Below are 60,948 nucleotides of genomic sequence, written 5' to 3'. Positions count from 1 at the left end.
ATATCTGTCTTACCATTATGTAATCTATCTGATACCTTCTAGTATCTCCAGGATTCTTCCATGTATACAACCTTCTTTTATGATTCTTGAACCAAGTGTTAGTTACGGTTAACTTATGCTGTGTGCAAAATTCTACCAGATGGCTTCCTCTTTCATTTCTCTCCCCCAATCCATATTCACCCACTATGTTTCCTTCTCTCCCTTTTCCTACTCTCGAATTCCAGTCACCCATGACTATTAAATTTTTGTCTCCCTTCACTAACTGAATAATTTCTTTTACCTCATCATACATTTCATCAATTTCTTCTTCATCTGCAGAGCTAGTTGGCATATAAACTTGTACTACTGTGGTAGGCGTGGGCTTCGTGTCGATCTTGGCCACAATAATGCGTCCACTATGTTTGTAGTAGCTTACCCGCATTCCTATTTTTTGTATTCATTATTAAACCTACTCCTGCATTACCCCTATTTGATTTTGTATTTATAACCCTGTATTCACCTGACCAGAAGTCTTGTTCCTCCTGCCACCAAACTTCACTAATTCCCACTATATCTAACTTTAACCTATCCATTTCCCTTTTCAAATTTTCTAACCTACCTGCCCGATTAAGGGATCTGACATTCCACGCTCGGATCCGTAGAACGCCAGTTTTCTTTCTCCTGATAACGACGTCCTCTTGTGTAGTCCCCACCCAGAGATCCGAATGGGGGACTATTTTACCTCTGGAATATTTTACCCAAGATGACGCCATCATCATACAACCATACAGTAAAGCTGCATGCCCTCGGGAAAAATTACAGCTGTAGCTTCCCCTTGCTTTCAGCCGTTCGCAGTACCAGCACAGCAAGGCCGTTTTGGTTAGTGTTGCAAGGCCAGATCAGTCAATCATCCAGACTGTTGCCCCTGCAACACCTAAGCTTCACAAAACTTTTATCGATGTCCACAGACCCAGCTCAACTAGACAAACATTCGTTTGATACATAACATGAACTTGTCGCAGCTAAGGTCTAGGAAAATACTGCAGTGGTAATGACGAAAAACGAGTATATGACATGAATTTTACCAGGATATACATTTCAAGGATTGGATAACAAAGAAAAAGAAATTTAGTGCAAACAATATTCTAACATACTTCATGTTTGCAGATGCATGGGTCGTAATTTAGACCTGTGGCTGATTTTAATTGGCAGTCACAGGACACACACAATGTAAAATAAAAGATAAAAGTGCACATACAATTTGAAGGACAACAAAATCTGATGTATCATATTCCTTCACCTAAAAATAACCTGTATGTATGTATTTCAAGAAAATGATAAAAAAGAGGACAAGGACTACAGAGGGTGCCACAGTAATTTGCATACTTGCAAAAAGGTAGACTCATCATTAATTCATTATGATTTTTCTGCAAGCATGGGAACTAAGCTCAAAATTCCAACTCCTACAGGAAAGTACTGGCAGCCTGTTGTGTCCTTGCAATTTCAGTTTTAATGAATTTTCTTTTGGATTAAAAAATAAAATAAATAAAAATTATAGTAGTTCGATCTTAGTAAGACACAAGGACTCAGTTCCGCAGTATGCACAGCATGGTGCCATACCTTAATTTTATTAAAAATTTTCTTGCCCAACTCATTATCTCATTTTCAGTCCTGTTACTGTATCCTGTTGGTATACCAGACTTATCTGAAGGCAATGTGAGCATCATGGAACAACCAAATAAGTGATGTCTCTCTGTGCAACTGACCAGGCAACTTAATAACACTGTGTGTCGGTGGTGGCGGCCTCTTCGCAGCTGGTCTGCCGCCCTCCGGCAGTGGATCGGGGTCATCTACGGCCTCGGCGTCAGCACCATCTTCCCACGTGAGCTCTCGCACATTATTAGCATTTGTTACGTTCAGTTCATCCAGTACCTTCTTCCCTGAGTTTTGTTGAGGCAAGTCTTTCTTTTTATTGTTGCTAGCAGTCACACTGCTAGGCGAGGTTTTCACTGTGCTGTCCCCTGGCTGTGAAAATAAAGAAAAAGTACCTAAAATTATTATTCTTTATTAGTTTCCTCATTTCCATATTGTTAGGAACACAACAATGTTATTTGTGGAGGACAAAATTGTTTCTTAACTGGCCAAAAATGTAATGTCTCTTTCTTACTCATTAGTTCACTATTTTAGTGTAGACCATAGATAGATACAGGCCACACACACCCCTGTCTCTGCCATGTTAAAGTTTAAAGCCAGCAACATCCAAGTCATATATATGATATGTATTGCAATGCCTCTGTTATTCTGATGATTAAAATGCATGCTTGTCCAAAGGAAAAACCACTGCAGGGACTACAGCTGTTGAGAAATGCATTATATGTATTCGCAGTTGTGAATAAGGACAACCATGAGCTGTAGAATGGAATGATGATGATGATAATTTGTGCCGGACCAGGACTCGAACCCGGATTTCCAGTTCTCGTTTCTTCTAAGACAGATGGAACTGAGAAGAAAAAATTGCTCATGATAGTTAAATCAAAAAATGCTAGGTGTTTTAAGCACTTAAAAAATCTGCCAGTGCACTATGATGCTAATAAAAAATCCTGGATGCCCTCCAAACACTTTGATGTTGAAATAAGGTGTTGGAATTAGGAGCTTAGAAGTCAGAAAAGGAAGATACTGGTTTTTGTTGACAACTGTCCAGATCTTGGAGAACATTAAGATTGTTTTACTTCCTGCAAATACAACAAGCTTATTGCAACCCATGGACCAAGGAGTAATTAGATGCCTGAAATGCCATTACTGTAAGCTCATTTTACTGAAACAGTGCATTGAGAAAAAGCAGGACTCTTCTATTACACTGATGGATGCAATCAGATGCATTACCAAAGCTTGGAGCTGGGTCACGGCCTAAAACATCAAGAGCTATTTCCGCCATGTGGGAATCACAAAAAAAATGTTCAAATGTGATGCTGGTGATTAGCCACTACCTGCATCATCTATTCTCGATCAGTGCGATTCTGAAATGTATGCAACAATAGATGATGACCTTGTTACAACCAAAGTGCACACTGAAGACCAAATTGTAAACGAAGTCAAGAATCAGGGTCACAGTGACCATGAAGTGAGCAAGGGAGATGAAGAAGAAGAAAGAAAAAAGTGCCTATTCCTACTGTGAGTGACTCTTTAGAAGCCACTAGAATTGTGAACATGTTCTATGAAGCTAGGGGAGGCAGCAGTGAAACTGCAAATTAAATACTGAAAATAGAATGTCATTTAGAAAGTGTGTATTGGGCATATAGACAGCAGAGTAAAATGACTGACTACTTCACTCCTAAATAAAATAGTTTTGGGAGTACTTAGCACAGTACTGCATATACACTACTGGCCATTAAAATTGCTACACCAAGAAGAAATGCAGATGATAAAAGGGTATTCATTGGACAAATATATTATACTAGAACTGACATGTGATTACATTTTCATGCAATTTGGGTGCATAGATCCTGAGAAATCACCATCCAGAACAACCACCTCTGGCCATAATAACGACCTTGATAAGCCTGGGCATTGAGTCAAACAGAGCTCGGATGGCGTGTACAGGTACAGCTGCCCATGCAGCTTCAACACGATGTCACAGTTCATCAAGAGTAGTGACTGGCGTATTGTGACGAGCCAGTTGCTCGGCCACCACTGACCAGACGTTTTCAATTGGTGAGAGATCTGGAGAATGTATCCAGAAAGGCCCGTTCAGGACCTGCAACATGCGGTCGTGCATTATCCTGCTTAAATGTAGGGTTTTGCAGGGATCGAATGAATGGTAGAGCTACAGGTCGTAACACATCTGAAATTTAACATCTACTGTTGAAAGTGCCATCAATGCGAACAAGATGTGACCGAGACGTGTAACCAGTGGCACCCCTTACCATCACGCTGGGTGATACGCCAGTATGGCAATGATGAATACACGCTTCCAATGTGCGTTCACCACGCTGTCGCCAAACATGGATGCGACCATCATGATGCTGTAAACAGAACCTGGATTCATCCAAAAAAATGACGTTGTGCCATTCGTGCACCCAGGTTCGTCGTTGAGTACACCATCGCAGGCACTCTTGTCTGTGATGCAGCGTCAAGGGTAATCACAGCCACGGTATCCAAGCTGATAGTCCCTGCTGCTGCAAACGTCATTGAACTGTTCGTGCAGATGGTTGTTGTCTTGCAAACGTCCCCATCTGTTGACTCAGGGATCGAGACGTGGCTGAACAATCCGTTACAGCCATGCGGGTAAGATGCCTGTCATCTCGACTGCTAGTGATACGAGCCCATTGGGATACAGAACAGCGTTCCGTTTTACCCTCCTGAACCCACCAATTCCATATTCTGCTAACAGTCATTGGATCTCGACCAACGCAAGCAGCAATGTTGGGATACGATAAACCGCAATCATGATAGGCTACAATCTAACCTTTATCAAAGTTGGAAACATGATGGTAAGCATTTCTCCTCCTTACACGAGGCATCACAACAACGTTTCACCAGGCAAAGCCGGTCAACTGTTGTTTGTGTATGAGAAATCGGTGGGAAACTTTCCTCACGTCAGCATGTAGGTGTCGCCACCGGCGCCAACCTTGTGTGAATGCTCTGAAAAGCTAATCATTTGCATTTCACAGCATCTTCTTCCAGTCAGTTAAATTTCACGTCTGAAGCAAGTCATCTTTGTGGTGTAGCAATTTTAATGGCCAGTACTGTACTATATTCATGTAAGTTTAAGAGTGAATACTGTATGTGAAATAAATTAATTTCCAACACAACAGACTGAAAATACAAATCTAGGTTACAACGGCAATCATTTACAAAATAATTTTCAAGATCCTTTGAATGTTTTTATAGCCAGGTTCCGCTGTATTACTTCTTTTCAGATATTATTCCACGCAACCTAACACTACAGAAGATTCCATCACTGTAATAAGAACCTGTTCTGAAAATATTACAAGATGAACTCAACATCAATCCACAAGTCATCTGCAAATGGACACCACCACACTGACAGAGATGTCAGTTTTAATAGAATGACGTCACACGCGGTCTACGGGACTTATGGTTTAATTGTTTTACCTGAGAACTGCACATCAGAAAGTAGCTGTAACAGCTCCATTGAAAACTCGCCTCCACAATGTAGCACACTGTTAGTTCTATAGACTTTTTATTTACTCAGTTTTGTGTATTTGACAAGCCAATGTCGTACCTTTGTTTTATAAGTAGAAAGTGCTCCTGTTACGTTTCACGCATAGCAATATCATTTGCAGAAGATCGGAAGACAGCAGCTAGACTCTGTCGAAACAAGTCACTGGGGAAATAAAATAAAAGTATTACAAGACATGATCTTGGCTGAAAAATTATCTTGTTTACCAAGTATCAGTTCACTCTCAGCAAAATGTGTGGCTTATATACAACTGAGGTGTGTGTGTGTGTGTGTGTGTGTGTGTGTGTGTGTGTGTGTGCGCGCGCGAGTGCGCGCATTTCTGTACATACATATATATTTATGTACACTACTGGCCATTAAAATTGCTACACCAGGAAGAAATACAGATGATAAACGGGTATTCATTGGACAAATATATTATACTAGAACTGACATGTGATTACATTTTCACGCAATTTGGGTGCATAGATCCTGAGAAATCAGTACCCAGAACAACCACCTCTGGCCATAATAACGGCCTTGATAAGCCTGGGCATTGAGTCAAACAGAGCTCGGATGGCATGTACAGGTACAGCTGCCCATGCAGCTTCAACACGATACCACAGTTCATCAAGAGTAGTGACTGGCGTATTGTGACGAGCCAGTTGCTCAGCCACCATTGAACAGATGTTTTCAATTGGTGAGAGATCTGGAGAATGTGCTGGCCAGGGCAGCAGTCTAACATTTTCTGTATCCACAAGGAACAGGATCTGCAACATGCGGTTGTGCATTATCCTGCTGAAATGTAGGGTTTCGCAGGGATCGAATGAATGGTAGAGCCACGGGTCGTAACACATCTGAAATTTAACGTCCACTGCCGTCAATGCGAACAACAGGTGACCGAGACGTGTAACCAGTAACACCCCTTACCATCACGCTGGGTGATACGCCAGTATGGCGATAATGAATACACGCTTCCAATGTGTGTTCACCGTGATGTCGCCAACCACGGATGCGACCATCATGATGCAGTAAACAGAACCTGGATCCATCCGAAAAAAATGATGTTTTGCCATTCGTGCACCCAGGTTCGTCACTGAGTACACCATCGCAGGCGCTCCTGTCTGCGATGCAGCGTCATGAGTAACCGCAGCCGTGGTCTCCAAGCTGATAGTGCATGCTGCTGCAAACATTGTCAAACTGTTCGTGTAGATGGTTGTTGTCTTACGAACATCCCCATCTGTTGACTCAGGGATTGAGACGTGGCTGCATGATCCGTTACAGCCATGCGGATAAGATGCCTGTCATCTCGACTGCTAGTGATACGAAGCTGTTGGGATCTGGTACGGCATTCTGTATTACCCTCCTGAACCCATCGATTCCATATTCTGCTAACAGTCATTGGATCTCGACCAACGCGAGCATCAATGTCGCGATATGATAAACTGCAATCGCGATAGGCTTCAATCCGACCTTTACCAAAGTTCTAAACGTGATGGTACCCATTTCTCCTCCTTAGACGAGGCATTACAACAACATTTCACCAGGAAACGCCGGTCAACTGCTGTTTGTGTATGAGAAATTGGTTGGAATCTTTCCTCATGTCAGCACGTTGTAGGTGTTGTCACCGGCACCAACCTTGTGGGAATGCTCTGAAAAGCTAGTCATTTGCCTATAACAGCATCTTCTTCCTGTCAGTTAAATTTCGCGTCTGTAGCATGTCATCTTCATAGTGTAGCAATTTACATAAGTATACACATAAGTACATATATGTATGCACATATGTATGAATATGTAAGAGGGATGTTCTGAAAGTAAATTTTGCCATTGTTTTCCATAAGGAAACTTCATTGCCAAAACCAAATATGCCATGGCACCATGAACTACACACTTTCACTATTTTTTGACACATTTGCCACTGACAGTGACACATTTGGCATAGCGTGCAATCAGTTTGTATAAACCACTACTCTGGTAAAACTCGGTGCCCTGCAATGCGGGGAACTGTTGCAAAGCCTGCTCCGCATCAGCAGTAGTTTGTGTGTGATGTCCCAAGTGTGCCCAGGTGGAAGCCCAATGGGGCAAGATAAGGCCCGTGTGACGGGTGACCCAATTTCTCCCATCTGAAGCACGGCATCAAATGATCAAGGCTGGTTCCCATTCTTGCTCTCTTTTGATCTGCAGTCAGATTTCTCAGTATCCACCTTGCACACACTTTTTGATAATCCAACATATCATGGGGCAAGTCTTAGGCCTGAGCACGATACGCAGTATGAATGCAATGTCTGACACTGTCATGCGTGTATCCACTAATACCCTGTCGTACACTCTAGCAATGTATTTTTCATTTGTGGATGTGTAGGAACACCCACTTCCATCTCTATCTTCCAACCTACACCTTCCTTCACTGAACATGCAACACCAGTGACTAACCATCTGACGAGACACGATCTCTTTAGCATACACGGTCAGCAGACATTCATGGATGATGGACACACTAGCGCCACGTGCCCATTGTAACAGGATAACAGCACACACTACTTCTGGTGACCACGTTTTCAGTACACATCTGTCTGCCATGATGATGTGTACTTGAGTAACCTCGGGTATCCCCACATACCCAAATCTCTCTTCTTCAGTGCTCTGCACACGCATCATTGCTCCTTCACTGATGTCCCTTCCATTGCTGAATCACCAAAGGGTGTGGATTCATATCACATTTGTTTGTTTCACATTGTGTACCAATTTATCTTTCAAAAACCATGACATAACTCACTTTCAGAACATCCCTCGTGTACGTGTACATGTGTGGTGTGTGTGTGTGTGAATATATCTGATTCAGGAGGAATGTTACAATTTGTGGGGTGATTCTGCATGTGAAAATAAACTAAAAAAAATCCTTTGAACATGTGCCCAGTTTTTAACCATTATGGAACTGGAGTGGGTTGAAGACTAGGATGGGATAATGGTGGGACAGATGACTGATCCACCCTATAAGAGATGTTAAAAAAGTCCCCTGCCCATCATAGAGTGCTAGTCAATGCATTGGAGAATGTATTGTGTTGCACATTGAACACCATATTGATGGGTTTTATGGCAGGCAACAGCAGTAGTGATGTGAGTGACAACTTCTTCATGTGTATCCACTTTCACAGTGTACAAATCCCCCTTTAACCAGTCCTGTAAACAGAAGTCCAATGGGGTTAGGTCAGGTCATCTGGCAGGGCAGTTAATGGGTCCATCATGGACAACCCACTGTTGAGGATCTGCGTTATCCAGATACTGGGATACTTGCTGGTACAGTGAATAGGTGATCCATTATGTTGCAAATACATTTTCCACTGTTGCTCTACTACTGTTATTTCTTCCAAAAGTTCAGGTAGGTCTTCAATAATGAAATGTGGATTGCTGCACCTGTCACACGATCTGGCAGCAACACAGTCCCTACCACCAGGTCATCAGTCATATCACAGCAGACTTTCACTGAGAATTAAACTTTGATTCTTGTTTTCCTAGTGTCATATCGGTTCTCCATTGCCCATGAATGAGAACTGTGGGTTTTCATGGTGCCATTGCATGTAAATGAAGCCTTATTGGTAAATAAAGTGTATTGCATGACATCCGTGTGTACAGCCAACCAATCACAAAATTTTCGTCTGTTTACTGAGTGACCTGGATAAAGATGTTCCACAGGATGCAAACTGCTTTGGTACAAACCCTCAGAATGTAATATACACTACATTCGCATTTGTGGGCTATCGAACTATTGGCTAATGTGTCATGTTCTGGTGGTGGGACTCTGTTGTGCCATTTCAGTAACGTCTCCCCTTTCCTCAACTGACTGGACAGCCTCATGTTCTGACGTTACTTGCACACTGGGGAGTGTTCCAGGTTTATGTAACATTTGAAAAACCCTAGGAAATACCCTGGCACAGGTGATTTGTCAATCAGGTAAATGTCTCCAGTATTCTGTCCCAGCCAAATAGGCACGGCCATTACGGTACCCAAATACAGACAACATGTGTGCGTATTCAGCACAGGTGAACATATGCAGCATGTTGGTATTCGTGGGCACAATGAACTTGCCCAATTAAACAAGATTCAAGCACGATAGGCACACTGCCTCATGTGCTGACTGATCTGAGCCACGACTGCACACTGCGTATTCTTGGCAGGGGTTCCCTTGGTTTGACATCACAGAGCTGCCATCTGTTGGAGAACCCCCACAACATCCTGTACGATGAATCAGTCATCTGTAACACCGTTATTCTGTCCACCACAGCACCTACGTGGCATTTCAGTTAGTAATATTAACATCTGTCTTCATAAATCATTTATGGATGTGTGTACTCTTCAACCCCCTCCAGTTCCGTAATGATTGAAAATCAGAAACATCTTCATAGGACTTCTTTGGTTTTTCTTTTTTACATGTAGAATCACCTTACAGCTGTGTGTGTGTGTGTGTGTGTGTGTGTGTGTGTGTGTGTGTGTGAAGGAATGGGCCCATTACAGTACTGATTAGCAGTGGCACCTTGATTTCTAATGTATGAAACCCTCAATGTTGGACTCATACTCACTCCGTCTGCGACCTCTATGACACACCTCACTCATGTCCAACAGTGGAGTTCTTGCAGTCACTTCACTGCAGTATTGTAGGATCTCAAAGTTTGGTGAGCAGAGACAGAAGCAAATGTTCCATTCGACCAACAGTTTTGGATTTCGGCTGACTTCTGCTGACTAAAGAATGGAATGTGGCTCTTCCGAGTTTACCTTCATACAACGCGCTGTATAAATAAAAAATATTCAAGAATAAGCCTTCTGTGACATTGTTAGTTGCTCTGCCTACAGACACATAATCTCGGTTCATCTAAGTCGAAAGAAGTGAAATCAGGCTGCGAAATTTATCTATCCTGGCGACAAAATACAAGACAGAAACTAAACTTGATTTGAATGACGCAATCAGCACTATGCTTCACACAGTGCAATAAAAATTATAATAAAAGCACAATTCCTGCAAGTGGATATTTTCTTAACTCTTAATTGTGACTCAGTTTCTCTTATTTCTAATTAATAATTTCTGTACTACTAATATTTTATAAGGAGTGAATAAGATTTGTTCTTCATTGCACACCACACTACAACCAATATACCACAGATGTCATCAACAATATTACATAGATTTTATTTAATTTTTAATTTTTTAGGAAAGTTTATATAATTTGTAATTTATTATAACAATGATACACTTAACTTGTTGTAGTGTGGTATTTTTCATCATTAGAGTTCATTTAAGTAATATTTTACAGTAATACTTCATTTTTACTAAACTTTTTTTACAAGATTGTAGAAGTTGCTACACCTATGAAGAAAAAATTGCAGAAATATAGTTTTACATTAAAGAGGGCGGGAGGGGACAGGTTTGGTAAAACTGCCAGTGATGCAGGATCACCTCATTATGGCTCTGGTGACCTTAAACAAGAAACAGTAGACTTAAGTACATTAAGTTTAATGTTAGGCCTAGATATACAATATTGTCAGTTTTAAGAACTGCAAACTGTTATCTATTAGTTAACAAAAACTGATTAATTCTTAGGCAATATCACTAATAACAAAATTCCTTAACTTAGTTTACAATCTAGAATTTTCAGGGAATCTAGAGTTGCAAGATGGTTAATAGGGCTTTATTGCTGGTACTATGATGAAGTACTAAATCTAATATCAGTGGAGTATGGGTTGGAGATGATGACTCTCTCATGTTTCACTGCAGCAACAGAGCAAACTGGAAGCACGAGGTGCATTCAAGTTCTAAGGCCTCCGATTTTTTTTCTCCGGACTGGAAAGAGATAGAAACATGCACATTGTTTTAAAATGAGGCCGCGTTCATTGTCAATACGTCCCAGAGATGGCAGCACTGTACGGCAGATGGAATTTTACTGCCAGCAGCGAGAATGAGAACTGTTTTAAATACTTAAAATGGCGACGTTTTCCTTACTTGAACAGTGTGCAATCATTCGTTTCCTGAATTTGCGTGGTGTGAAAACAATTGAAATTCATCGACAGTTGAAGGAGACATGTGGTGATGGAGTTATGGATGTGTCGAAAGTGCGTTCGTGGGTGCGACAGTTTAATGAAGGCAGAACATTGCGTGACAACAAACCGAAACAACCTCGGGCTCACACAAGCCGGTCTGACGACACGATCGAGAAAGTGGAGAGAATTGTTTTGGGGGATCGCCGAATGACTGTTGAACAGATCGCCTCCAGAGTTGGCATTTCTGTGGGTTCTGTGCACACAATCCTGCATGACGACCTGAAAATGCAAAAAGTGTCATCCAGGTGGGTGCCACGAATGCTGACGGACGACCACACGGCTGCCCGTGTGGCATGTTGCCAAGCAATGTTGATGCGAAACGACAGCACGAATTGGACTTTCTTTTCCTCGGTTGAGACAATGGATGAGATGTGGATGCCATTTTTAAATCCAGAAACTAAGCGCCAGTCAGCTCAATGGAAGCACACAGATTCACCGCCACCAGAAAAATTTCGGGTAACTGCCAGTGCTGAAAAAATGATGGTGTCCACGTTCTGGGACAGCGAGGGTGTAATCCTTACCCATTGTGTTCCAAAGGGCACTACGGTAACAGGTGCATCCTACGAAAATGTTTTGAAGAACAAATTCCTTCCTGCACTGCAACAAAAACGTCCGGGAAGGGCTGCGCATGTGCTGTTTCACCGAGACAACGCAACCGCACATCGAGCTAACGTTACGCAACAGTTTCTTCGTGATAACAACTTTGAAGTGATTCCTCATGCTCCCTACTCACCTGACCTGGCTCCTAGTGACTTTTGGCTTTTTCCAACAACGAAAGACACTCTCCGTCGCCGCACATTCACCAGCCGTGCTGCTATTGCCTCAGCGATTTTCCAGTGGTCAAAACAGACTCCTAAAGAAGCCTTCGCCGCTGCCATGGAATCATGGCGTCAGAGTTGTGAAAAATGTGTACGTCTGCAGGGCGATTACGTCGAGAAGTAACGCCAGTTTCATCAATTTCGGGTGAGTAGTTAATTAGAAAAAAAATCGGAGGCCTTAGAACTTGAATGCACCTCGTAATTGAACGTGTTCCACCCACCCTTTGCAACATTTCAAGTCCACTGGCTGCACAGTCACAAATAAAAAGAAGCAGCACTTGACAAGCCTTTACCTGTGTGCTGCTAGCTGGTGTCTCGGGTACAGGGGACTGCCCAGTGGTTGCTCCGGCAGTAGTGGCCTCACTGTTGCATGTCGCTAAAGCCGCAGGCCCACCTGTATGGAAAACTTGTTTTAGTATAATCTCCACTATGGTGAAACAGGACCAGCACAGATAACAACAACTAACCAAACTGTGCATTAGAAAACTGGTGAAACAAACTGTATACAGAGCAGTAGTATAAAGTGAATAATGTAAACTGAGAGCCAATATCATTTCTACATCTACATCCGTACTCTGCAAACCACCGTGAAGTGCTTCACAGAGGTTACGTCCTATTGTACCAGTTATGGGGTTTCTTACTGTTCCATTCACATACAGAATACGGGAAGAATGATTGTCTGGCAGTCAGTCTACCAATTCCTGTAAGAGTTCGGGCAATCTGAGTGCATCCGCACTGAAGAAGATCGTTGGCCAGTAAGCCTTATCTGTACAGATACCATTGGTGATCTGGAAGCTCTCAAAGAATGAAATTACAATGAATTCATACAGATAAGCCTTACCAGCCAATGATCTTCTTCAGTGCAGATGCACTCACATTGCTCAAATGTAGTGTGTGGACAGAAAGTTGGAAAGTGTGGGTCTCATGGGGACTATGCCAGAGATAAGTCCCTGTAGTCGCACTATCCTCTGTGTCCTCGGTGGCTCAGTCGGATAAAGCAACTCCCATGCAAGCAGGAGGTCCCTGGTTCGAGTCCTGGTCGGGGCACACATTTTTCAACTGTCCCCCTAGATATTTATCAATGCCTGCAAGCAGCTAAAGATCTGATTTCATTGTAATTTCAGTATGGTATCTGTACAGATACCACCTTCATATCAATGTTATCAGGTGGTGTGGTTGTCTTTCCCCTGCCTCCTGGCTTCTTCTTCAATGGAGAACCTGTCTCACAAAAGTTCTTAACCTGTAGCAAAATGGTATCGTGGATCAGAATTGCACCATTATGTGGAACATCGAATTGGAGGCAGAAATTCCTGAGTGGTGGTCACAGATTTTGCATTTCTAAAGAATGTCTCTACGAGAAATGTACGATGTTGTACAATCCATCTCTCTGTTTTAACTAAACTGCTGCTGTAAGGAAAACAATGAGCCCAATCATGCCCCGCCACTTTGCTGATTCACTCACAACTACTCAAGTCAAAAATGTCAGTTAAGTCTGACTCACGCTGTGCTATGGCACCTTCCGTGATATGACTGCAAAAGTATTTCGAAAGATCTATGTGAAAGTACGTTTTTGCACAGTGGAAACATTGGTTTCATATCTCCATAAAAGTCTGACAAGAATTCCTTAGAAACTGTTTACACATTCATATATTTCATTTTGTGCTTGGCATAGAGAGTTGAAATGTGGTCTTCCCAAGACTATTATATTGGGCAGATAGGGCACAATTTCTGTGTGTGTTTCAGGGAGCACACTTACATTACTATTTTGAATGTTTCAGGATGTCATCTTACAGGTAATAACAACGTATTAATCTATTGACGAAAGAATGAAATATTACATTCATCACCGAAGGGCATCACACAAATGCCCTAGAAGAAATTGAATGTTTTTTACATCACAAAACAGACAAAACTCTGGTTAGACAAGAGAAAAAGTGGCTTCAGCAGAAATTTTTTCTTTCCCCATTTGATGTTCATTTGCTCTCTCTCTGGTCCTTTGCATGTTAATTAAATAGCACCTTATCATATTATTCTTTTTTGTAAAAAAACTTATCAATAACAGATTTTACTTATCCTTTCCAAGTTACAAGCAATACTTGTATTTGAAACATTCTATTTCATTTTACAGATTCAGATTTTGATTCCTTGTCTGTCTCATTTCAAATTGTAAGCATATTTGTTATTTCCTTAGAAACTGTTTACATGTTCATATATTTCATTTTGTGCTTGGCATAGTGATCTGCAACTGTGGTGTCATAAGTGTGGCTCCAGTTTTTGTTTTGTTTTGTTTTGTTTGGGGCGAGGTACAGCACTTCTTTGGTGTCATTAACAAAACTGCAATAGCTGAATGATGTTTTTTAGTGTAGTGAAATGCAGGCACAGCTTGTGCGAGGATCATTCAATAAGTAATGGCCTACATTTGTTATCCTCAGCACATATTTATTGTTAAGAGTCAGAGTTTGATGACAACATACATCAACATGTGTTGTCCATGTCCTATTTTTCTACGTAATCTCCATCACATTCTATGGCTGTACGTCAATGTTATGGAAGACCATGTATTCCCTGTTGGTAAAAGCTCTTGTCCTGTAGACATAGCCATGTTTTCACTGCACAACCAATACTCTCATCATCTTCAAAGTGTGTTCCCCATAGAGAATCTATAAGTTCTAACCATTCAGATGAAATGGCTTTTCTCTGAATCTTTTGGCCCGCTGTGAGCATTTGTGGAACCCATCATGAACACCTCTTTGAATATCCGGGAGTCTCAGTCACTGAGGACACACTTCCAATGCTGACAGACAACCGTAGAGCCAATTGTCAAGCTGTGATACACCGTTCGGCACGAATAGTGGCATCCGCACGATTCAGCATGTTTGGAGCAGTGGCTTTGACAGGACGTCCCGAGTGTGGCTGATCGTGGAGCTCTGTTTCTGCATTTCCTGAGGCTGTAACTTTCTTTACCCATCACCCAACTTTACTCCTATCAACTGCAGCATCGTCGTACACTGCACACAAATGTTTATGATTGTTCACCACGGTTTCTTTTTCTGCACACAAGCATTCGATAAAACCACACTGTTTGTAATGTGAGTCATATGTAGATGCCATTTTGACACTGTACTACGGCTCTGTCACCTGCCAGAACGGTTCGAAACATCATCAGCACACAGAACAAAATTCAAATGTGAAGCACCAACAAGGGCATTTGTCTATGTATATTAATGACTTTTTTTTAAAAAAAAGTTGGGCATTACTTATTGAACGGCCCTCATAACTACAGGCCCTGAGGCACAGCAGCCCCAAATTATATATTACAATAAATTTATCAATAATTGATTTCAGAATTTAAATTATCAGGATGCAATTCGAGTAATTATCACATGAATTTACATATTGAGAGTTAATTTTTTTGGGACTGCTTATACTGACTGATGCTTTTCCAACAGGTAGTAGTTAAGGCTGTGCCTTGAAATTCCGGTTAAGCTCTACATGCCAGAGATCTGGGGGTGTGACTGCTGCAAAATACAGATCTTATGGGCCTCCCAAAGGTTCAGCCATTTCGGCCTATCTGTCCTATGTCACAACTACATGGCATATACACCATGAGCAGAACTTGGAAGTTGCCATATTACATTTTATTTAAGCCCTTATTTGGTGAGTTTTATAAACAGTTATGTACTATAACTTACATACTATGAATAAATGCCATTTCAAATCACAAGCTCATTGAGCATCTCTTGGAAACACATTGTGTTTTGTACAATTTGTTGTAAAAAATTGACAAAAAATGTTGTATTGGTATTTAAAGGATTTTTGTTGTTTTGACATTGTAACTTGCATGTCATCATTCCATTCTACAGCTGATGGTTCTCATTATGCACAATTGTGAATACATTTAATGTTTTTCATAATGGCCACAGTCACCGAAGTGTCTGTTTCTTTGGATAAACATGCACGTCCAAAGGAACTTTGCATCGTAATCAGAATAACACAGGCACCGCAAACTGTATATATTCACTATATCTACAGTTCTTAACTTTATAACAGCTCTCAGAGCCAGAGCGTACATGATGTATATGCCTCAGGTTATCCAGGAAAAAGCCCAATATTTTTTCATGCAAGGAAAACATGGAAATTTTTTAGAATTCTGCAGATTTTTCATTGTTTAAGTTTCCGTTAAATTTTTGTAATTTTGACTGGTAAGAACTGATTCTTCAACAAAGAATTTTACTTTAGCCCACTACTGTGGAATAATACTGCAACAATAAAACAAAAACAAGATAATAACACTAAAATGGAACTTCAGTTTCAGAGAAAATGTGCCATCTGCAACATCAAAAAACAGTGCATACACAAGCATCTACCAACAGCAAAATCTTTCAAAGGCTTTAGGATGAAGACTATGCAATACTCTGAAATAACAAATTGCTTTCCACAAGCATTATGTCACAACTGTTTACATATCTACAGGGTTGAATGAAAATATTGTGAATGATTGTTTGAGAAGTATTGCTTTCAAAGCAAACTCTCTTTTACACAGGATGAATCATTCACATGTGAGAACGTGCATTGAATTTCTTAAATCACGGAGTGTTTGACTGACATTTATAACTTAACACTCAGAACTTGCCACTTAGAAAAATATTTTTCCATTATTTAAAATTTTACTGGCACATTTGTGTTTTATATACCCCACAGAGTATCATACGTTAAAAAAGAGCTAGCTTCGAGGTTAATTCTTCATATTTATTTTAGTTCTTTTATAGATTACAAATTATGCAATAACAATGGCAAAAAGTATAATTAAGCTTCAAAAAAAGTGTGAAATGAGCCCTAGAGCAATTTCACACATAACTGGCTTTTCTATGGAAAAGTCGAAGTGCTCAACAGAACACGAATTCAGCGAGGTAACACACAAAATGTTCAGTGGTGCAGCAGTGAAATCTATCATCGTGCCTGTCATAAATATTCAGCTGTTACAGTTTAAGATTTGTTCTTAGGATCTCACCACACACTTGGAGAAAAGCAGCAAAAAATGTTTGATGACCAATATTAAATGTGAAAGCTTAGCTTTTCTTGTAGCTATACTGAATGTATATTAATTTAAACCATTAACTTTCCCGATTTCTGTTCATGCTACTTAACAGTGATACTGCTATCGGCTGGCAAGATCATATGACATGAGCTGCAATTGGCTGACAAAAGCGCATTGCAATCTCGTTTCCAGTACTTTAGAAGCTGCCGTGTTCTACTTGGTGGAATTCTCACTTATACTTTTTTAATACAAAAATATGCAGCGTACATGTTGACACACATCAATGATCTTTCCAAAATAAGCTGTTTTTTGCTGGGTTTTGTTTCCTTAAGTGCTGGGAAGTTCTACACTGGTGTATAAAACTCATACCATTGAAAGGACTGATAAGTTTTACAGCTGTTTTGGAAAGTCTCTTTTGTTGCAGCACTTAAATCTATACCTGATGTTAAAAATTTCTCTTCTTTAGATACGGTTTCCTTACGATAGCCAGCCTACATTTTATATCCTCTCTACTACGACCATCATCAGTTATTTTGCTCCCAAAATAGCAAAACTCATCTACTATTTTAAGTGTCTCATTTCCTAATCAAATTCCATCAGGACACCTGATTTGATTTGACTACAATCCATTATCCTCGTTTGCTTTTGTTGACGTTCATCTTATATCCTCTTTTCAACACACTGTCCATTCTGTTCGACTGTTTTTCCAGGTCGTTTTCTGTCTCTTGACAGAATTACAATGTCATTGGCAAAACCAAGGTTTTTATTTCTTCTCCCTAAACTTTAATTCCTACTCCAGATTTTTCTTTTGTTTACTTTAATGCTTGCTCAATATACACAGTGAACAACATCCGGAATAGGCTACAATCCTGTCTCACTACCTTCTCAACCATTACTTCCGTTTCGTGCCCCTTCACTCTTCTTACTGCCATCTGGTTTCTGCACAAATTTTAAATAGCCTTTCACTCCATGTATTTGACTCCTGCCATCTTCATGATTTTAAAGAGAGTATTCCAGTCAACAATATCAAAAGCTTTCTCTAACTCCACAAATGCTAGAAATGTAGGTTTGCCATTCCTTAATCTATCTTCTGAGATAAGTCATAGGGTCAATAATGCCTCATGTGTTCCAACATTTCTACGGAATCCAAACTGATCTTCCGAGAATCATACAATGTAGGTTTTCACAGCCGGTGTTGTCTTCAGTTGAAACTTCCGGGCTGAGAGGCCGTGGTCTATATATAAAATTTCCACCTAACGTTTCGTCTCCATCTGCGGGAGACATCTTCTGAAGTCATTCGGCTACTGCCACTGAGGCTAATGGGATGTTCGTGCCAGAATGGTTGTCAAGCACGAACTTGCTTGTTCTAGCATGAACATCCCATTATCATGCGCGCATGTATAGAGAAGCAATAGAGATTCACAAACACCATAACAATTTTAATAGAAAAAAGGAAGTTTTAAAGTTAGACAAAATACGAATGTCGACGTTGCGCCAGCAGAATGACAATCGATTACTCTTAATCGAGAATGATGACGCCTTCCAAAGATAGGCATACTGTCAGCATCACATGACGAATGATGGTGCGCTCTATAAATGCAAGAGTATCTGGAGCCTCAGTGGCAGTAGCCGGATGACCTCAGAAGATGTCTCCCGCAGATGGAGACGAAATGTTAGGTGGAAATTTTATATATTTACCACGGCCTCTCCGCCCAGAAGTTTCAACTGATCTTCCCAGAGATCAGGTTCTACCAGTTTTTCCATTTGTCTGTAAACATGAAAAACTTTTAATTCTTCACCTCGAGTATAGGGTATTTTCACCCTGGAAAAAATGTATTTTTAAGTGGGTAAAAACAGGGAATTTTGTTTTCTTGCCCTCGTACACACCCTGGTGTAGGTGATTAGCTTCTATAACTTTACACAATGTGATATCTTGCCGCTACATGCTAGTGGAAGGAGAGAGAGAGACCAAAGAGTACCCTCACCTGCTGTTTCCTTTGCAGATGTCGCTGGGCTCGGCTCGGCTGGGGGCGAGCCGCCCACGCTGCCGCCAGCTTCGGCCCGCAGGTTGCAGGTGCCGCACTCGTTACCCTCGACGATGACGCAACAGCGGCACTTGCGGTGGCCGCAGGAGTCGCGGACGAACAGGGAGCCCACCCTCCAGAAGTCGCCGCACTGCGGGCACGCCACGGGCTGCGCCCGTCCGGACGGGGGTGCCGATGGGCCCGGCGCAGCCACCGCCGCTGCCGCCATCTGCGGAGGAGACTGACCATTATCAGCTTACTCAGCAATTGGGAATCGTATACGGGTGATCGCTCTTGGTACAACAACCGAGTTAGAAAACTGCTGCGGAAGCAAAGGGAACTTCACAGCAAACATAAACATAGCCAACGCCTTGCAGACAAACAAAAACTACGCGAAGCGGAATGTAATGTGAGGAGGGCCATGCGAGAGGCGTTCAATGAATTCGAAAGTAAAGTTCTATGTACTGACTTGGCAGAAAATCCTAAGAAATTTTGGTCTTATGTCAAAGTGGTAGGTGGATCAAAACAAAATGTCCAGACACTCTGTGACCAAAATGGTACTGAAACAGAGGATAACAGACTAAAGGCCGAAATACTAAATGTCTTTTTCCAAAGCTGTTTCACAGAGGAAGACTGCACTGTAGTTCCTTCTCTAGATTGGCGCACAGATGACAAAATGGTAGATATCGAAATAGATGACAGAGGGATAGAGAAACAATTAAAATTGCTCAAAAGAGGAAAGGCCGCTGGACCTGATGGGATACCAGTTCGATTTTACACAGAGTACGCGAAGGAACTTGCCCCCCTTCTTGCAGCGGTGTACCGTATGTCTCTAGAAGAGCGTAGCGTTCCATAGGGTTGGAAAAGGGCACAGGTCATCCCTGTTTTCAAGAAGGGACGTTGAACAGATGTGCAGAACTATAGACCTATATCTCTAACGTCGATCAGTTGTAGAATTTTGGAACACGTATTATGTTCGAGTATAATGACTTTTCCGGAAACTAGGAATCTACTCTGTAGGAATCGGCATGGGTTTTGAAAAAGACGATCGTGTGAAACCCAGCTCATGCTATTCGTCCACGAGACTCAGGGGGCCATAGACACAGGTTTCCAGGTAGATCCCGTGTTTCTTGACTTCTGCAAGGCGTTCGATACAGTTCCCCACAGTCGTTTAATGAACAAAGTAAGAGCATATGGACTATCAGACCAACTGTGTGATTGGATTGAAGAGTTCCTAGATAACAGAACGCAGCATGTCATTCTCAATGGGAGAAGTCTTCCGAAGTAAGAGTGATTTCAGGTGTGCCACAGGGGAGTGTCGTAGGACCGTTGCTATTCACAATATACATAAATGACCTTGTGGATGACATCGAAAGTTCACTGAGGCTTTTTGTGGATGATGCTGTGGTATATTGAGAGGTTGTAACAATGGAAAATTGTACTGAAATGCAGGAGGATCTGCAGTGAATTGACGCATGGTGCAGGGAATGGCAATTGAATCTCAATGTAGACAAGTGTAATGTGCTGCGAATACATAGAAAGAAAGATCCTTTATCATTTAGCTACAATATAGCAGATCAGCAACTGGAAGCAGTTAATTCCATAAATTATCTGGGAGTACGCATTAGGAGTGATTTAAAATTGAATGATCATATAAAGTTGATCATCGGTAAAGGAAGTGCAGTCCGAAAACAAAGGAAGTAGGTTACAGTACACTTGTTCGCCCACTGCTTGAATACTGCTCAGCAGTGTGGGATCCGGACCAGATAGGGTTGATAGAACAGATAGAGAAGATCCAACGGAGACCAGCGCACTTCGTTACAGGATCATTTAGTAATCGCGAAAGCGTTACGGAGATGATAGATAAACTCCAGTGGGAGACTATGCAGGAGAGACACTCAGTAGCTCAGTACGGGGTTTTGTTGAAGTTTCGAGAACATACCTTCACCGAGGAGTCAAGCAGTGTATTGCTCCCTCCTATGTATATCTCGTGAAAAGACCATGAGGATAAAATCAGAGAGATTAGAACCCACACAGAGGCATACCATCAATCCTTCTTTCCACGAACAATACGAGACTGGAATAGAAGGGAGAACCGATAGAGATACTCAAGGTACTCTCCGCCACACACCGTCAGGTGGCTTGCGGAGTATGGGTGTAGATGTAGATAAATCTGTACCTGAAGGCTGGAAAGTTGCACAAGTCACACTGATATGTGAGAAAGGAAATAGGAGTAATCCACTGACCTACAGACTCGTGTCACTAATGTCGATTTGCAGTAAGATTTTGGAATGTATACCATTTTCGAACATTACCAGCTATCTAAAAGAAATCAGTTTATTGACAAAAAGCCGACATGCAACTAGCTCTTTATTCGCACTAAGTAATGAGTACTGCCAGTAGCAATCTCAAACTGATTCCATATTTCTATATTTCCAGAAGGTTGTCACAATGTTCCTCTTGAGAAACTTCTAATCAGATTGTGTGCCTACAGAATATCGCCTTACTTGTGGCTCCGGATTCATGATTTCCTGTTATAAAGGTTACAGTATGTAGTAATCGATATAAAGTCATCGAGTAAAACGGAAGTGACATCTGGAGTTTCAAAAGGAAGTGTTATAGACCCTCTGTGGTTCCTCATCCACGAGGGTGGTTTGAAAACTTCTCGGAATGGAATAGAAAGAAAGTACCTACATCACTAAAACTTTTTTTTATTTTTCAATGTAGTCTCCTTGTAGATTAATGCACTTGGTCCAACAATGTTCCGGTGCCTTCATCCCATCTTGAAAATGAGTTTCCTCCAGGCCTGCAAAATAGTTGTCAACTCTGGCTATCAGTTCTTCATTTGAAGTGAATCTTCAACCACCAAGAAAAATTTTCAGATGGAAGTCTGACAGAGCCATATCAGGTGAATAAGGCAGGTGTGGCAACAATTCATGCCTTAGTTTGTGTAATTTTTCCATGGCGATGGCACATGTGTGCGGGCACGCATTGTCTTGTCGTAGCTCCCATCTTGCAGATAATTTTATCATTTCTAACTCTTCAAGTGATTACTCTAGGAATATACTACAACCTCCTACGTATCGCTCACATAGGGATTGTGAGGATAAGATTAGATTAATTACAGCATGCGCAGAAACACTTAAACAATGATCCTTTCTGATCTCGATATGTGAATGGAATGGGGAAAAAATGGTAATAGCTGGTACGGTGGGACATACCCTCTTCCATGCACTTAAGAATGGTTTGCAGAGTATCGATACAGATGTCAATAATTCACAATTGACACACAAATTAGTTGTTTGTTGTACCAATATTATCATTGAAGTAATAATATCGTATTTAACTCATTAGCAAGTTAAATGGCAGTGTGATTAATCATAAATGAAAGTAACCAATTTTTGAAAATATATTGTAATAGGGTAGATAAAAAAAATCTTCTCATCAAGTGGCAGCAGGAGAAAAAAAAAATAAAGGTAAAGGAAATGTGCAAGCTTTTGAAGCCAGTGGCTGCTACTTCTAGCAAAAGGGGGAAGGAGAAGGAAGAGGGGTGAAGGGAAAGGACTGGCAAGGTTTAGGAAATGAGGAAAGTTCAGAAAAGTCGTCCAGAACATTGGGTCAGGGCAGACTTATTGGATGGGATGGGAAGGAAAGATTGTTGGAGACTGCACCAGACAAGATTTGAAAACCTGAGAGCTTAAAGGTGGAAGGTAGGTAATAAGCAAAACAAGAGATTACTGACAAATATCATACAGGCCTTAACAAGAGCAAAGTGCATTGTATGTGGTGGTGGTGGTGGTAGTGGCAGTGGAGGGGAGAGGGGAATGGAGGAGGGAGGAATAGACAAGTCAGAAAACAGAATACATACAGTATTAAATGGGAGTGTGGAAGTGAAAAAATGGAACAGCTGCTGAGAAGAAATGCTGAGACAGAAGAAATTAAGAAACATTAATTAACACTATTCAAAAACAAATCTCCCGTTCCTTAACTCTCCAGTCTCCGCCACCTCACAAAGTCCCACCGCCCAGCCACAGAGGAGCATTCCCCTCGTATCTCAGTACCGTCAAGTACTGGAGCAACTGAATTACATTCTCCACCAGGGTTTCAACTACTTCTTGTCGTGCCTGAAGTGAGAAATGTCCTGCCCACTATCCTTCCCACCCCTCCGACAGTAGTATTCTGCCGTCCATCAAAGCTACACAATATACTCATCCATCCCCACACAACCCCTGCTCCCAACCCCTTACCTCATGGCTCACACTCCTGCAATAGACCTAGATGCAGGACTTTTCCCATACATCCTCCCACAATCACCTACTCCAGTTCGGCCACAAACACACCTATCCCATCAAAGGCAGGGCTACCTGTGAAACCTGAGGTCTATAAGCTAAGCTGCAACCACTGTGGGCATGACAATCAACAAGCAGTCTGTCCACATTAATGGCCACCTACAAACTGTGGCCAAGAAACAAGTGGACAACCTTGTTGCTGAGCACGCTGCCAAACATGATTTCCTTCATTTCAATGACTGCTTCACAACCTGTGCCATATGGATCCTTCCCACCAACACCAACTTTTCTGAAATGCTCAGGTGGGAACTTTCCCAACAATATATCCTACGTTCCCATGACCACCCTGGCCCCAACCTTTGTTAGTCACAGTACTCTCCCATCCAGCCCCTTTTCTGTTCCCATTCCAGCACTACACAGCCCTCATTCCTCCATCGCACACAGTCTTTTTACTTCTCTCCTTTCCTGCTTCCCTCCATCTCTCCACTGCCCTCAGTCTAACATCACGATTGCACATAGCTGCCCTACCCTCTTTCTACCTCATCCCTGTGTGCTCCCCAACAGCACATCACTGTCCGCTACCCCCATCCTACTGTCCCTCCCCCTCCTCACCCCCACCAAGTCACCCCTCCCATCATGCACTGGTGGTGCTGCTCGCAGTGTGGCCTCAGCTGCCTGAGACTGCAGTCATGTGTGTGTGAGTTGAGTTTGCGTGAGTGGGTATGTGTGTGTTTGTCAAGTAATTTTGACGAAGGCCTTAGTGGCCAAAAGCTTTATTTGTGACAGTCTTTTTGTTGTGCCTGTCTGTGGCTCACCATCTCCGCTATATGGTGACTGGCAACTTTGCTTTCCACAAAATTATTAATTAACATAAATTAGGGCCAGGTGGGTGGTAAAAATGGAAATGTCGTGTGGCTAGGGCCTCCCGTCGGGTAGACCGTTCGCCTGGTGCAGGTCTTTCGATTTGACGCCACTTCGGCGACCTGCGCGTCGATGGGGATGAAATGATGATGATTAGGACAACACAACACCCAGTCCCTGAGCGGAGAAAATCTCCGACCCAGCCGGGAATCGAACCCGGGCCCTTAGCATTGACAGTCTGTCACGCTGACCACTCAGCTACCGGGGCGGTGGTGAGAACTAAGGACATGTGATGCCAGTTCCCACCAGTTGAGATTTGAGAAACTGCTGTGTCGGGGAAGAATGTTTACATAACAGGCAGTACATGATGTGTCATTTCACAGGTGGCCCTCCCTTTGATAGTGTATGTTTTGACAGCTACAAGGCTGGTATGGGTGGTGGTAGGAGCATGCATAGGGTAAGCCTTGCAGTGGGGACAGTCACAGGGGTAGGAGCCATAGGATAGGGAGATGGGTGCAGAAGGAGCATAGGGTCTGACAAGTATATTGCAGAAACTGAGAGGGCAACAAACAGCTGTTCTAGGTGTGGTGGGCAAAATCTCAGACAGGATGGCTCTCATTTCACAGCACGGTTTTAAGAAGACACATCTTTGTTGAAGTAGCTGGTTAATATTTTCCGAGACCACGATAACGCTGAGTGACGATAGGTGTGCACCTATGTTGTCTTTTGGAGGGGTCAGCAGTATCAGGATTGGATGTGATGGTCTGGGAACTCTGCTTTTGAATTAGGCTGGTGGTGTAATTACATCCAGTGAGGGCGGCATGAGAATGTTTGTGAGCTGCTGTATCTTTTATTTTCTGACCTGTCTATCCACCCCACCACCACCACCTCTACCACACACAACACACTTAGCTCTCTGCTGTTGACAACTCCTGAATGCTATCAGTAACTGCTTGTCCTACTTATTACCCTATCTTCCACCTTTAAACTCTCAGGTTTTCAAATCTTGTCTGGTGCTGTCCCCACCAATTATTCTTCCCTTCTCATCCTATCGAGTAAGTCTACCCTGATCCAGGATCTGGGCGACTTTTCCAACCGCCCCCCCCCCCTTTCCCTAAATCTTGCCAGTCCTTTCCCTTTACCCCTCTTCCTTCCCCTTCAACCCATCTGCCAGAAGAAGGGATCACTGGCTCTGAAAGATTGCACATTTCCTTACCTTCGTATACGATTTCTCCTGCCGCCACTTGGTGAGTAGACTCTTTTTATCAATCCTATTACATTATGCGATCAATTAGAAATATTGTGTAAAAATACCCATAGCTAGCACATATCAATAACAATTAGTTCACGGTGAAATGGCTAAGTTGTTACTTATAGTTACATTTCTCATGAATTTTGTTCTTTTGAAATTGTTAAGAATGACAAAAAACTGTTGACTAAAGCAAAAGAACAGTTAAATATAATTATGTCAGAAATTAGCCTCATGGTGGAATGATACATGTTAATGTTCAATGTTTAACATTCTGAATGTTCTGTAAGTATTTGAAGCAGCACTGTAATATTTCCGCTTAAAGTTATTGTAATACAGCATTTTACACTGAACAGATTGACATTCATTTTATATATTGTGCATGGGCTTCCCTTAACAAAATAACAGCTAATTAGGGAGAAAATTTGGAGTTAAGATTGGTGTCCCTGATTAGAGTGTTGCTGAAGCTTGGAACTCTCTCTGTAAGCTCACTAATATACAGCATGAACAGCAAAATAATGGATCAACAGCCCACACACCAGACTTGTAATCCTGCAGTTCAGCCATACTGTGTGCAACATTCCAGTTTTGTGATTGCCTATTATTAGTCACATAGCTACCTCATTTTTGCAGCAAGAAACTGCTCTCAAGAATGAGTTTATGAAAATAGCAGTTAATCCCTATCTTCTTGTACATGAGGACATTCCTGCATTTGATGAAAGCAGATGGGTCGACAGAAGTGTCCGATCTCACGCGTCGGCTTTGACCCATGACGTAAGGGTGTTGTCATGTGTGACGTCATGTCGGCGCGGAGTTTGCTTTGTGAGTGTGGTGTGTTTGCAGATGTCATCATGTTGTGGTTTGTTGTGCTCTCTGGTGGTATGTTCAGGGTTTTCGTTTGTGTGGTTTAATGGGCTCAGTTTCCTTTTGCTCATTATCCATAATTGTTCGAATGTCGGCTGTGTTTGTAGTGGAATTCGTTTCATTGAGTTAACGATTTTGTGTGAAGGTTAATTTAGTGTTGTTCGCTGTACGTTGTGTGGTAATTTTAGTAAAATTAATCGGATGTTGTTTTTGTTCAGGAATGGATATGACAGATAAAATTAACAGTGCGCAGGTCAAGGGAACTGTTCGATCCCAATGTGTGGCTGTGTATGTTGATATTGGTATCGGGAGATGTTTTTGAGCTATATAGGCCAAGAAAAGTGTTTGATCCTAATTTATGGGATCGGGAGCTGCTGTTGAGCTATATAGGTCAAGGGAAGTGTCTGATTCCAGATGATATTGTGTTTAGTGGTATTTGGGGAGTTTTGTGATGTCGGTTCTTTTCGTCGTTTTGTGTGGTTTTGTATGGGGTTGAGTGTCTAAATTTGTTCATATTTAGTTTGCCCCCACCCAAAAACACCCCATTTCCCGCACTCGTCCCGATAGTGTCATTAGTCTTTTTGTGGGAAGTGTGTATGTTTGTTTTTCGATGTATTTTCATCCTCATAATGTGTACGTAATGACTTTATATGCGCCATATTGGAATCGTGGTTTATGGTCGTTTACGCCATTTTTGTGACGTCATGGGTCAAAGCAGACGGGCGGGATCGGATGCTTCTGCATTTCCAAGCAGATTTCACTCCTGTTATCTGCTTCTACAAGACACAACATTTTTGATGGATGACAGTAACAATAACAGACTTATGGGCTGAAATATGGAAGAACAGCACTATCTGAGAACAGCTCGAGATGCACTGCATCTCATCCTGGCCATCATGTTTTGGAGAGCACTGCAAGACCTGGTCTGTGCAAAACAGAATTAGGACAAACAGTGGAAGATGTACTGACAAAATGTATGATTGTGGTGCAGAATGACAAACTCTTCAGCATATCAATATGTGTACCCAAAATGATCACACCCTGGCAAACCACATGAGTTACCGATGGCACCAAAGACATAAATTATATACACTCAACAACTGGAGATATGTCTGTGGTCTTCTTCACTTTGTAAATACTGTAGATTTAATTAATTTGTAATTAGGACATTTTTTGTGTAGTAAATGTGTATATACAGGATGTCCCACAAGGAATGATGGGCTCTAAAATGCACACCTTTAGAGCTATGAGCACTACTGCATCTTCGATAAGGCAAAACAAATCTCTTCTACTGCCAGCTCTTTGCTTTCCATATTTTGGGAGAAGGTAGTATGGACCAAAACAAGGAAAGATTGTCTATAAACATCGGCTCTAAAATGCGTACCTTACGAGCTTTGAGCACTCCTTTAATAGAAGAGAGATTCATGGAGGTATGTTCCCTCTTTGCAACTAAATGAAAGGCAGTTTGTTTTATGCCACATGCATATTGCTTCTTTTATTTATGAAGCATCTTCAGTGGCCTGTAATAAAAACGCATTATGTAATAGTTACAAGTATGTTACTATCTTAATTTTTCTAATGTAATTATCCTCTTAGTCAGGTTAGGAATACAAGAGAACAACATGAGAAAATGTAACATAGTAACATACGTGAAACTACTCATCCTCCTCCCCCTCCTCATCATCATCATGAACAATTTCCAACCCCAGGCTGGACCTGTTTGGAACATAAGCCACACCATTTAGTCCACTTTTCCCACCATTTTCTGTGTTCACTCTATCCAATCATCACTTCATTTTTCAACACACTCCTCCACACTTTTCAGCCATCAATCCCTCAATGTTCCTCTTGGTCATTCCCTTTGTGTCCCCCCCGGTAGCTGAATGGTCAGCGTGACGGATTGTCAATCCTCTGGGCCCGGGTTCGATTCCCGGCTGGGTCGGGGAATATTCTCCGCCCAAGGACTAGGCGCAATCGAAAAAATGGCTGACACCGAAATAAGTGTCCAAGGAATAGAAAAGCGACTGGAATCAAACAGAGGAAAGTCCACTGGACCTGACGGGATAGCAATTCGATTCTACACAGAGCACGTGAAAGAACTTGCCCCCCTTCTAACAGCCATGTACTGCAAGTCTCTAGAGGAACGGAAGGTTCCAAATGACTGGAAAAGAGCACAGGTAGTCCCAGTCTTCAAGAAGGGTCGTCGAGCAGATGCACAAGACTATAGACCCATATCTCTGACGTCGATCTGTTGTAAAATTTTAGAACATGTTTTTTGCTCACGCATCATGCCGTTTCTGGAAACCCAGAATCTATTCTGTAGGAATCAACATGGTTTCCGGAAACAACGATCGTGTGAGACCCAACTTGCTTTATTTGTTCATAAGACCCAGAAAATATTAGATACAGGCTCCCAGGTAGATGCTATTTTCCTCGACTTCCGGAAGCCGTTTGATACAGTTCCGCACTGTCGCCTGATAAACAGAGTAAGAGCCTACGGAATATCAGACCAGCTGTGTGGCTGGATTGAAGAGTTTTTAGCAAACAGAACACAGCATGTTGTTCTCAATGGAGAGACGTATACAGACGTTAAAGTAACCTCTGGCATGCCACAGGGGAGTGTTATGGGACCATTGCTTTTCACAATATACATAAATAACCTAGTAGATAGTTCCATGCAGCCTTTCGCGGATGATGCTGTAGTATACAGAGAGGTTGCAGCATTAGAAAATTGTAGTGAAATGCAGGAAGATCTGAAGCGGATAGGCACTTGGTGCAGGGAGTGGCAACTGACCCTTAACATAGACAAATGTAATGTACTGCGAATACATAGAAAGAAGGATCCTTTAATGTATGATTATACGATAGCAGAACAAACGCTGGTAGCAGTTACTTCTGTAAAATATATGAGAGTATGCATGCGGAAAGATCTGAAATGGAATCATCATATAAAATTAATTGCTGGTAAGGAGGGTACCAGGTTGAGATTCATTGGGAGAATCCTTAGAAAATGTAGTCCATCAACAAAGGAGGTGGCTTACAAAACAGTTGTTCGACCTATACTTGAGTATTGCTCATCAGTGTGGGATCCGTAGCAGATAGGGTTGATGGAGAAGATAGAGAGGATCCAAAGAACAGTGGCACGTTTCGTCACAGGGTTATTTGGTAAGCGTGATAGTGTTACGGAGATGTTTAGCAAACTCAAGCGTCAGACTCTGCAAGAGAGGCGCTCTGCATCGCGGTGAAGCTTGCTGTCCAAGTTTAGAGAGGGTGCGTTTCTGGATGAGGTATCGAATATATTGCTTCGCCCCACTTATACCCCCCGAGGAGATCACAAATGTAAAATTAGAGAGATTCGAGTGCACACGGAGGCTTTCCGGCAGTCGTTCTTCCTGCGAACCATACGCAACTGGAACAGAAAAGGGAGGTAATGACACTGGCACGTAAAGTGCCCTCTGCCACACACCAGTAGGTGGCTTGTGGAGTATAAATGTAGATGTGGATGTCATCATCCTCATCGACTGCAGCTTGCCGAAGTGGGGTCAAATTGAAAGACCAGCATCCGGTGACCAGTCAGCCTGATGGGGGAGGGGGCGTAGCCATATGATTAAATACATAAATTTCCTTTGTATCTTCTGGGAATCCTCTCTTTTTCCATTCTCTTCAAATGCCCATACCACTTAGCCTTGATGTTTCTATCCTGCTCTACAACAGTTTCTCTTTCAATATTTCCCTCATCCTTTTGTTCCTCATCCTCTCTCCCCTTTTTAGTCCTGTCCTACTTCTGAGAAATTTCATTTCACATACCTATAACGAGCTTACATCTGTTTTCTTAATTACCCACGTCTCAGACGCGTAAGTCAGTATTGGGATGTAGTAACATCTATGTACCACTTCTCTGCTTTTTTGTGAGATGTCTTTGTTCCAAGGCAGGCTCATAACACTTCTCATTTCTTTCACTTCCCTCTAATACACTTCCCAAGTTCTTGACACTTTATACCTTCTTCAATTGTTCACCTCCATTCGGCAACCACCAGTTCTTGAATCTGTGAGCCATATGCCACAGAAACAAATAACTAATGTATTAACAGCAAATTGAATAGAAATTGGTAGAAATTAATCATGCACACACAGATCCAATCAACAAGTTTTTGTGTTTAGGGCAGTTGGAAACTAGAGATGGATGGACAGAGAGGAGCAGAAATGAAAAGAAAAATGGTTGTGAGTGGTTTGGTAAACCAAAACCAAGCATCCAATGTATCTGCAAAGAAAAGCTTACAATCGGTGTGTATTAGCAGCTTTGTAAAATGCAAATGATACATCGAATTTTAATTCAAAAACTGGCAGTTGCTCAGTGAACAATGGAGATGAACATTCCCAGCCCCACAGAACAGATTGGAATGGAAGATATAATTATGACTGCAATGAAAATGAAATGGAGGCAGGAGGAACATGCCATGTGGAAGGCTGCTAGGTGATGGACCATGGTTGTTCTTTGTTGGGAAATACGGAAGTGTCCGATCCCACCCGTCTGCTTTGACCCATGACGTCACATATATGGCGGAAATAAAAACAAACACACACACTTTCCACAAGAAGCCTAATGACACTAACGGGACAAGTGCGGGATATGGGGTGTTTTGAGTGAGGGGCAAACTAAATATAAACAAATTTAGACGCCTTGCGTAGCTACAACGTGTAAGTGAAGACAGCCATGCATGAATACCCACCCACCTCCCCAGGGGTCGTAACCCCTGCAACCCATGGAAGATAAAGATGCTTCAGTAGCTGATTAGTGTTTTTTGTCTTTTAAAAAAAAAAATCTCACGGGATAGAACGAACAGATCAGAAACATAAATATAATAAACTAAAACAGAAATCTGAGGAAACAGATAATTAAAATAAGTAATAAGTGTTTTTAAATTAAAAAAAAAAAAAAAAAAACATCTCACGAGATAGAACGAACAGATCAGAAAATAAAATAAAATAAGATAAAACGGAACTGGAGACAGCCACACTCAGACCAAACTCCGCGCCGTCATGACGTCACACACGACAACACCCTTACGTCACGGGTCAAAGCCGACGCGTTGGATCGGACGCTTCTGTCGACCCCTTTGTTGGATACCAAGAGATGCAAAAACACTACAATGACAGCCTACTTGAAGGTGAGTAGGTGATATTAAAAGACATGCAGGAGCAATATAAAGATGGAAGAGACTCTGCTGAGAGAGTGTGTGTGTGTTTGTGTATGTTTACTGATTTTTTTTTTAGCTTCCAATGTAACTGGTTTTTAATCTGAATCTGCAAATACTACTACTGCCCATCAGACTTTTTAATCTCAAGGATAAACTAAATATTTTAGCAGCTGTCTCGGTTATTGCTATCTATCTATCTTTTGCATCATCTTGAAAGGTTTACAAATTATTGTCCCCTTAAGAACTGCATTTCATCAGTGAATAAAATTAATGCGATGTTGTCGTTTATATTCCCAACCATTTCAATGTATGCCAAGACAGAAGGCTTGGCTGAACCCTATAATGACAAATCGCATTCAGGCTGTTTATACATCGACACCACTGCAGGCCTGCACTCCTCCATCATTCGCAGTTTTTAGATGTCGTAGCTTGGTTCTATATTGATAGACTCTCCGTCATAACACTGTGACAGGCAGACGCAACTTGAAGTAGTGAATCATCATGAGACATTAGGGTGTTCCGACGAAATGAAGCAGTATGCACCACAGTATCTTCCAGTAAGTGTTAAGGAGGTTTCTGCGGAAAACGTCGTAGTTCAAGATTTGAGTTATTTGTATCTTTGAGGGCCACGAATCAGTAAGAACATTTGAAACACATTTTTGATTCTGCGCTACGTTCGTGGCGCAGTTATCTGGTAGTATCAATAACGACGCCGCAAAGGCAATGATGTATGCGGGGCGGGCTGCTTCAATGCATGAAGAAAAACTTCAAGATAAACTTTCACCTGCCAAAACCCGAAACCATCACAACCATACGGTACAAAATCGTGTAAGTAAAAAAATGCCCTGTGACAAGATATAAATGAGTTCAGGTTTACCTCGAAAATGTTATGACAAGACTGTCACCTTCGTACTACGTAAATATCTACATTTTAACTTCTAGGACAGCGTCACTCGGACAATAACAAACGAACTTGCAGAGCACTATCGATACGAAAAGAGAAAAATCGATTTTTGCCTTTCACAAAAATTATTCGATGGGTAAGAGTCGATAGTTGCACTAATTGTCAAATGCAGACTTCGATGAATCAAAACATTGTACGGGAGAAAAATTGCCCTACTGTACAGGTCCCGGTAGTCCGCTTGTCAATGTATGGTGTGATTATTGTTCTGCAACATTTGTGTATGGAGCTAAGGAAAAATAACTGTCCATATGCCCTCGTGCACGGATTAACTTCTTTATACATTCCCGAACATCTGGTTCAAATGGCTCTGAGCTCTATAGGTCTTAGCATCTGAGATCATCAGTCCCCTAGAACTTAGGACAACTTAAACCTAAGGACATCATACACATCCATGCCCGAGGCAGGATTCGAACCTGCGACCTTAGCGGTTGCGCAATTCCAGACTGAAGCGCCTAGAACCTATCGGCCAAAACGGCCGGCCCCGAACGTCTATTTTACGCTTTCGCAAATAAAATAAAACATTAGTAAGGTGAAATGGAATACTAACAAATGTGTTAAAAGTAATCTCCAAAATAACTGCGCAGGCACCATACACAATAGTCAATGGTTCAAATGGCTCTGAGCACTATGGGACTTAACAGCTGTGGTCATCAGTCCCCTAGAACTTAGAACTACTTAAACCTAACTAACCTAAAGACATCACACATATCCATGCCCGAGGCAGGATTCGAACCTGCAACCGTAGCAGTCGCGTGGTTCCGGACGGCGCGCCTAGAACCGCGAGACCACCGCGGCCGGCACACAATAGTCACTTACTTGAGGAAGGTATTATGTTCAGATATTCTGGAGTACACAGTAGTTAAACCACCATTCAAAAAAAAGAGACAAAATAACATGGAAAACTACGGCTACGCTCTGTTCGTCCATCACTTTCAAAAGTATTTGAAAATGTTGTCACGACACAATTCAAATTTCCGTACAAAAATTAAATGCAATTTAACAAACACAGTTACTGTTTCCAAAGGCAAAAACAAGGCATCTGCTATCAACAAATTTGTAGATAAAATTAGCTCCTCTATAACCAACTACTCCGAGCGCAGGAATTTTTTTGTGACCTTTCAAAGATCTTTCATAGTGTGACCCACTAGTTGTTAGTCTCTAAACTGCAAAAAATGGACGTACGAGCATTTTCTTATGATAGCGTTGGGCCTACCTAACCACTAGAAGACTAAGAGTGGTTGTAACACCAGAGAAAGTGTCACTTTTTATTTTTGTATATAAGATTCATTAATACAGTTTCCATAAATGTGCAACCCCAATGTCGCATGTGGCTGGTTTGGTTTGGAGCAGAGTGGATAGTCTAAACCAGAGGCTTAGAAGATTCTGCAACAACAATGGATGCAAATTTCCTGAGTCCTGACCTTAACTATAGTATGGGGAGTTGTCGGATCCCCCTCCCCTCCCCCTCTTAAAGGTTCAGGCATGATATCAGGAACTGGCTGCTAGGGTAGCGCAGTATGTGTGGCATGCACATGAGGCTTTTTTAGATTTCAGGAATGCCCCCTTGGAAACAGTGATGAATTTCCTGCTCAAATCATAGATGGCACAGCCATTTTACTCTCAGAAAATGTCTGTCCTCACAGATCAGAACTAGGAAAGGTTAATATGATATTAATAAAGTGCAGAAACGCCCCTGATGAGAACCCAGAATTAGTGTTGCTTATTAAAGGTAATGATACACAGAAAGTATTATGAATAGAAAGTTGGTTGAAACTGGAAGTGAACAGTGATCAAATCCTAAATTCAGATTGGACCATTTATCATAAGCATAGGTCAGATGTCAACGGTAGTGGTATGTTCTTTGTGGTAATGAATTTTATTATATCTAGAGAGGATCCACAGACTCTGAATGTGAAATAATCTGGGTAGATCCATCATGCTAATTGGATGCTTTTATAGATTGTCTGCATCAGTAGCTGTAGTGGCAAATTGTTTCAGAGAGAAATTGCAGTATTTCAGGAGTAAGTCTCATGATCACACTGTTGTAACAAGGGGAGACTTCAGCTTGCCAGCTATAGAATGGAGAGTCACCCAATCAAAACTAGTACCAGCGAGAAGGATACATCTGACTTCATTCTGAATATCGTGTCTGAAATACATTGAGCAGATAGTTACAAAACTGACTAATGAGGGTAACAACTTAGACATCTCAACAATAAAAAAAACTGAACTTTTGAAATGAGTTAATGAAGAGGTGGGTATCAGCGTTCATAAACCTGCGAAGGCGACTATGACTGTGGGTATTACAAGGAATGTTAAGAAAGGTAGGAAAATATTTTGCTTCACAAGAGTGACAGGATACAAACTGCAGAATGTCTGAGTAGTCAGCATCAAATATTCAGTGCTGAGGACGAAGATGTGTAGCACAAATGGAAAAAAAAATATTCGAAAGCATCATTCAATATGCCTTAGTCAAGTATGTTGCAAGCAAGGTCTTAACAAATCGGAAAGACCACAGTGTTTTAATAGCCATGTTAGAAAGCTGTTCTTTAGACAAAGAGAGCTTCATCTCAGATTCAAGAGAAGGCAAACCCTAGCTGACAAACAAAGCTGAATTAAATGGAAATGAGCAAAAGAAGAGCAATGAGAGAAGTGTTCGATGACTTTGGAAGAAAAATTTTGTGAACTTATCCAACAAGTCCTAGAAAGTTTTGGTCTTGTGTACAATCAGTAGGTGGATCATAATCATCTCCTCAGTCACTGGCACAGAAATAGGAGATGACTAAATGAAGGCTGAAATACTGAGTTGGGTCTCCTAGAACTGCTTCATGCAGAAGATCACAACACAGTCACTCCTTTCAATCATTATATGAACACCAAAATGCCAGAAATTAAGATAAGTAATCATGGAACAGAAAAGCAACTACAATTGCATAGTTGTTGAAAGGCATAACAATGAGATATCTGTAAGATTCTATAGAGATTATGTGAGAGATTTTGTTCCCCTTCTAACAGCTGTTTATGATAGGTCACTGGAACAGTGAAGGATACCTAGTGCCTGAAAAAAGTGCAGGTCACCACAGTTTTTGAGAATGGTTGTAGGACAGTTGTACATAATTACAGGACTAAATATCTGATGTAAGTCTGTTGTAGAACTGAGGAACAAGTTTTATGCTTACATATTATCACACTTTTGGAGAATGATAATGTCCTCTAAAAAAAATCAACACAGATTCCACAAAACAGAGATCTTGAGAAACTCAGCTCACTCTATTCCTCTGTGAGCTCCAAGGCATTTTAAACATAGGTGCTCAGACTGGTGCCGTGTTCCTTTACATCAGTGAGGCATTTAACACAGTTAACTGCTGTTTAGTGGGGAAAAAAAAATTGTGCACACTGAGTATTGGACCAGAGTGTAACTGGACTCAAGACTTCCTTGCATATGGAACTCAACAAGTTTCTCTTAACATAAAGAAATTGACAGATGTAAAGGTAATTTCACATGTACCACACAAAGCAAGACAGGACTGTTCTGTTTACAGTATATATAGATCGTCTAGTACAAAATGTCAGAGGCTCCATATGGCTGAAACTTCTCTCCATAAGGTTGTTTGCAGATGATGATGATATCTAAAGCAGTGCTAGAAGACTGTAGTCACTTGAAAGAAGACATGAGAGGATCAGTAGTGCAGGGACTGGCTGTTAATCTTGAATGTAACTACACTGAAGCACCAAATAAACTAGTATAGGGATCCAAATTCAAATACAGAGGTATGTAAACAGGCAGAATACAGTGCTGTGGTTGGCAAGGCCTATATAAGACAACTAGTGTCTGGTACAGCTGTTAAATCAGTTACTGCTGCTACAATGGCAGGTTATCAAGATTTAAGTGAGTTTGAACGTGATCTTATAGTCGACACATGAGCAAAGGGACACAGCATCTCCAAGGTAGCGATGAATGGGGATTTTTCCATGCAACCATTTCACAAGTGTACCATGAATATCAGGAATACAGTAAAACATCAACTCTCCAACATCACTGCAGCTGGAAAAAGATCCTGCTAGAATGGGACCAGCGATGACTGAAGGGAATCGTTGAACGTGACAGAAGTGCAACCCTTCTGAAAATTGCTGCAGATTTCAATGCTGGGCCATCAACAAGTGTCAGTGTGTGAACCATTCAATGAAACATCATGGGCTTTTGTAGCCGAAGGCCCACTCGTTTACCATTGTTGACTGCACAACACAAAGCTTTACGCCTTGTCTGGGCCCATCAACACCGGCATTGCACTGTTGATGACTGGAAACTTATTGCCTAGTCAGATGAATCTCGTTTCAAATTGTATCTAGCAGATGGATGTGTATGGGTATGGAGACAACCTCATTAATCCATGGACCCTGCATGTCAGCAGGGGACTGTTCAAGCTGGTGGAGACACTCTAATGGTGTGAGGTATGTGCAGTTGGACTGATATGGGACCCCCGATACATCTAAATATGACTCTGGTAAGTGACACGTATGTAAGCATCGTGTCTGATCACCTGCATCCATTGATGTCCATTGTGCATTCCAGCAGACTTGGGCAATTGCAAGAGGACAATGCAACACCCCACATGTACAGAATTGCTACAGACTGGCTCCAGGAACACTCTTCTGAGTTTAAACATTTCCACTGGTCACCAAACCGCCCAGACATGAACATTATTGAGCATATCTGGGATGCCTCACAACATGCTGTTCAGAAGAGATCTCCACCTCCTCGTATTCTTATGGATTTATGGACAGCCCTGCAGGATTCATGGTGTCAATGCCCTCCAGCACTATTTCAGATTTTAGTTGAGTCCGTGCCACATTGTGTTGCGGTGTGTGTGTTCTCTCCATAAACAGGGAGCAACTGCAACTTCCTGTGAATTGATGTGGCAGAGTCATCGCTGGTCTTGAAGAAGAACTCCATTGCCCACCATTGCCACAACCTGTCATCTACTTCACGGTCAATTGTGGCTCACCTATAAATAAAAGAAAATACTTTTATGTACCAACTTACAACTAAATGTTCCAAGTATGTTCACAAAAAATTCATTCTCCTCCTACAAAAAATAAAACAATTAGAGACAACTGTGCAAAACCTTTTGAATGCCTTTTGTACAAGATACTTACTGATTATAAGAAATAGGAAAAAATTCAGAAAAACATTGACTCTTGGAAAAAGCTATTTACTCTTTGACTTTTGAGCTTAAATCATACTTGTGAAAATGCTTTTACTGCTTGAAAAAGGCTATGTGATACCATTGAAAGCAATGAAGACAATGCTTATACAATCTTCACTGTGTTTAACCCATACTTCCACATTATCTGTTGCATAATGTAGGCATTGTATAACGTACAGCTGTGCCAATGCGCCATGCATTGGGAAAGCTTGGCAGGGGGAAAGGGTGGGGCACACACCATGAGCTGTGCTTACCCAAACAGGCAGACACGTGAGTGCAGCTGATGTTATTGCACATGCAGTAGCTTACTTAATCACCAAAACAGAGCTACTGGGCGGTTTCATCTCAAATCGTATGGATCAAGAGTGAATGTGCCACATCACTATTTCAAAGTTTACTGAAAAAAAGTATGTTGAAGTACCACATGATACCTCTCCAAAATTACAATATTATGATTTTCTTATGATTTGTTAAAATGCTACAGTCCTCTCTAAATGAGAGTATTTGTGAAAATGTCATAACAAAAGGGAAAAATGAAAAATTGTAATAAAGAAACCAAAAGTAATAGAAATCTGAATTTATTTTCAATAAATACTTTGTTAGCATGATTAATATACACACACTTCTGAGTTCTCTTTTTCTTGTTTTTAATACACTATGAAAATTTGTAACTTTTTGCAAATTTCAAAATTATGTTTTGAAAATATGAATAGTCACAGGATTTTAACTGTCTTGAGAAATGATTAAGTGGAAAGGCTGCTAGCTGTCAGCTATGACATTAATACAAGAAATTCTTAAACTGTCGAAATATTTGTACATGAAGATGAAAGGGTCTGAATTTCTTGGTTATTTAGAAATTATTTTCTCCAAAACCATCATCCTAACTGTTCTAAAAATGTCATGGTATGTTAATTGGTCATTATACTTAGGGAATGTACAATCAGAAATTTTTTAGGTAGACATAGCTCGCTGGTATTTCTGATCAAAATAATTACTTTACAATTCATAACTTCATTCGAAAGCATTTTATAACATAAATGAGTTATAGAATTTTTATACCCATTTTATTGTTGTCTGTCATGATTTTACATTTTCATGACTTTCCATGAATTAAAATTGCCTGCAACGTAACAATTAACAATGACCTATTGAAAAGAGTTCTTTTTTTATGTGCTTGTCACATTTGTTTTTTCATGTGCTTCTCATTGTTTCCACTCTTCAGTGAAGGTCTTCATGAGACCCTTGCACACATTCTTCCTCATTGTTTTCATTTCTCTTGTCAATAATCTAGGCACCCAACGTGCACAGATGTTTCTGTACCCTAGTGACTGTACCAATGATACCACACTCACTGACAAGGATGATCCAATAAAAGCAATACTTGAGAAATGGGAACTGCACACTGATCTTTTGATGAGAGCCATTTGAACGCATTAGCAGGGCCCTGAGGAGTCATACTATCTGTACCACCCATCACTGATTGTCATACAGACAAGAAATGAGGTGGCTCACTACAAAGTCTTCTAACGTATACCATGGCCTCAATGGTCATCACTTCAGCATCAGGACACATTGCATACTACTGCAACCAACATATATCTTGAGGCTCTTGACATATACACAAAAACATCAGGTCGATCTTTGTGTGCTTCTTTCCTATGATACTGCTTATAACAAAACAAACAAGTTTCAAATTTATGCGGTAAATACGTGTGCATACTTCCTTCACTGGCTGGCATTTTACCATTTTGGTCGTAAGGAGTAGACCAATTTTAAAAGTCTGGTTCCCCTTTTTCATTGGAGATATGCTTCTCTAATTGATCTTGTCCTATATCATTTTACTTTTTTTAGCTTTTTCACCATTTTCATTAACAGAGATAACATCAGCCTGGTTAGGACGTTGTGGGTCAGTGGAAGTGTCTGATTCCACTTGCCTGCTTTGACCCATTATGTAATGGTGTTGTGGTGTGTGACATCATTAAGCGTGGAGTTTTTGAGTTGGTTGTGTTTGTAGCTGTCATGGTGTTATATTCGATGGTACCCTCTGGTGGTGGAAGTGGACATGCTGAGTTTAATATGTGGTACTGGGTTCGTTTGAGTTTTGGTTGCCATCGTGCACACATTGTTTTGAGTCCAGAGAGTTGCTACAGTAATGTGGGTTGTGGAAGTGTCTTCAGTGAGTGATTAAGTTGGTTTTTTTGTATTTGGCGTTTAGGTTATGTCTGATTAGTTTGGTGTTTGTTGTGTGGAAAGAAGTTTATTTTTTTAAATTGCTTTTTCTTTAAGTGTGGATTTGACAGCGAAGTTCACAAGCGTAACATTTATGTTCTGAGATGGATGATGATATGATGTCTGTCATACAGTTTCTGCAGATGTTCTGTCTTATTGCTGAATATGTTAGGTGTCACGTCTGTGACAACAACATGAGGTTGTATTCTAGTAATTGTGTAGTGGATATTTATGGCAGGTCAGTTGTGTTATAATTGGTGTTGTGAAGATGAGGTATTTGGTTTTTGAGTTGTTGGGGCTTTGGTTCCACTTTTTGAAGTTGCAGGTGTGTTTCTTTTCCGATAGCTGCAGTTGAGCTGTATAGGTCAAGGGATATGTCCGATTCCACTTTTTGGCATTGTAGAAGTTAGTTTCTCAGTATCAATAGCTGCAGTTGAGCTCTATAGGTCAAGGAAAATGTTCAATTCCTGTGGTTTTGTTGGTGTAGCAGAATGCTGTAATTTAAATTTTTTTCGATATTATTTGTTTGGAGATGGTGCGGTATTTTTTTTATTGTTGTACATTTAGTTTTTCCCTGCTCTAAACCACCAATTTTACGCGGTTGTCCCGCTAGTTTCATTTTATTTTTGGAGTGTCATTTTTTTGTGTGCATTTGTTGGTGTGTGTATGAAGTGACGTCATTGTCATCATTTTGTATACACTGGAAGTAGCCATTTCCACCATGTTGACGTAGTCAAGGGTCAAGGCAGTCAGATGGAATTGGACACTTCTCTAATGCCTACTTTGCCTGCTGTAAATCATCACTTGGGTAATATTCCAGAGCAACAGTAAGTGCGTCATCTTGCAACAGATGCCCACACTAAGAACCTGACATGTCCAAATACCTTTCTCATTCTTCATTTTACGAGGTTTTGAAATCAAATACTGTAGGAAGTGGGTATGTATTTCTGTATTTGCTCCTTAAAGTAGCAAGATGGTTCGAGTGTCAGTCACTGTACCTTCTCAGTATAGGTGGCTGCGGAGATAGCAGTATTAAGGTTTTGAAATCACACATTGCATTTTGTGAACATGTCACTATCTTCAGGTTCTGCACCAAGTGCATCTATATTATACAGGGCTATTACAAATGATTGAAGCGATTTCATAAATTCACTGTAGCTACCTTCATTGACGTATGGTCACGACACACTACAGATACGTAGAAAAACTCATAAAGTTTTGTTCGGCTCAAGCCGCACTTCAGGTTTCTGCCACCAGAGCGCTCGAGGGCGCAGTGAGACAAAATGGCGACAGGAGCCGAGAAAGCGTATGTCGTGCTTGAAATGCACTCACATCAGTCAGTCATAACAGTGCAACGACACTTCAGGGCGAAGTTCAACACAGATCCACCAACTGCTAACTGCATTTGGCGATGGTATGCGCAGTTTAAAGCTTCTGGATGCCTCTGTAAGGGGAAATCAACGGGTCGGCCTGCAGTGAGCCTTACCGTTTACAATTGCTACAAGCCCTGACACCCGATGACAAAGTCAAACGCTTTGAATTTTTGGCACGGTTGCGACAGCTCGTGGAAGAGGATGCGTTGAGTGAGAAACTTGTTTTCAGTGATGAAGCAACATTTTTTCTTAATGGTGAAGTGAACAGACACAATGTGCGAATCTGGGCGGTAGAGAATCCTCACGCATTCGTGCAGCAAATTCGCAATTCACCAAAAGTTAACGTGTTTTGTGCAATATCACGGTTTAAAGTTTACAGCCCCTTTTTCTTCTGCGAAAAAAACGTTACCGGACACGTGTATCTGGACATGCTGGAAAATTGGCTCATGCCACAACTGGAGACCGACAGCGCCGACTTCATCTTTCAACAGGATGGTGCTCCACCGCACTTCCATCATGATGTTCGGCATTTCTTAAACAGGAGATTGGAAATCCGATGGATCGGTCGTGGTGGAGATCGTGATCAGCAATTCATGTCATGGCCTCCACGCTCTCCCGACTTAACCCCATGTGATTTCTTTCTGTGGGGTTATGTGAAAGATTCAGTGTTTAAACCTCCTCTACCAAGAAACGTGCCAGAACTGCAAGCTCGCATCAACGATGCTTTCGAACTCATTGATGGGGACATGCTGCGCCGAGTGTGGGAGGAACTTGATTATCGGCTTGATGTGTGCCGAATCACTAAAGGGGCACATATCGAACATTTGTGAATGCCTAAAAAAACTTTTTGAGTTTTTGTATGGGTGTGCAAAGCATTGTGAAAATATCTCAAATAATAAAGTTATTGTAGAGCTGTGAAATCGCTTCAATCATTTGTAATAACCCTTTATGCTTCACAAAGTTTTGAAGATGTTGCTTGAGAAAAACTTGCTTCAATTTCTTCCACTTTTCTTTTTACATACTGTTTTCTCCTTGTGCTTCTTACCTTTCCTGGATGTTTACTGAACGAGGTGGCGCAGTGTTTAGCACTTGGGAGGACAATGGTTCAAACTCGCATCTGACCATCATGATTTAGGTTTTCTGTGATTTCCCGAAATCGCTTCAGGCAAATGCTGGGATGGTTCCTTTAAAAGGGAGCAGCCGATTTTCTTCCCCATGCTTCCCTTGTCTGTTGGAACCAATGACCTCATTGTTTGCTCGCCTCCTCCCCAAAATCAACCAACATGGACGTTTAAAAGTGGTTATAGTAGGGGTTTCAGCAGAAATGCTAACATTCAATGCATCAATAACTGCACACCCAGGAATATAAACATCTGCACTGTCTCCTTCAGTTTCGCATTTGGGTGATGGTGATCATTCGGGTGGGTGGTCACTAAATTTCTACTTGTAGTTGATGTAGCAATGCCTGCACAATGGATGTGATGCCAATACTGTTACTTGAGGAGCAAGATATTTGTGCAATACCTCTGACAGATCAATAACAACTACAAAGTGTTTATCACTTTTCTTAAACACCACGTTCTCATGTCTTTTTTTCATAGTCCACACACCTCACCCTTTCACTACAGTACTTCCTCACTGACATTGTATCTAACAAAAAAATTCAGACCAAACACAAAACTTGATGCAGAATGGTTTATGTGAAAGTTCTCACTCATTTGTTATAAACAGAAGATTGCTGGAAACAGTGTTGCCAAAATGCATATTTTACAGTAGAAACTCAGTGCTGTGAAATATGCAGAATGTTGAAAATTTTTTAACACTTTACACAGAAAAATATTGCCCACTGTTTTTGCATTGACTACTAACATATTAAGCTAACGGCCTTGCCGCAGTGGTAACACTGGTTCCTGTCAGATCACTGAAGTTAAGCGCTGTCAGGTTGGTCTAGCACTTGAATGGGCGACCACCCGGTCGGCTGAGCGCTGTTGGCAGGCGGGGTGCACTCAGCCTTAGTGAGGCAAACTGAGGAGCTACTTGATAGAGAAGTAGTGGCTCTGATCTCGAAAACTGACATACGGCCGGGAGAGCGGTGTGCTGACCACATGCCCCTCCATATCTGCATCTGGTGACGCCTATGGGCTGAGGATGATACAGCGGTACCTTTGGGACTTCATGGCCTGTTCAGAAGTTTACTAACACAGTAACCAATTATTTTGTGCAATTCTCAAAAGCTTTCAGGTGGACATTTCTGAGTAAATAATTTGTAAAAACTCATAAAAAATGCATTTTCTTTATTTTTTAGTAATAAATATTTGCATAATACAGATATCTGGAGCATAGAAGACACTTTTTATAGTTACAGTGGTGTCACCGCCAGACACCACACTTGCTAGGTGGTAGCCTTTAAATCGGCCGCAGTCCGTTAGTATACGTCAGACCCATGGACTATCAGTGATTGCAGACCGAGCGCCGCCACACGGCAGGTCTAGTCTAGAGAGACTCCCTAGCACTTGCCCCAGTTGTACAGCCGACTTTGCTAGCGAAGGTTCACTGTCTACATACGCTCTCATTTGCAGAGACGACAGTTTAGCATAGCCTTGAGCTACGTCATTTGCTATGACCTAGCAAGGCGCCATATTCAGTTACAAGAATGTATTCTGAACAGATAATATCGTGAATCATGTACCGTCAAGAGTGATGTTCATCATTAATGGATTAAAGTTAAATATCAAACTAATTATGTCCGCTTTCTGGATTCTAATTCCTTGTCATGTTCCAGACCTCACGTCAGTATAGTTCTTCCCTCCTCACACCAGCCTGCGTGAGCTAAAACGCGTGCATTTTGGCCTCCACTAGTAACACGGTGTTGGCCCTTCTGCCAACACAACAGTTACACAAGTAGTATCTGGTAATATAACAAAAAATAAAACATTCTGTGACTTTCCAAATCAGAAAAGAAAAATTTTAAGTGGAAAAATTAACTTAAATTTCGTATTTTCATTTTAAATTTGTTTGTTAAAGGAAGCCCACAAATGTGAGGGTGTCAACTAAATTTCAGCACACTAAGAGGGAGCTTTAACCCAAAACAACCACCAGGGACGTGGAGCTGTGCCAATTCCAGCGCCATGGACAGCTGCTCAAGTTTTTCACTTGTTGATCCATGGCACAAATAGCCCAATTGAAGTGGCCCCACAGATTTCTGATTTCGTTTAAATCCAGTGGATCTGCTGGTTGGGGGAGTATGGTAAAGTCATCCTGCTCGTTAAACCTCAGACATACAGCGTGAGCTGTATGATATGTTGGATTGTCCTGCTGGTAATACTGTACTTGCAAGGAAAAACAAGCTGTATGTAGAGTGGGCATGGTTCCGAAGGATACATACGAGGGTGGTTTGAAAAGTTCTCAGAACTGAACAGAAAAAAGTACTGACATCCCTGAAACTTTTTTTTATTTTTCAACACAATCTCCTTGTAGATTAATGCACTTTGTCCAACTATGTTCCAGTGCCATGATTCCACATCGAAAATGAGTTTCCTCCAGGTCTACAAAATACACTACTGGACATTAAAATTGCTACACCACGAAAATGATGTGCCACAGATGCGAAATTGAACCGACAGGAAGAAGATGCTGTGACATGCAAATGATTAGCTTTTCAGAGCATTCACACAAGGTTGGTGCCAGGGGCGACACCTACAATGTGGTGACATGAAGAAAGTTCCCAACCGATTTCTCCATACACAAACAGCAGTTGCCCTGCGTTGCCTGGTGAAACATTGTTGTGATGCCTCGTGTAAGGAGGAGAAATGCGTACCATGATGTTTCTGACTTTGATAAAGGTCAGATTGTAGCCTATCGTGATTGCGGTTTATAGTATCGCAACATTGCTGCTTGCGTTAGTCGAAATCCAATGACTGTTAGCAGAATATGGAATTGGTGGGTTCAGGAGGGTAATACGGAACTCCGTGCTGGATCCCAACGACCTCGTATGACTAGCAGTTGAGATGACAGACATCTTATCCACATGGCTGCAATGGATTGTGCAGCCACGTCTCGATGCCTCAGTCAACAGATGGAGATGTTTGCAAGACAACAACCATCTGCATGAACAGTTCGACGATGTTTGCAGCAGCATGTACTATCAGCTCGGAGACCATGGCTGCGGTTACCCTTGACGCTGCATCACAGCCAGGAGCTCCTGTGAAAGCGTACTCAATGACGAACCTGGGCGCACGAATGGCAAAACGACAATTTTTGGGATGAATCCAGGTTCTGTTTACAGCATCATGATGGTCACATCCGTGTTAAGTGCCATCGCCGTGAACGCACGTTGGAAGCGTGTATTCGTCATTGCTATACTGGCGTATCACCCTGCATGATGGTATGGGGTGGCATCGGTTACACGTCTCGGTCACCTCTTGTTCGGATTGACGGCACTTTGAACAGTGGACGTTACATTTCAGATGTGTTACGACCTGTGGCTCTACCCTTCATTTGATCCCTGCAAAACCTTACATTTCAGCTGGATAATGCACAACCGCATGTTGCAGGTCCTCTTTGGGCCTTTTGGATACAGAAAATGTTCGACTGCTGCCCTGGCCGGCACATTCTCCAGATTTCTCACCAACTGAAAACATCTGGTCAATGGTGGCCGAGTAACTGGCTCGTCACAATATGCCAGTCACTACTCTTGATGAACTATGGTATCGTGTTGAAGCTGCATGGGCAGCTGTACCACTACACGCAATCCAAGGTCTGTCTGACTCAATGCCCAGGCGTATCAAGGCTGTTATTACGGCCAGGGGTGGTTGTTCTGGGTACTGATTTCTCAGGATCTATGCACTCAAATTGCGTGAAAATGTAATCACATGTCAGTTCTAGTATAATATATTTGTCCAATGAATACCCGTTTATCATCTGCATTTCTTCTTGGTGTAGCAATTTTAATGGCCAGTAGTGTAGCTGTCAACTCTGGCTATCAATACTTCGTTTGAAGTGAGTTTTCAGCCACTAAGAAAAAGTTTCAGTTTTGGGAAGCGATGGAAGTCTGACAGAGCTGTATCAGGTGAATAAGGCAGGTGTGGCAACAATTCATACCTTAGTTCATGTAATTTTGCCATGGTGATGGCACACATTTTTGATGGAGTGTCAAGAGTTGGGGCACCCATCTTGCAGGTAATTTTTTCATTGCTAACTCTTCAGTTACAATGTGATATACCCTTTCAGATGACATCTGGTAAGTGTGAGCAATTTCACGCACTTTCGATTCACAATCTCCCATGACCATTTTGTGCACTTTTGCAATGATTTCTGGAGTAGTCACACATCTTGGACGACCACTGCATGAATCGTCATCTGAGCTCTCCTGGCCAGATTTAAATTCATTTGTCCACTTGAAAGCAACTGAATACTAAGAAGCTGAGTTCCCCAGTGTATTCTGAAAATCGGCATGAATGTCCTTTGCTTTCATACCTTTCCTTACGAAGTACTTAATCGCTGCTCGAATCTCGATTTTTTTCCATCTTCGCAAATCACTATGCAGGAACAACAACAGAGCCGCATCACCACTGCAGCTCTCTTCCCAGAGCACTGATGTGGTACGTGTTTACAGTCAACAGTCCAATGAATATCACGTGACCTCTCGTGGGGATTCCAAGAACTTTTCAAACCACTCTCGTACATACTTATGATGATCCACTGCGCCTTCTATAATCATGAAATCACCCATGGAATGCCAAGAAAATATTCTCCACACCATAATGCTCTCTCGATGGTTGCAGGATGTTTGCTTTCAGATGCTTCACACTGTATACGCCAATGGCCATTTGTGCAATGAGCATAAAACACAATTTGTCTGAAAAGACTACCTGTCGTCACAGGGACGATGTCCAGGTGTGCTATCGGGGTGCAAATTCCAGCCTCCACTGCCGATGAGCAGCAGTCAGAATGGTTGCATAAACCAGGTGGCAGCTGTGGAAGCCCACATGCAGCAACGTTTGCTAAACAGTTGTTGAGGGCATGCTGTCGGTGGCCCCTCGGTTCATCTGGGCAGTCAGTTGTTCAACAGCAGCATGTCTATTCACCTGTAAACATCTCTGCAGCCATCAATCATGCCTATCGTCTGTTGTCATGGTGTACCCCACAGTTGAATCGGCACTGGTTCCGCATAGTGCCCTTTTGCCATGCATGGTATACCTTAGCCATGGTGACCTGTGAACAATTTGATAAATGTAATAATAGGGCAATGAACAGCCATATAGTTTCACATGAAACTTGGAAAAACTGCTACTGCAAACAATCTTTTACTTAAAGAAGTGTACGGAAAAACTGCTACTGCAAACAATCTTTTACTTAAAGACGTGTACGGCAAAGACTTTTTATCATGTATATGGGTTTTTGAGTGTTTCAGTTGTTTCCTAGATGGCCAAGATGATGTTGAAGAGAACTCACACCTGGGATGCACTTCAACACTGAAAACACGAAAAGAAGTAAGTAATCTGATTCAATTTGACTGCCAGTTGAGCATTTGATTGACTGCTGAAACTGCAGGAATTGACGAAGAATGCTTAAGGCCAATTTTACATAAGCAGTTTAACATGAGAAAAATGTACGTCAAACTGGTGCCGAAAATTCTCACAACTGAACAAGATGAAACTCACGAAAATGTTTACATTGGCACTTTGAATACCATCAAAATTGATCTTAATTTCTTCGAAAGAGTGATAACGTGTGACAAATCTTGTTTTTTCAGTTATAATCCAGAAACTAAGCACCAGTCCATGCACTGGAAGGGCCCAACTTCAGCAAGAGCAAAACAAACCCGAATGAGTAAATTGAGATTCAAAGTAATGGTGATTTTTTTTTTTCAATATACATGGAATTGTGTACCTTCACTGGGTCCCTGAAGGTCAACCTATTAATTAAGATTACTACCTTGAGGGTCTCGCTCAACTCTGTAAGAAAAAAAAGAAAAAATGACTCAAATTGTGGAACAACAAGTCACAGGTTCTGTATTACGACAACACTATGGCTTGTACCATATTGTCTGTTAAGAGGTTTCTAGCGAAGTACAGCATCACAGTGTTAGATCACCAACCTTATGCATCTGATCTAGCACTGTGGGACTGTTATCTGTTCCCTAAGGTCAAATCTACATTAACAGGAACAACAATTTCAGTCCGCTGAAGCAGTGAAAGAAAAAGTGGCACCCGTCATTGAGGAGCTTGCAGAGACTTCCAGCACTGTTTTCACCAATGAAACATTCATGTGGAGCATTATAGAGATAGAGGAGGGGTCTGCAACCTCTGACAATAAAGTTCAGTGGATAGCCCTGTAACATTAACATAGATGAACGTTACTGTCCTTCGAAATAGTCACCTCCCATAACTATGCACCGCTGAACTCTGCAATACATGTCCTGGAAACTTTGCACAAAGGCTTCCTTTGGGACAGTGTTCAAAAGCTGTGTCATGTTTTGTTGGATGTCAGGAATATTGTCAAATCTCTTTCCTTTCAAAGCGAGTTTGAGTCAAGGGAACAGGAAGAAGTCCAGAGGATTGAAATCCGGCGAGTATGGTGGATGTTCAAGTTGCACCACCCCCTTTTCTGCCAGGAAGTGTTTGACAATATTGTCTGTGTGTGTGCAAGCATTGTCGTGAACAAAAAAACCAGGAACCTTGTTGTACGTCAAAATTTCAACATACCGTGCAGCGTTCAACGTTGTAATCTCAGGCAGAAATTCCTTGATTATCAAAAAAGGTTTTTTGATGCATGATTTTTCGGCTCTGACTGTTTTCCAATGAGGTGATGTCAGAGAACACCATTCCATGCTTAGTCGTTTCGTTTCAGGGTCGTACCAGATATATGCCAGGTTTCATCCTCAGTGACAATACGGTTCAAGAAATTGGGTGTCACATTCACCATTTCAACAAAATCCTGTGAAGTTTCTAAACGTGCCCACTTCTGATCATCAGTCAAGTGACGTGGCACAAGACAACACATTTTCCTCTTCCCTAACTCCCAGGTAAGGATTTGTCGCACAGATCCATGGTTCATCTGCCGTTCATCCGCTATTGTGCGCACAGTTATTTGACAGTTGTTCGTCATTAATGTCCTGCTTTCTCAATGTTTTTGACACTGACAGCGGTCGCCGGTGGTCTGCTACAGGCATTGTCAGAAACAATTTCCTGGCCTCCTCAAAAACAGGTGAACCACTCGTACACGCACTTCACGGACAGTGCTTGATTCCCATAAACATGTACCAGTATTGCATGTGTTTCTTTTGGTGTCTTTCCATGCTTAAAACAGAACTCTAAATTGATCCTTTGCTCATTCATTGTCCTGTTCTCGGTTCAGAACCAACACACTGAACAAGCACATCGTCCAACAGGTATAACACAGAAAGCACACAATGCTCAACTGAATTACGGTGGGGACAGGTTGTCAACACCAGGTTTAGTGCTGTGAGTCACCAGTGTTGCCCAATCGACCATTCTGACTCCATTCACCAAACTTTATTGTCAGAGATTGTATATTGAGGGTGACAATAACTAAATATGTACGTTTTTGATACAAAATGTTTTACAACAATAGTCCTGTTATTTTACAGCCACACCTTGTACGAGGGTAAGTCAATTATTATCTGCAAAGTAGTTATAAAATTTTATTGTAATCAAATAGGAAGCTTAAAAGAACATCATTTATCAACATAGTCTCCTTGCATTTCAACACACTTGGTCCATCATTGTACAAGCTTTCTGATGCCCTCATAAAAGAAGGTTCTTGGTTGAGCTGCAAGCCAGGAATGCACCACTTCTTTCACTGCTTCATCCGAGGCAAACTGACGGCCCCTTAATGCCTGTTTGAGTGGACCAAACAAGTGGTAGTCAGAAGGGGCAAGATTGGGACTATATGGAGGATGATCCAGTACTTCAAGTTTGAGTTTCTGGAGCATTCGGCAGTGTGGGCAGCAGTATGTGGACAGGCACTCTCGTGCAACAACACAACACCTTTTGACAGCAGTCCTGAGCGTTTGCTTCGGATTGCAAGCTTTAGCCTAGCAGTAAGCATCTCACTGTAATGTACACTGTTTATTGTTGTGCTCCTTTCCCCATAATAACCCAGTACTGGACCTTGTCTATCCCAAAAAAACTGTAAGCATCAGTTTTCCTGTGGACAGTTGGGTCTTGAACTTTTTCTTGCACAGCAAATTTGGATGTTTCCATTCCGTACTCCGCCGTTTACTCTCTGGCTCGTAATGATGGATCCACTTTTCATCACCGGTAATGATCCTGTCTAAGAACTTGTCCCCTTTGTTACCATAGCGATCCAAATGTTTTTTTACAGATGTCCAAGAACATTTGTTTATGCAACTGTGTGAGTTGTTTTGGAACTTGTCTTGCACAAACTTTATGGAACTCAAGTCTGTTGTGGATGATTTTGTAGGCAGAACTGTGATTAATTTGCAAGAAATGTGCCACTTTGTCAATAGTTAATCGTCTGCCTAAGAGAATAATTCCGCGTGAATGCTCAATGGTATCTTCATTTGTGGTGGTAAACAGTCGTCCGGCTCCTTCATCGTGCGTAACACATGTGCAACCAATTCGGAATTTTTCAATCCATTGGTAGACACTTTGTTGTGGCAAAACACTGTTCCCATACTGTACCATAAGTCTTTGATGAATTTCGGCCCGATACGCCTTCCGGCCACAAGAAACGGATCACTGAATGTTGCTCTTCTTTGGTGCAAGTAGGTAGCAGACCAGCCATGATTAACAGTACAGCAGCGATAACGAAACTAATCTAGCAGCTTGAAAATTGCAAAGATATATCAACAAATAAACAAAGTACGAGTCATCAATGTACAATGGCAGTGCTACCAAAATAAACAAAAATATAACTAAATTGCAGATAATAACTGACTTACCCTCGTAAATTTACTGTTTACACTCACAACAAATGTCTTAAGCAAACTCCTGCAGAAGTCTTCCACTGGACCTCCCTCAGCAGCAGCTGAAATCAGTGTCCTTGTTCTGTGCTGTGGTGCTCACTATTATGCTTAGGGTGTGTGCTTACTTTTGATTGGTCAGATCAGATCCTGTGTCACACCTAACAAATTATTTGTTATTAGCATGCATTGCTCTTGGATACCATCCTCTAATCCCATGTTAGGCACACTTGCCAGAACCTATTTCCATAAAAGCATTTCGAAGTGAAGCTAAATTTTAACAATATGTATTCCGACTTGCCAAACTCCATAGTGTAGGGTCACAGAGTTGTACGGCCAATGTTCAGGACTGTGGCCTATTCACTATCACAGTCAGCTACTGATCAACATCAGTTTGTTTATCACTTCTGCAGATAAAAGGAAAAGGCACAGAAGTGAACTGGGAAGGTCATTGTCTGGTGAGATGCATATTCTGTTGTCACGGACTTCAGCCCAACACCTTTAACTCATAAATGCTTCAGAAAACATCAGTCATGTGAAACCCAACTTTCCCACTTCTCACATGACAACACCAAAGTCATGGGTGAAGATAGTCAGAGACATCATGCACACAACTTCCAAAAAGCATTTGATTCATTACTACACATACGTGTATTACCAAGAGTATGATCACATGGTTTATCAAATAAAATTTGTGACTGGCTTAAGGGTTTCTTGCTAGGCATCTTATTTCAGACAGAAAGTCTTTGACAAGTGCAGAAGTAGCTTCAGGTGCAGATGCACCCCACGGAAGTGTGTTGAGGGCCTTGATGTTCATGTTACATTCTTATGACCTAGCAGGCAATATCAATAGTAACCTCAGACTTTTGCAGACAATGCAGTTGTTGATAATGAAGTGCTGTGTAAATAAAGCTACAGAAAAATCCAGTCAGATCCCAATATGATTTCAAAGTGATATAAAAATTAACAACTTACTTTAAATGTTCAGAAATATAAAATTTTGTTCTTCACAAAATAAAAGTAAATAAATAATCATAGTCTCCTAGGACTACAATATCAATGGGTCATGGCTGGAATTGAGCAACTCATACAAATACCTAGGTGTAAAGACTTTGTAGGAATAAAAAATGGAATGATCATAAAGCCTCAGTCATCATTAAAGCAGGTAGTAGAGTCCGGTTCATTGATGGAATACTGGGAAAATGCAATCAGTCTACAAAAAGACTGCTTACAATGCACTAATGTGCCCCATCCTAGAATATTGCTCCAATACCAAATAGGATTAACAGGGGACATTGATACAGAGAAGGGCAGCACAAATGGATGTAAGTTTGTTTAACCCATGGTAGAGTGTCAAAGAGTGCTGATGAAACTGAACTGGCAAACACATGAAGACAGATGTAAACTACCCGGAGAAAGCCTACTTACAAAGTTTGAAGAATCATCTTTAAGTGAGGAATCTAGGAATATACTACAACTGCCTATGTATTGCTCCTGTAGGGCTCATGAGAAAAAGATTAGATTAATTAAAGCACACACAAAAGCATTTGAACAACCATTTCTCCCATGCTCCATATGTGAATAGAATGGGAAAAAAACCCAAATAGCTAGTAAAATGGGATGTACGCTCTCCCATGGTTTGCAGAGTATAGATATAGTTGTAGATGAAATGCTACTCCATCATCAATGGTTTCAACTCATAATTCTGCTCAACATCCAACTGCGTCTGGGACTGTTGGCTGTAGTTGCTAAAAGTGCCTTTCTTCTACAGCTTGTCATCAGAAATGATTGCTTAGTCAGTGTGATGAAGTTCCATCCAATTGCTTCCTTTTTTTATCAATCTTCTACATCTGAGTTCTAGTAATCAATAATTTTTTGCATGTGTACTCTGGTTTTTATTTCTATTCATGGTGGTTTTTCTGAAGTGATAAGCCAAGTGAAAGGAATTTAAAAACTGGAAAACTTATTCTCATAAAAGAGGATAAATGTTCATTCACCTGATCCAGTCATTATTGCCATTAACAAAGTAGTTTAATGCAATAAATAAATATAACAACAGTATTGTTCCTACATATAAATAAAAATATAACACTATCACATAAAAAAAGGTAACAAATCCCTTAGAAGTAGGAAGTAGCCAACACATTTAACAACTTTTTCACAGGTGTTGCTGATAATATGTTACAATCAAACTTTAAGAGCATCCAGGAAAATGAATATAAAATAAGTGCATGTAGAGGATCAATGTACATCAGTTCTGTTTCACAAGATGAAGTAGCTAAAGCAATAAAAGGGCTAAAAAATTCCAAATCAGCAGGTATTGATGGTATGCCTGCAACAATGTTAAAGAAGAGCCCATCAAACCTAATTGAAGTACTCATGCACTTATGTGACTGCTCACTTCAGGCAGGCACTTTCCTCGATGTGTTGAAAACATCAAAAGTTATTCCTGTATATAAAAAAGGGGATAAAAATGTAAATAATTACAGATCCATCACAATTTCCTCCTGCATCTCTAAAGTACTGGAAAAAGTTATGTATGAGAAACTTATGAAATTTATAAATAAAAACAGCATCCTATGTCATGAACAACATGGATTCAGAAATAAGAGGTCAATGACAACTGCTGTCTATGAGTGCATCAATTCCATCCTAAATCTGATGGACAAAAAACAGGAAACAATAGGAGTATTTATTGACGTGTCAAAAGCTTTTGACATGGTGGACCATAAAATTCTGCTGTCAAAGCTTGAAAGATATGGTATTCGAGGTCTGTCCAACAAGTGGATCAGTTCCTTCCTGACTAATCGTAAGCAGACAGTGTGCATCAAGCACACAAATATTGAACTAAAAACTGTATCTAATCACTTATCTGACTATAAACAAATTAAATGTGGTGTACCCCAAGGATCAGTAATGGGACCCCTTCTGTACATAAATGATCTAAGCTTAAATGTTGATGCACACAAAACAATCATATTTGCAGATGACACCACGATTCTACTAAAAGGAAATGACGATGAACAGTTACAGCAGACAGTAAACACGGTCACGAAACAACTTAGCAGCTGGGCACAGAGTAATCAGCTTGAATTAAACAGTAAGAAAACCATTGCTCTAAAATTCCACAATGTTCCTAACAAGAACATGTTTATCCCATCAGTCTCTATCAATGACGAACCAGTTGGTAACAATACTGAAACCAAATTCTTAGGACTTTGGCTGCAGAGTAACATCTGATGGAATAAGCATATTGAATATCTCAATGCGAAACTGAGCAAAACATGTTACCTTCTTTGTTCATTAAAATCATGCTGTAGTGAGAAAACAGTATTGAATGCATATCATGCGTACTTTCATTCTCATCTTAGATATGGGGTCACCTTCTGGGGAAACTCTAAAACAGCTAATAGCACTTTTAAACTACAGAAAAGGGCCATTAGAATCTTGTTTGGGTGCAAGCCTAGAGACTCTTGTAAACCCCTGTTTAAGAAATCTGGTATTCCTCCATTACCATGTGTATACATTATGGAAACCCTTTCGTTCTTTAAATTAAATGTAATAGGCAAGGACCGGAGACTGCAAAAAAACTGTGATATACATGAGCACTTTACCAGACAAAACAGAAACTTACATATGACTCAAATCAGCACAGCACTGTGCCAAAAAGGTTCTTTTCACATGGGAGTTAAGCTTTATAACAAACTTCCTGAAAACATAAAAGCTATCACTGAGGTCAATAAATTTGGAAATTTATGAATTTCATAATTTATGAAATGTGTTATATAAATACTTACGTGTAAAGTGTATTATTGTAACCTTAAATATGTATGCCTTGAAATGACTTTCAGCCTGTATATTTATAACTTGACTTGCCCAATGTCTTATGCATAAGCTGCTATGTAGACAACAGGACCAATAAAAAATACAATACAATACAATCATATCTGTGTTGGTGGTGGTGGTGGTGGTGGTGGTGGCAGTGGTGTTGTTGTTGTTTGTAGAAGGGTGTAATAGTGCACAAACTATTTTATTGGATTTTGGAAGCAAATATATTACTTAAGTAAATAAACAACTCAAAGAGTACATTAATAATAAAAACATTAATAAACTTGAAAAATATATTTAGAAGAAAAGATATTTCAAAATACATTTAATGTCATCAACCAGAATGAAGGTTATCATTTGTCCAAAGCATCTTGTATCCAGATGTGGTGCATTCATCCAAAATGTAACTTCCAACACTTACGAAGGCTCACACCTGAGATTGTAGTCGTGTGCAAGAGGTGAGTCTGCTTGAGTGGGTGTATGTATATTTCCCTTTCACTTCTGAAAAAGGCTTTGGTTGAAAGATCAGTGCGTAACGGTCTTTTTGTGGTGCCTGTCTGCAACTCAATGTGTCATCTTTAGAATGAGTAACAATCTATCCTTTTCATAATAGTAGATATTCCAACCAAGACTTTCCATTGTTTCAAAATGTATGAGCATGAGTCAAATGAAAACCTTAAATATTTTTTAAATATTATTTATTGTGCAGAAGTGGTACAAAGCTGTATCACTTTTCAACATAATCTCCCCCATGCTCAATGCAAGTTCTCCAGCGCTTACAAAGTGCATAAATTCCTTTAGAAAAAAATTCTTTTGGTAGTCCGCGCAACCACTCATGCACCGCGTGGCGTACCTCTTCAGCAGAACGGAACTTCTTTCCTCCCATTGCGTCTTTGAGTGGTCCAAACACATGGAAATCATTTGGGGCAAGGTCTGGTGAGTATGGTGGACACTTAAAATGCGGGTCTGTGATTGTTGCAACTGTTGTACGGGCAGTGTGGGGCCTTGCATTGTCATGTTGCAAAAGGGCACCTGCTGACAGAAATCCACGTCGCTTTTATTTTATTGCAGGCCGCAGATGATATTTTAGGAGATCTGTGTATGATGCACTGGTGACAGTAGTCCCTCTAGGCATGTAATGCTCCAAAATGACGCCTTTTTCAGTCAGCATAACCTTCCCTACTGATGGTTCTGTTCGAAACTTCTTTGGTTTTGGTGATGAGGAATGGCGCCATTCCTTGCTCGCTCTCTTCGTTTCCGGTAGATGGAAGTGAACTCAGATTTTGTCCCCAGTAACGATTCTTACAAGGAAGCCACCACCTTTTCGTTCAAAGCGCCGAAGAAGTTCTTCACAAGCATCAACAAGTCGTTTTCTCATTTCAGGAGTCAGCTGCCGTGGCACCCATCTTGCAGACACTTTGTGAAACTGGAGCACATTATGCACAATGTGGTGTGCTGACACATGACTAATTTGTAAACATGCTGCAATGTCATTCAGTGTCACTCGGCAGTTTTCCTTCATTATGGCTTCAACTGCTGCAATGTTCCGTGGAACCACAACTCGTTGTACCTGACCTGGACGAGGAGTATCTTCCACTGAAGTCACACCATTTGCGAACTTCCTACTCCATTCGTAGACTTGCTGCTTTGACAGACATGCATCACCGTATTGAACCTTCATTTGTCAATGAATTTCAATAGGTTTCATACCTTCACTACGCAAAAACCGAATAACAGAACACTCTTCTTCCCTGGTGCAAGTCGCAAGTGGGACGGCCATCTTTATACTGATACTGCGATGGTATGTGCACATCTGCACTATGCTGCCACCTACAGGCCATTCTGCACGCTGTTTGTAGCACGCCTACCAACTTACAGGATAACGGCACGAAATTTCGATTTGTTATTACAACTTTAAGGTTTTCATTTGACTCACCCTCGTAGCTTCCTGTTGCTTGTACATTGAAAGCACTGAAACTGGGCTGTCTTCTTGTGCAATGGGGAAAAAACTTCAAGGGACCATGTCAGATTTGGATGCATATTGGCAGGAACTCATTCCCACTCAGAGTCAGTAAGGAGCAACATCTAAGTCAAGTTATCTGACCAGAATTTGTTGTCTCTCACTTTCAACCACTCTTCCTCCCTGTGCCTCAACTGAAAGGTCACTGCACATAGAGGTACTTTACATTGTGTAATGATTGCTATTACATATAGACGTATATTCAGTTGATAGCCCATCTGAATGACTTTCCAACAGATATAAACACAAGTTCAGGAATATCTGGTTTTGAAAGCTGGTGTTTCTGTCAGCTTTTGTTTGTGGCTGTTATTACTACAACAGGCATTTCCAAGATACCCTATCCATATTCCTTCACAACCTCAACACCTTTACTCTCATCCACTTCCCTGGTCCTCTTCTACCTAATGTGCCACTTTCCTGGACATTGATCTCCACAGCTCTTATGGCTCCATCCACACCTCCGTTCAGCTATCATCAGACTGTAATAACTGTGACAAAAGTGAATGGACAAAAGAGAAATGTGTTTGTAGATTGTATGGGAGTGGGGAGGGAAATGAACTGATAAAATTCTTGTCAGATTTGCAGCCAGATCACACAATCACCTTTACGTAATATTTCAGCCACTGTAAGTCTTTCCTGGTGAAAACTGCAGCCCTTTAATAAGCAGCAGAAAACTGCCAGCACATTCTCCAAAAGCGTGCACTGACACCCACTAATGCAAAGCAAAGGTACAGTGTCACAGTAGCAGAAGCAATAAATCACTACTGAGTATTGTGGCCAATACATTTTGCCCACCGAATCAAAGACTGTTCTTTTTTAATATCATATAGACTAGGTATCCACATTTTACTTAAATCAGTGTCACACTGTTGTTGAATACACAATTCAAACTGGAACATTTCTTCTGTAACAGAAGCAGTTAAAATAACCATTCAGTATTTCACTTAACACAAGTTCTCCTACGAATGGGCACAGAATATCACTGCAGTATCATTGTGCTTTTAATGTTTCATCGAAAAACCCAGGCAGGCGAACAGTCATACGGTACGTGCGACTAACAATCATACGGCACTGCAGAGAGACTTTTTGAACATCCCGTATCTTTGTACCATTTGTTATTGCCTTGATGACCTCTGATAATCATACATTCTCTTTTCTGACTGGAATATATGCAGATGTAATTGATCTGTCACCTAGAATTGAGTATTATAGGCAAGATATCAAGTGGCTACATTGAATGACAGAAATCTCTTTCAGCAACTTTCAACACGGAAGGAGAATTAGTCCACTGAGAAGAGGTGCACTATAGTTAAAGGGCAGTGATTAGCAGGACCCTTTCAGCACGCGAATTATGGTGACCTATAAATATATTGCAAGTATGAAATTTCCTGACAGATTAAAGCTGTGTGCCTGATTGAGACAAACTTGGGACCTTTGCCTTTCATGGGCAAGTGCTCTACCGACTGAGCTACCCAAGCACAACTCTTGCCCCATCCTCAGTTTTAATTCCGACAGTACCTTGTCTCTTGCCTTCCTAACTTCACAGAAGCTCTCCTGTGAATCTTGCATAATTAGCGCTCCTGGAAGAAAGGATACTGCGGAGACATGACTTAGCCACAGCCTAGGGGATGTTTCCAGAAAGAAATTTTCACTCTGCAGCGGAGTGTGTGCTGATATGAAACTTTCTGACAGAGCCTCGGTCCAAAACACAGTTTTAATCTGTCAGAAAGTTTCATATCTGTGCACACTCTGCTGCAGAGTGAAAATTTCATTCTGGATATTGCAAGTACTTTCAAGAATTAATCTACAACAATTCTACTGATCAACTAATGAATACATTTAATCTACACCTATCCTCAAAATAGGAAAAGTAGAGTATCTTGTCCATGTGGCCACACTGTGAACATGTTATCAACGTAGCTCCAAAAACAGGTAGGTTTTAAAAAAGCTGTTCTCAGCATCTTGTCTTCAAAGCTTTCTGTAAATTAATTGGCAACAATGGTCGAAGTAGTATATGTGAACAATATGAAATTTAAATTCTACAAAAGTGCAGTTCAAATGGATTGGTGGGGATAAATTTAAACACTCTTTATTACGAACACTGTTTATGCTAGTACTGTATCAATCATATTTCTCACTTTACAAGTTATGTTATCCAAAGTTATTATGCAAATACTATGCTTCAGTACAAACTTCAAGCATTGATACAATTTTGGGTACAAGTGAGAAGACAGTTACAACAAACATTGCTCATCGTAAAACACAACAAACACCAATGCTATCTACACTCCGTGGTCAACAGTCTGGATTCAGTCCGTATGGGCAACCTCAAGCATTACCGTATGCTTATTTAGCTTGCTGTTTGCAACAATATCCACTGTCACCACCTGGTATAACAACAATGCACAAGTTGCCAGTGTGCTCATGCCAACTCTTTCGGCTTCATGTCTCCTGGAACAGATGTCGGTTCCTCAGTGGAACGCTGCAGAAGATTTTTGCTGAACCACGGTGGGCGTTCCCTCTTCATCTCTACTATTCGCTTCCCCTAAAAAGAGAGAAAAACATCTATTCATCACTTTTTGTTATCTACACTTTCAAAGGTGTGTAATTTGTAATTACTATGTTTATGCAATTTTGACTTGTTGAAATATGGCTAACTAATTTCTATGGTAGTAGAAAATACCTACCTTGCACAAAAGCCTTCTACACAAATTTCTCAACCAACCGTGTGTGTGAGAGAAAAATAATGAGACTGATAAATAGACTGACAACCCTGTGAGTGATCTGGCAACGTTGTTTTACTTGTGTAGACTGGTGAGTCCATCCCCAGTTCCCGCTGCATACAGCCATCACACAATTTTTGAGAAGTTGTGTTTCTGTTGTGTGTACAAAAATGGAACAGCAGAATATAGAGCAATATTGTGCAATCAAGTTTTCTGTTAAACTTGGAGAATTCATGAGTGTGACCTCTGAAAAGTTGAAACAGGCCTATGGGAAACATTCCTTATTGAGAGTACAAGTTTTTCACTGGCACAAATCATCTTTGGAAGGCCACCAGGAACACATTGAAGAAAAACCTCACTCATGGAGACCTTCAACTTCAAAAATCGATGAAAACATGAATGTGTTAGAGGAGATTTACCACATGGGATGAGAAGGAAAGATCAGTACTTCCTTCTCATCCCGTGCAGTAAGTCTCTCCTACTCCACGGTTCACGGTGACTTTCCCAAAATTTACCCCTTTTCCTAGCCCTCTCCAGTCCTTTTCCTTCACCCCGTTTCCTTTCCCTTCAACCCTACTACCCGAAAGAGCCACTAGCTCCGAATGCTTGTCTAATTATAACCGTCTTTTATGTGTGTGTTCTGCTGCCATTTGGTGAGTAAGAAAGCAGCCTTAACATATGACCAGAATTTCTTTTCGGTCTTGGGAGAGGTCTTTTAAGTTTTTGCTATGGTGGTCACTCAGTGCCTTGACACATTGCCATTTATAGCCAACTGCTCTTCCTTTAGGAGCTATCTCTCTAAAGCTGAATGCTTTGTTTTATACCTGTTATATAGAGCTTTTTTTCTTTTTCTTGGTGACTATATACCACAGAGGGTCCCTCCCATCACGAACTGTTCTTCTATGTAAATATCCCTATCATGTGTATGGACAACTATTCTACACCTGTGCCACAGTTTTTCTACTTGCTTCTGCGCTGGGTTAAACTGCTTCAAATTCCTCATTGAGCTATGATGCTACTGACTACTTATTTTGTTTTCTGAATATGTATATCTTTCTACAGT

General features: G+C 41.1%; 2 protein-coding genes across 2 annotated transcripts in view; both read right to left on the bottom strand.

Moving 5' to 3' along the window:
- Nucleotides 1–1,525: 1,525 nt before the first annotated feature.
- LOC126428334 (uncharacterized) lies at nt 1,526–32,561 on the bottom strand. The gene is made up of 4 exons (XM_050090269.1): nt 32,470–32,561; nt 19,093–19,360; nt 12,363–12,463; nt 1,526–2,004 (listed from the first exon to the last, which is right to left on the bottom strand). Exons 2-4 carry the CDS (start codon nt 19,358–19,360, stop codon nt 1,681–1,683), a joined length of 693 nt encoding a protein of 230 aa, XP_049946226.1. The 5' UTR covers nt 32,470–32,561; the 3' UTR covers nt 1,526–1,680.
- A 26,716-nt stretch (nt 32,562–59,277) lies between these two features.
- The window catches only part of LOC126428153 (39S ribosomal protein L32, mitochondrial), a 15,645-nt gene continuing 13,974 nt past the window's right edge, over nt 59,278–60,948 (bottom strand). The window contains exon 4 of the mRNA XM_050090062.1: nt 59,278–59,707. Coding sequence (XP_049946019.1) covers nt 59,585–59,707 — 123 coding nt within the window. The 3' untranslated portion in view covers nt 59,278–59,584. The remainder of the gene's footprint in view (nt 59,708–60,948) is intronic.

This window comes from Schistocerca serialis, chromosome 12 (genome assembly GCF_023864345.2).
Source record: "Schistocerca serialis cubense isolate TAMUIC-IGC-003099 chromosome 12, iqSchSeri2.2, whole genome shotgun sequence".
Lineage (NCBI taxonomy): Eukaryota > Metazoa > Arthropoda > Insecta > Orthoptera > Acrididae > Schistocerca > Schistocerca serialis.
Note: the sequence above shows the minus strand (reverse complement) of the source record. Positions and strands in the feature narration are given on the sequence as shown.

Excerpts from the sequence above, each read along its gene's own strand:
- LOC126428334 (XM_050090269.1), bottom strand. The coding sequence starts at position 19,360 with ATGGCGGCAGCGGCGGTGGCTGCGCCGGGCCCATCGGCACCCCCGTCC. Across the intron at positions 12,464-19,092 it reads ATCTGCAAAGGAAACAGCAG|GTGGGCCTGCGGCTTTAGCG; the intron begins GTGAGGGTACTC and ends TTTTCCATACAG. Across the intron at positions 2,005-12,362 it reads CACCAGCTAGCAGCACACAG|CCAGGGGACAGCACAGTGAA; the intron begins GTAAAGGCTTGT and ends TTATTTTCACAG.